Below are 72,089 nucleotides of genomic sequence, written 5' to 3' on the forward strand. Positions count from 1 at the left end.
CATCAGAGGAGCAGGAAAGTTGACGTTTCGGGTCGGAACCCTTCTTCAGAAATTCTCAAGTTCCATTTAACTACAAGTGAGAGAAATCTGACCTGTATAATCTCCAAGTTTAATTCTATAGAATTACACAAGGACACCATATACAATCATTTAGATTAACTGCAGAATTGATACAAAAAATACATAATGTTATAAAACCATATCAGAATATTTACTCTCTTGCCTTGTTACAGCGCCCCATTTCCTTCTTCCGTCTTCAGCTTTTGTCTTGAGTTATCTTTTGTTTGGAAAGGTTTGGTTCTTGCCAGATCCAGTTCCATGAGTATTAGTCACCTTCTTGTATCCCATCAGAGTAGGAATTCTTTCTCGATACTGAGCAGTGTATGTCAGCAGGCTTTCTGATCATGGGAGCATCACAGCTGAGGACAATTCCACCATTATCTGCCTTTCCTACATGCACTTTCCAACAGGAGGCATTGAGTAGCAGTCAGAAGTGGAAAACTTAATCAACCTGTTCTCCTTTTCCTGGTTCAGATGCAGATTCAGCACAAACTGTGATCAGCTAAGCCACCGCAGAATCAGGTCGAAAGCCAGAATATTTCAAATCTGTCTGCCCACACTATACATAACTTGCCCCAGCAAACCAAAAGCTCAGTGTCTCATCGTGTTCTGAACACAAATCACATTTTCAGTGCTCTTTACATATCAAAAATACACATTAATTATGCATAATATTATCTCAACAAGATTTGCATTTCCTTCTGAAATGATGAGTGGGTGTAGAGTTTTAAATTGTCTCTGCTTTCCTGTCCACTTCTGCCTTTTTGATCTACTTATATTTCTGTCTGTGCATGTGTGGGTGTGTCTGCCAGTCTCTTTACCTCTCCATTTCTATGCGTCTCTTTCTTTCTCTGTGTTTTGTGCCACTTTGCCTCCTTTTGTGTGTGTGTTTGTGTCTTCCTGTGTTGTCTCTTTTCTCTCCAACATTTGCAATGCATTTAATGAGCCACAAATTAAACGAAAGGAGGATTTTGAAAAAAGTTTGAGATTTATAAACTGTAATTTTATATACAAACAGTTATAAGTTTGAAATGGCTACACACAGGGATTTCTGCGGTACAAAAGACAGACTTGTTAATTACAGACATTGTGAATCCAACACAGATCACCAAATTCTAATTATACTTTGCTGGATCTTGGTGAGCTATATATTAGTATTTGATTGAGATTCCTGCTTAATTTCTATAACAAATGGCATACTTTAAAGACTTTCCCCTTAAATAAGTCTGCATGGATTTTTTTTAGAAAATGTTATATTTTGATTTTTTTTCTCTGAAGCTCAACAAATAAAACAAACAAAAATTTTATACCACAAACTTCATTTTTTCCCTTCTTGTGCCAAAGTCTATTTCTCTACTCTTCCTCAGTGCCACTTCTGAGAGCAACTTGCTCATCATGGTGAACAATCCGAGGGGATCCAACAGTATCCATGGGAGAGGCTTCTTCCTCATTTAGAATTGCATTAAAAATCTGGGAATCTTGGTGGTGTTCCTTTCCACATGCCTGGCAGCTGCAGTGTACAATCTTTTCCACTAGTTTGTCCACTCTGGGCATTTCCTCATTGCCAGGACATTCCAACATGACCTGCAACACAAATCGTGAATATATTTAATTTAACATTTCGGTGTTTCAGGATTTTCTTCATCGATTGCTATTTAGGAGCCATGTTGAACAGCAGGAGAGGAGAAAGGGCAAATAAAGGAAGTGATTCAGCATGTAATGACTCAGTATTCTCAACCTTGGTTTTTATAAGGCTGTAGATTGTTGGAGGTTGGGAAACGTGCAGGAGAGTGGGAGGATTTCCACAATTTTAAGTCTTGGGAAAGACTGATTTCCAGTTGGGAACAGCGTGATGATTCTTTATTTCAGAATAATGAAACTATATGAAGGAGAACAGGAATCTGGTATGATTAAAACATATTTGTTCGTGGTATGTGAGTGTCATGTCTCTATTAGCGCTTGAGAAGGTGCTACATTCCTGAGGTGCCTTCTTGAACCACTTTCGTTCATGCGCTGCACATACACCTGTAGTGTTGTGAGGAAAGGATTTCCAGGATTTTGACTCAGAAAAATTATTAATGGTTGGCAATTTGGTTCAAAGCCAGGATAGTGTGTAGTTTAGAGACAAACATGCAAATGGTACTGCTCTGTTTATCTGTTACTTTTTTGTTTCTAGCTGGTAGGGGTCGTGGGTTTGGAACTTTAATGTGGTGGTGCAGTGCAGCCTGTAAATGGTAGACAGTGCACTCATTGGGGTGGTGGAAAAGCTCAAAAGGAGGGAATGGGATGACAATCAAGTTGGTAGGTTAAAATCTTGTAATTCCCTCCTGAATGGTATTGCAGACCAATCTATATCAAGTGGACTGCAGCAGTTCCAGAAAGCAGCTTACCACAACCACCTTCTCTAGGACAAATAGAGACAGGCAATAAATGCTGGCCCAGCCAGTGATGCTCACGCCCATGAATAAATAAAGAAAATCAAGTGGACTGCTTTGTCTTGGGTGGTGATGGGCATCATGAGTGCTGTTCAAAACCGCACCCAAGTGGAGAGTATTCTATTAAGCTCCTGATTTGTTTGTTGCCGATGGTAGGCAAATTTTTGTGTGACAGGAGTTGCCAGGGAATTCCCAGCCAGCATATTTAAATGGCTGATCCAATACTGTCCTGAGTCAGTGGCCTGGGATTGGGTATTTGGAAGAACAACAGGGAATTGTATAAGATGGGCAAGGACCAGAGCGATGAACAGAATACGGAGACATAGGGAAGCATTCAACGCAGAAAATCTAACTAAAATGAGTTTGTGACCAAGAGGAGAGTCAAAAAGGAAGGATGGATTGCATGTGATCAGACAGGGAGCCAAACAGTTACTTACAATTTCCCACATGGACTGTGCCGGCATGCAGGAGTCACAGTGAACCAGGGATTCAGTTGACTGTGGAAAAGTGTTGGGTACACTGTAGCTGAAACATTGGCCAAGACATGCTCTGAGGGAGGGAATGAAACAGGGGAGATTATAAGAGATAGTAAGAACTGCAGATGCTGGAAATCCGAGATAACAAGGTGTAGAGCCACAACAGGCCAAGCAGCATCAGAGGAGCAGGAAGGCTGACGTTTCGGGCCTAGACTCTTCTTCAAAATGAAGAAGGGTCTAGGCCCAAAATGTCAGCTTTCCTGCTCCTCTGATGCTGCTTGGTCTGCTGTGTTCATCCAGCTCCACACCATGTTATCAGGGTAGGTAATAACAGCACTCAAATTGTTCATATAAAGCAGATGTTTACTTTCTTGTCTGAAATAGAACTAGAGAAATACTATCATCTGATGGTCAGAGATCAGCATTCAATTAAATCTGGAAATTAGGGTGACATAAAGTTGCTCATATTTTATTTGTTTCAGTCAACTAGAACCCAATCACACAAGATTGGCAAGCTAATCAAAAATGTTATTTTATAATATTTACTGAGTGCATTACCCACTAACAGATGCTCAAACTAAGTATACAGACCACCAAATACCAGAATCTCACAAAGAAATAAGTGTCACAAGCCTTGAAATGAGACCTGAGGCCCCGAAATTCAGCATAAAATTCTAATTATGGTTCTCATACGTTATAGTTCTGGGAAGACGTCAGTTCACTGTTGTATCACTGCGTATTGAAGTACTCATTCATGAATTGAATAAGCCAGGAGAACAGAAAAGCAGCCAGTTCTCACTGTGTGCCTAGCCTGATGAAGGACTGATGTACCACATCTATCAACAGAGAAGCCATCGAAGATCCAGCTGCTGATTTAAACTTCCAAACAGCCCAGGGACCAACAACGCAGTGTTTGATTGCTTTCCAGCCATTCACCCATTGCTGCCATCTGGCTAGGTAGTATCAAGTCACAGCAGGAGCAGACATGATCTTTGCATGGCAGAATGTGTTATTTTGTAGCAAACTGACCTGAGTAGTAGTTTTAAGAACAATGTCAAATTCAACAGCATCTTTCATCTATTTTCAAATCACCACTTACTAGAAGTGGAGATTAATTGCTGGATAATATATGGCCTTTAATCCTGAAGGCAAACCAGTTCACACAATTTAATTCTCTATGTTACTTTTCAAAGACAAATTTAAACAACAGTTTATAGGAACAACAGAAAGCTAATGAGGCCAACAAGCTTATCCCTTCTACCCATCTTCCCTTTATATCCCTCTACCTTTGCTCTGCAGAAAACTCCTTTTTGGTGGCATGGTGGTTAGCAGCGTTGCCTCACAGCGCCAGGGACCCAGTTTGATTCCACCCTCGGGTGACTGTCTGTGTACAGTTTGCATATTCTCCCCATGTCTGCCTGGATTTTCTCCCATCTCCAATGATGTGCTGGTTAGGTGGATTTGTCATGCTAAAGAAAAAGTGCCCCACAGTGTGCAGGGATGTGCAGATTAAGTGGGTTAGCCATGGTTAAGCCATGTCAGCCTGATATTGTCATATTCACAAAATCATACCATGACCAAAAATTAGCCATGCCAAGATGTTCCAGTAATGTAGCTGGCAATGTGGAAAATTATCTAAATATGACCAGTCTTCAAAAAGCAGAACAAATCCAACCCAGCCAATTAACCTAATCTTGATCATCAGCATTGTAATGGAAGTTGTGACAGACAGTTATCAAGTGGCACTTATTGATTATTCCCTTATTGACATTTGGTTTGAGTTTGACCAGGGCCACTCAGCTCCTGACTTCATTGTAGTCAAACATGGATAAAAAAGATGAACTCCTGAGGAGAGATGAGAGTGACTACCACTGTCATCAGGATAGTATTTATTTGATTGAGTGTAGCGTTAAGGAACCCTAACCCAGCACAAATCAACATAAATTGGGGGAAGTCTTCCCCCCCACCGGGTGGAGGTATAGCTAGCACAAAGGAAGAAAACCTGCGGACTCTGAAGTCAATCATTTCAGTCCCACGGTGTCTCTGCAGAAGTGCCTCAGGATAGTGTCCTAGGCCCAGCCATCTTCAGCTGTTTCATCAATAACCTTTTTGCCATCATAAAGTGAGACGTGGGAATATTTACGGATGATTGCACAACGTTTAACACCATTCCTGACTCCTTGGGTACTGAAGCAGTCTATACCCATATGCAGGTAGACGAGGACAACATTCAGATTTAGCTGATAAGTGGATGGTAACACTTGTACTTCACAAGTGCCAAGCATTGACCATCTCCCAATAATGAAAATCTAACCATCTCTACTTGATATTCAATGGCACTGCTATCACCAAATCCTCCAGAATCAACATCCTGAGGGTTACCATTGACCAGACACTTAATTGGACCATATGAACAAGTACTGTTGCTACAAGAGCACATCAGAGGCTGGGAATCCTGTAACGTGTAACTAAGTTCTCAATTTCAGAAGCCTGTCCCCCATCTAAAATGTATAAGTCAAGATTATGAGCAAGAACTCTACACTGGGTTGGACTAGTACAGCTCTAATAATACTTAGGAAGCTCAACGAAACAGTCTGCTGGACTGACATCCCACTTACTGTCTTAAATATTCACTCCCTCCACCAATGGCATGCAGTGGCACCACAGTGTACCATTTTCAAATGCACTGCAGCAACCCCTCAGGGTTTCTTTGATAGCACATTCCAAACCCATGACCTATACCATCTCGGAGCACAATGGCAGTATATGCATTGGAGCAAGTTGTCCTCCAAGGCAGATATCATCCTAATTTGGAACTATATCAGCTTCACTGTTATAATGTCAAAATCCTGGAATTTCCTTCCTTATAGCACAGTAGATAGACCTACACCACACAGACTGCAGAAGTTCAAGAAGATAGCTCATCAGCAATTTCTCAAGCAATTAGGAATTAGCAATAAATTCCAGAATTGTCAGTGATGTGCACGATATAAACAAGTTCTAGAACCAGATGGATGAGCAACTGGAGATAAAGATTGATAGAGGGGTTAAAAGACATCATGGAATAAAATGTTTTGTGGACTTTGAGGATAATCCAGATGACTTCAATTGTGTTTGAAAGTCCTCTGCATTCTGATATTTCCACTTTATTTGAAAAAAGAAAACAGTTTGGAAAAGTATGTTCACACTTCTTTTTGTACCTACCTGTTTTGGATGGACTTTGATTCACATCCAGTGTGGCCAACTATCTGAGTGATGTTCTTTGCTTCACACCAGGCACTTTTATCAGGAAACAGTGCCAGTTTATTGATGGGAGGAGGTGCTGCAAAAACTAGAATTGGAAGCAGAATGCTCAACATGGACCAACACATCATCATCAATGGCTCCACCATAGTCCTAGAGGGAAAAGATGCCAGTTGACAATGAGTTAACAACAAGAATATCTCAATGCACAGATGCACCCACATAGAGGAGGGGACTGAATGATGAGACATATGAAGCCTCCCCAACAGTTTCATCCATGGGTTATGCCCTTCTCTCTCTCTCTTTCTCTTCCCACTTCTGCTCGCTAAGTATATGAATTGGCCTCAAATTCTTCCATTTAGTTTTCAGCGTCAGGGGCTCAGCCATGAACAAAGAGATTGTATGTTCAGCAAGAATGAATTTCTGGGCACAAACCTAAAGTAATTTCGGAATCATAAAGGCCAATGCATCTAGTATGATGAGATGCATTTCCCAATACCTTATTTGTGCTGGACTAAAAGACATGGACTTAGCCTGATTTAGTGCATCCCCTGATTTGCAACAAACTCTACAAAGGATATATATGTTGTTGATATCCCCATAAATGCCTCACATCCGCACATTACAGACGCCTGATTGAGTTGGAATGCTGTTACTTTCATGACTCTCAAATATGGACTATCAAACAGACCATTCAAGCTCATGGCAACAAACAAGCAAAATCAGTCATGCAAAGACAAATGGAATGGTCTAAATATCTTCTGGACCTATAGATTTGGCAGATCTATTCTGTCCTTCAGGATTTAAAAAGAGACAGAGTGAAACACATCAGCCTCCCACCATCCAAATATACTCCACAGCAGCATTAGCATTTAAATTACACTGTAATAAAGTAGTAATCTCTCCCTTTCTCACTCTAATCCATTAAGAAAATGACTTTGATTTAAGCACTAGTGGATAATTTCTTGTTAGTTTTCAAAGTTGTCAAAAACTAATTTAAAAATTTTAATTTCTGACGACCCTTACTGAACTTTTGCAAACAGAAGGGACACATAGTAATGGAGGACTTTCCAATTCTGACCAAGGCAGTTTTTTGTCTGTTCGTTCTTCAATGTTCAATGGGTTTCATTATCACAAAAATGAAGCATGTAAGAGGTTCTAATTTGCATGTCATAGTTGCACACACTCATTAAATCAGCTCCTAAGGCCACCGTTCTACCATTTTCTCATTTTGCTACCCAGCTGTTTACAAGATATAAATCAAGAAAGCATTAGCCCATCTCAGCTCATCCCTACAGTCTCTATTTTCAGTTGATCCAAGCCAGACTTTTCTCTGATTGAGGAATGTTGATCATCATCATCATTATTGATGCTATTATCTGTCTGTAATTGTTCCAGTTTGAAATTAATCATGTCTTGAGATTACCTTCTTTTACCATATAACCCAAGCATTTAGGGGTCAATATTTAGGGCTATATGTTTAGGGTTTATATTTAGGAGTGATTAAATTAATTGTTCCCGGGAATTACAGTCTCCCGAACATCAGCGTGCTGGGAATGTAAATTAGATACAAAGACTTGATCCTAAATGGTCCTTCCTATGCACTAAATCAACTCAACTTAAACTAGCAGTGTCATTGAAAACACTCAGTAAACATTCATGTGTGATTTGTGAAATGGTTGCATTTATGTGAAGTCAGACAAGATTGTTGTCTGAAATCTAGGCCCAGGGCGATGTGGAATCAGGTTTAATTGGCAGGTCAGTAGGGTTAATCCCTAAGCACGAAGAGCTGGGAGAAGGTCATAGGTCAAAACTTTGGCCTCCTGTCAGGCCAAGAAAGAAAACATTGGCTCTTCAAGGGTGTGATTCAAAAACAAGATACAGAATGAAAGTTCTTTGCTTAAGACACAGCAAGTTGCAGGAAATTACTAGTCTTAAAATTTGGGATAACATTGCATTTATCATTATTTTCTCTCTTACAAAGTGCATTACTTAGAAGTTGCAATTCAGTGTAAAAATTTATCCTGTTCATACCTGCAAACTAAATTCAATTGTAATATAATGAGACCCCTCCTCCAAACTCTGATTCAGCCCCTATCAGAAGTTAAGCTCCAAAGTACATGAGAAACACATGTGTGTGAGGTTACACTAATTACAAAATACGGGATTTCATTGTTACAATCTAACAGGTCATGAAAAAGCTAGCCTTCAGCCAGTAAAGGTGAACTTTCAATGATAAGGAGTATAGAGTCCACTTTCTGACTGGTATTAATGCTGAAATTATCTGGTGAACAGATGACATTTAAAACTGTCCACTGTCCAATTCGCATCACTTAGTTTGAATTAAGGCACTGAATCTCACCTGTATCCTTCAGTACACCCTCCTACTCCCTTCAACTTGGCTGGTAGGTCAGTGAATTCCCAAAATGCTACACCATCCAGTCTGTGCACTTTTCGTTTGGAGTTAGTGTTTCTAGAGAATAGAATGGATTATAGGAATTTCCACCACTTGTCTCTAATTATCCAACACAATTTCTCAGAGTCTTCTCAATCTTGCAAATGCTGATAGGATATATTTTGAAACCCCACTCCACCCACAACACAAACCAAAACACAACATAATTGGTAGCGGACTTACACTAACCAGCTGTGTCTTTTGCTGGTCAAGCTCTGCACTCAGCAGATTATAAACAGCTGAACATGCAGAAGGAAGAACAATGTATGGTTGTGGAAGATAACAGATCATGAATCACTGTTCATTTCTCCCTAGCGATCCCACAGCTGAATCTGTTCAACATAACCAGTTAATTGGCACCTTGTACCTTGTGTTAATCACTCTTTAACAAAAGAGATAATGCTGACATCCTCAGTCCCATAACCAGAAGTATCCACAAAGTCTACATCTTTTTTCTATAACTTTATTTTGCCACAGTCTCCCACTGGATAGAATTTCGTAGCAGCGATATTTTAAAACAGCATTGAAACCAGCAGCAGTTTTGTGAGTCTGCATATGCCCAAAGTAACTTGCAAGTCTAGAAATTGCCGTGACAAGTCTACCCCTCTCCATAGGTGAAGATCCCCTAAACTACAATCAACAGGAAATCGCAAAGAATCTCAATGTAAAAATCCTTCAAAAAACCATGACTAATAGCATTTGTAACAGCATATTAAGCTTATAATTATTGCTATACATTTTACTGATCCTTAAAAGCTAATTTTATAATTTATGAAATGTCAAATTTCTCCTTTATGATACAAAAAGTCCACATACTGTAGAGTAATACTTTTTAAAGTTTGTTTTTGACATTTCATATTTTGTCTTAATCCAATCATAATTATTGTATTTTACTATGTTAAATATTTGAAGTAAAAGTGAATGATAAAATAGTTTTTGACATTCTGCTTTGCCATTGAATGCTTCAGTGTGATTGGTTGCTTATCCTGAATGCTTAAAACCTGCTGAAGATAAGCCTGACATGGCACCAGATTTAAACAGCTGTCAGGAAGAAGGAAATCGATGCCACAGTGATGCCTAGACCCTTTGGGCAGCTTTCTTCAAGAATAGTAGTGTGCTGATGGCAAAATTCAGTCTATTAAAGAAGATAGCAGTGAACTGAGGAAAATAAGTGAGCACTCACTGACAAAATGTGGAAGAGACACATGTGGAGGAGCCAGTAAAGAAGATTTAGTGGATTCACGCATGTTCAGCAGTTAGGCATTTCATGAAAGGATGGAAGGGCAAGGAAATACAACCACCAGAAACATTGCTATGTCATAAAGCAAAGTATTATCTGTGTGAAAAGAGAGGCCATAGGCCAACATCATGGCTAGAGAGAGGAAATCTGCCATCCTTATTGCGCCTGGGTGACATGTGACTCCAAACCCATAGAAATGTAGTTGTTTTTGACTGTTCTCTGAAATGGCCAAGAAAATCATTTAGTTCAGGGGCAATGGGGAAAGGCAACAAACGTTGGTCTTGCTGGCAATGATGATTTGTCAGCCCCATCCTAAAGATTCTGCACTGAAAGAATTCTACGCAATTCTAGAAAAATGTAAAAAAAGATGGAAAGTAGTATTGGGAAATTTCATAGTAATTTTTTAATAAAGGTTTATGTTCCATTGTTAATGTACTTCTGCAACCTCCAGTTATTCATGCAGCAAGCTAGTTGTTTTTTAAACCGTGTTAACTTTATCTCATTAGAAACTGGTTCAATCAATCTGATTAAAAGTAGTTGTATGCGTAGCAAGCTACAGCTAATCTGCTTCTTCAAGGGTTACAGTGGCCAGGGTCCATTTCTAGTCTTTCCTGTCACTGTGGGAAGGTGCCATTTGTAGGGAGTGTGGGTGCATCACCATCAGATGTGCCCAGTGACTGACTGAGTATTGCCATGGGTCTCAATAACATAGTGAGCATCACCATTGATCTCACATAACACACAATGAGCATTGGCACAGGTCTCACATAACACACAATAAGCATTGCCACAGGTCTCACATTACAGGCATTGAGCATTGCCATAGGTCTCATGTAGCACCATGTGAGCATTGCCATGGGTCACACATACTATGCATTGAGCATCACTATGGGTCTTACATAACCATGGATCTCATACAGTATAAGTAGGCTTCGCCGTGGGTCTGACCCATTACTTAGTTCACCACCATAACCCATGTTAAAGGGAGAATAGTACAGGACTCACCCAATCTAGTTGATTAGCTCCTATCAGCAGGTTCTGTTAGCAGCAGTGGTATAAATAAGGAAGATACACCTTCCAGAAACTGCAGCGGGAAGCTATTTCAGGCTATTTGCCCAGAACACAAGAATAAATCATGAAATTGAATAATAATGCTTCACAAAAGATCTGTGAACCATGGAGAAACTTCCTTATTTAGACAGACAGTTTTAAAATGCCACCTCCAATGCCAAATGCATAATGTAATATTATTTGCATGGAAATAACATAACAAGTTTTACAGATTGGGCTGCTCTGTTAGAATTGACAGGAGGTTTAAAAGCTCTGCAATTAAATTTCATCACACAGAGAAACTTTATATTTACTTTACTGGACTGGCATCAATAGAGGACCTTAACACTCCCATGGTGAATGTTGGCTGTCTACCAGTTACAGCTACATTTCTCATCAGCCAAATACAGCAAAAGAGTGTGGAGTTTATAAAACATTCCAAAAAGGCCACGGTAATCAAAGTCAGAGCTTCAGTAATTAAACAGTCAACAAGCAAGTTACAATTTGCAATGGGTTGTTAAAACATACAACAAGGCATCAACCATGCCATGCAAAATATCACAGAGCGCTGGAATTTCTACACCATGGTATCTGTTTCCTTTTAATAAAACTAGCCCCTATACTCTCTTTAGAAACATAGTGTCTGCTACATATCAAATTCACCTATTTCCTTCTTTGTAAGTTCTCTGCCAGAAGACAATCTGACTCTGTACCATGACTCCACCATGGGCAGGGTAAGGATCCAGGTCCCAAATTCACCCCAGCTGGAATAGCAATTGAATGCAATACCACCCACGCCAATCTGATCCACATCAGCCACCCAGCCAACTAATCCACCAGACCTCACAGGATCCAAGTTGCTGGGCAATGTACACGTTCACTGGAATGTCGTAGCCTGGAACTATGGATATTGATGGTAGAGTCTCCAAATTCTTCCCAGCACAGGGCTGACCAGGAAACTCCTCCGCTCTTACTGCTTTCATCAGTGATAGACATTAAAAAAAAACCAACACAAATTGGGTCACTAATACAAACACAAAATATTGTGGGAAATCTGAAATAAATATAAAAAAATGCTGGAAATACTCAATTGACCAGGTAGCAACTGTGGAAAGAGAAAAAAAAGTTAGCATTTTAATGTCAGAGATTCTCATGGGAGGTCATCGATCTGAAATGTTAACTGTGTTTCTTTCTTCTATAACACCAATGGGATGCTGGACTGTATTAAACATGCCCCAAAGAACTATGTTGAAACCACACAGCACTCTCGGGATCATGCGCTCAGACGGTGTGTGGGGTTCTGAAATAATAGCTTGGAGAGGCATTGCAGAGATTTATGAGGTTGATCAATGGTATCAGAAGGATAAGCTGGGTGGAATGATTTTATAAGCTAGAGCTGTTCACTCTCAGAAGCTTGGAGAGGTCAGAATGCAAGATATTTAATGCAAAAAAGAAAATGAACACAAAGGAGTATTATCATGTACATCAAACAGCAGGACAAAATGATACTGCATCAAGAGACAACATGGGAGTAGGGCCAAAAAACTAGACCTATTTACAAAACATTTCAATGCCGAAATGAAGAGATGCTGCGCTGGTGTTCTGGAAACTTGAGGTCAGATGGGTTCTACTAATCCTGTGATTTCACAGGCACCAACTACCACTCCGACATCTCATCCAAAGAACAATGTTAACTTTTGAGCCTAAAGAAGAAGCATTCAAACCCTGCCACTTGAATCACTGTCCACCCTTCAACGTCACTGGCACATCGGGCTTGTAATATGCACCAAATACCAAATCTATAGCAGAAACATCCTGTTGATTTCTTACCACTAATAGCAGGAGCACTGATGCTAATTGCAGCACCATTATTGAGTTTCCCTTTCAGTCTCCCCAGCCAATGCAGTATGTATGAAATATGGTCTCTTCAAATCTGTACCAATTCAGGTGGTATCGTTACCGTCTTGTCATCATACTCCAGCCTCCTGTAATTTCAGCAACTGTTTAGATCCTAGTTCTCATAGTCTATAGTCATTGGAACATTCAACTTCGGTAGACTATGTTTGTGTCTAAGGATCCATGTGGTCTTATCCCAGCCAGCATTTCTCCATGATGAACCTGAACTGCCCAAAAAAGTAAGATTTCAATGACTTACTGAAGAAGGGTCCTGACTTGAAACATCAGCTTTCCTGCTCCTCTGACGCTGCCTGGCCTGCTGTGTTCCTCCAGCTCCACACTGTGTTATATCTGACTCCAGCATCAGCAGTTCTTGCTCTCTCAGACTTTGATGTCTAGCCTTGTCCATTAGTACTTTACTCTGCCCATCAATACCCCACACAGTGAATGGGCTATGGACCAGACAGAAACAGGGAACACCTCTGTTTAAAGTTTAAATTACCTGGTAACTGAAAGTAAACATGTATTATTCTAAAAAATAGAAACAGAATCAGGCTTTTTGGCATAAGATGATGGCTGTCTCACTACAGACTGAAACAGGTCATCACAGTTTAGGAAGGGTGCGAAGACAGAGGATTTGATGTAGAAAAGATTTACAGGATGGTTCTGGGGATGAGAGACTTTTTTACATTGATGGATTGGTAAAGCTGGGGCTGTTCTCTCTAGGGAAGAGAATGTGCTCAAAATTTTGTAGGGCCTGAATGGAATCAATAGGCAGACATTATTTCCTTTGGCAGATGGGTCAAGAACCAGAGGATTCTGATTTAAGATATTTGGCAAAAGAACCAAATGTGACACAATGAAAGGCCTTTTTTTGTAGTGAGTGGTTGGGATCTGGAATACATTGCCTGAGTTTTGAGTTAAGGCGGATTCAATTGTAGCTTTTAGAAAGGAATTGGATAATTATTAGCAGAGAAAACTTTGCAAGGCTGTGAGGAAAAGACAGGGAACAGTAGAAAATTCTGAGTAGATTGACAGAGAGCCAATACAGACTTGATGGGATGAATGGCCTTAGTGTGTACAATAACCATTCTATGACTCTATAACTGAGTTATTTTGTTCTGACAGATCCAGGCTAGTAGTTGATTGCTGTACATGACTATTGCTCATTTAAAAATGTATTTCCTTTGATTATTTTGGCTTGTTTTGAAAGGTTATATAAACTCTGAGCTCTATCTAATCAACTTGGCTTGATGGAGGCAGCAGATTTGGCTACAAGACACAAGTCTGAACTTTCCTGTTGTGTGGCAACATTTTTTTTCAGAAACTTGTTTTTTTCTCACAAGGGAAATTCCTTTCCCAAAGCCTTAGAAAGGATTCTGTGTTTGTGTGTGTTATCTGTGTATTTGTATCTGTATATGTATGTCTGTATGAATGTATTTGTTTGTGTATTGTGTATCTGTGTGTACATATGTGTGTAATATCTGCATATGTATGTCTGTGCGTGTCTGTGTGTTTATATTTGTGTGCATGTAACTGCTTGTGTATCTATGTATCTGTGTTTGTGAGTCTCTGTGTGTCTATGTATCTTTAAATGTTTATCTGTGTGCATTTGTTTTTGTGTATTTGTGTGTATATTGTGTGTGTATGTATTTGTATGCGTGTGCGCCTGTGTGTGTCTGCACGTATCTGTATATGTGTATATATCTGTATGTGTATATCTATGTGTGTTGCGTGTATCTCTGTATATGTGTCTGTAAGTCTGTGTCTGTGTGTATCTGTATGTATCTGAGTGTGTTAGCAAATCTGATAAAGAGCTTGACCATTCTAAGTGAAGAGCTGGGAAGTGGAAGGATGTCATTTCTGTAATTTTTCAGCTCAATCTGCTGCTAACACACAAACAGTGAGTGTTGACCTTTAACCAACATCTCAGAGACAAGATAAGACTTGCAAAATGTCAGGGTTTATGAATAAAGAAGCACTTAAACATTTCTGCTCATTAAACTGCTTTAATACTCATTCTACTTTTATTTCCTGATCTCTTAAATACGGGCCAACACAACCCAATCAGGAGTGTTGATAAGCAGCAAGTAAACTGCACCACATCCTCCACCAATACCGCTGTCTGCAGACACTAGATACAAGGAGTTTGTCTGAAATCTCCCCTTGCTTCTCTGTCCTCCTTACGCTTAGCAACATCACAGATTAGGAAAAGCCAACACAGGCTATGTACAATCTAGCCTATTATGGACTCCATGAGTGTTCATTCCATTTCAGACAGAATGTTCTACATAAATCCTGAGGACAAAAAAAAGTGTTCCCCTATCCTCAGAGTCTTCTCCACAGGTGACCTGAAAAGCAGGCTTTACAGTTATAAGCTGATTTGAGACAGTAGATGTGGAGCTGTTTCCACCTATTGGCATATCCAAAACTAGGAGACAAAAAATAAATGATCATCATATATGAATCTGAAAGAATTGAAGAGAAACTTCTTGACTCAGACAATAGTGAGTACTTTTCATTCACTGTCATATGGAGTTAATGAAAGTGAACAGGAAATATGCATTTCAGGATATAAAGTAGAAGTAGGAGGAGGTCATTCAGTACCTTGGTCTGTTATTCAGTAAAATTATGGCTATCCTTTACCTCTACTCCACCTTCCTACCTTAATCCCATATCCCCTGATGGCAAGATTGAAGGGCAAACTGGATAAGTACAAGAGAAAATATAAACCATCATTGATCCCTTGGGCTGAACGCTGTCATTGTGAAGTAAATTTAATGTGTATTCTGCTCTGCTGGCCTTATACAATCATTTCCACCCCACACAAAAAGAACGGAGCAATTAATATTTTTGGAATCGATTATGTCCTCATGATACTTTAAGATTTGTCCCAGATGTCTCTCAATTTTTTTCTAATGGATCACATTTGTCTTTCCTCTGTAGATTGATTATATGCCTTAAAATACTGGCTCATCTGAGCTTAGCATGTGTAACATCACAGAGGAGCACCCACTCGATATCCACTGCTACACACAATACAGTCTCTCCTTTGTTCACCTCAGGTCTAATTAGACAGGGCCTTGCTCACAATCTTTCGAAAGGCAACATGTTGCACTGTATCATTTAATGACCTTTGGACTTGTCTTTTAAAAGGGCTAAGTCCCTCACTATTTCATACTTGACTAACAATAATAGAGCTCTAGACAAATACCACCTCATTAATATTAATATATATTACTCAATAGACACAGGGCCAGCCTGTGAACAGAGTCAATGCAGACAATACTTAAGTCCAAGCATGGTATTCATGCACACTGCCTTCAACTGTGAACGGAATCCATATAGAAGAGAATGTTGAATGGAATATACTTTATATTTGCAACTCCTCCCAACAGATACTTTTAAAACAGATACTTGAATAATATATTTAATATCCTTGAAGGAAGGAAATCTGCCATCTTTACCTGGTCTGTCATGCATGTGATCTCAGGCCCACAGTGATGCAATTAACCTTTAACTACCCTCCTAAATGGCTCACAGAACTAGTCCATTCAAGGACACGGAGGGATGGGCAACAAATGCCAGCCTGACCAATGATTCTTGCATACCAAACAAGGATTACCATACAAAGTTTGTTAAAGTCATACAAGGCACAGAAAGAGAGAGACTTGGTATGATTTCTAAATCATAGAAATAACATTTGAATTAAAATTTACCATGTCATTCTATGTTGTGCCACCATTTTTCCTGTGGCCATCTGGTGGGTAGCTAAACTGCCTGCCCCGCATTTTGTGAATGCCTCATTAATCTGAGTAAATCAGGATCCTGTGACACATATAGGACCCTGAGGCCACTTTAATTACCGATCAGGCAAGGTGCCCATTGTGGACAAATTAATGAACAAAACCTGGCAATGCAGCAGGATGCCTAAAAAGCATTAGAATTATTGCTTTGAGACAGGGGGGCTACACCTCTAAAATGAACCATATTGGCCACTGGAATTGCAGGACCTCTTTCTCCATGTTCACAATCATCTCCCCAACCATCCCCCAACTCCACGCTGACCTATCCTTTTCCAGGATTGTGTATGATCTGCCCAATATTGTACAGCAATGCCAGATTGCATTATGCCACCATTTAGATATGACTTTACTACTCATATGTTAATGAGATTCGGCCCTTCAAATGAGCGGGGCTTTTGCTGGCACAATCATGCAGTTATGCACTGGCACTCAACTACCTAATATTTAAAATCCACAGCATTGGCCTCACCCATGCTGCATTAGGAACTCTTTGCGAGCATGTTAACTCATTCAGTGGCAGCTGTGACAAAGGACAAAGGGTGCTGACATTCTGCAGCAGGAGAAAAGTTACTTGTATCAGCCCATTCATCCAACAATTTCAATTTGAAGCAACAATCCAAAAATAACCTGGTTATGTAACCACACCAGCTGGCTGGGAGTTCTGAAGTCGATCGAGATGTGGATCATGAATGGATTTACTGGTGGGAAGACTCAAGGATCTGGATGGCCTTGTTCTGTTCCTATGAGTTGGGAAATAAAACATTATTTGAAAACCCAACAAATTACATTGGGAGACAATAAACAGGGGCCGATCCACCTCCTGCAGTATCAATTACCTGCTGGTTTAACTCATCAGCTTACTTAGTAAACCGCCATTTTATCTTTTGTTTCTTCTAAGCTTCAAATAGTTCATCCAACAGAGACCCTGTCCCTGCTATAGTCTGCCTGTGTTGCAATCAAGGTATTTACTGTCTTCTACATATTTTCCAGGGATCACAATACTGAGGAATCCTTTTCTTTCCTTCATTGTCCCTTCCTCATGCCGTTCACAGACTTTGCAAACTCCACCTGGGAATCAGCTAATACTGCTTTCTGATGATGCTTGATCCCTCTTTTTTCCAATCTTGATAAACGTCCTGCACTATAATTTTTAATGGTTCATCCAGGTTTGCTAATGATGAGTGTTGGTTCCAGTCTGTCACAGCATCGAAACAGAACTTAAATCCTGCAGTACATGGTGGGAAAAAAGTGATCAATTTACTTGCTTAGTTACAATCAATTAAAGCATTTCTGTAAATGGGGCTAAGTTTTTCCCTCAGATAACCCATATCATAAATCATTAATGTTCTAGCAGGGATTCTCTTCACAAGTTTATACTGAAGGCCTGGAAACTGGTCATGTGATTGCCCCCTTAGTCAGGAAACAGGGCAGAGACTGAAACATGGAATGGAGCAAAGAGTAAAGATGAAAATATGTGATGAGAAATGGGAAAGCCCCTTTGGAGATTGGCTACAGAATCACAGCCATGATTTGAGATTACAAAAATCAGATGCTATGCAAATCTTGGGACAAGGAATGAAGGGTTTTGTAAATCATCACAGCCTACTTTTATTTACATCCTTGCAATGCCTGGAGACAAACAACATCCATAGAAAAAGCTTAGCTTCAAAGAGCAGGAGAAGATTCCGAAAAGTACCAGACTTTTAGCAAATGCCAACCTTTGTCACAGTGCTCTGTTATCTGCCAGTTGTTGACTGCCAAAATGTCAAGACATGAATGTACAAAAATATCTCAACCACATTTCAAATTGCAACTGCTTCCTTTCTCATGCACCATTATGAGCTGATTAATGGGTCACTCCCCACCCAGCAGCAACAGATTGAGATTCACAGCACGTTCAAACATCAGAGAATGTTGTTGAAATTATTCCAATCCATTTGAAGGATCTTGCTGGACATCTGGTATAAACTGTGATCTTCAACTGACATGAAAATGTTCATATTTGAATTTGGAGAATGGGTTGGAAAGACACAAAGTGAAGAAAATAAGAAAAGCACATTGAAAGAGGAGATATTAAAAATGTTGTCTCTGGGCATTCTGATTTGCTTGTAATATGGGTCCAGTGATGTGTGTGAACAATAATTGAGACAGTTAGAATGATCAATACTGAGAGAGAAAGAGGGACAGTACAGAGCTAACATGTCAGGCTGAAGTGGAGATGGGAAAGATCAAGCTCAGTGTCTGATGGTCACATTAAAATTTACCAAAAATCCAAACTGAAGCAAAGTTGAATACTTCCATATTGTAAATTAAAGGAAACTGACTCTGATTATTTTAAGTAACCACACTTGCAGAATCTAGTTTAGACATGTTGAAATAGCTAACTGGAAAACACGCTGTATGAGCCAAATCCATAATGACTATGGGCCAATATCTCATCCACATTCCAAATTGCAATTGCCTCCTTTCTCATGCACCATTTTGAGCTGATTAATGGGTCGCTCCCTACCCAGGAGCAACAGACTGAGATTCACAGCACATTCTGATTTGCTCTGTAATATGGGTCCAGGGATGTGCAGGAACAATAAGGAAGGCAGTAGGAATGCACAATACGGTGTGAGACAGTACAGTGTGATCAGTACTGAGAGTAAGATAGTTAGAAAGATCAATGCTGAGAGTGAGACAGTACAGAGTGATCAGTGCTGAGAGTGAGACAGTACGGAGTGATCAGTGCTGACACTGAGACAGTACAGAGTGATCAGTGCTGAGAGTAAGACAGTTAGAAAGATCAACGCTGACAGTGAGACAATACTGAGTGATCAGTGCTGAGAGTGAGACAGTACGGAGTGATCAGTGCTGACACTGAGACAGTACAGAGTGATCAGTGCTGAGAGTGAGACAGTACCGACTGATCAGTGCTGAGAGTGAGACAGTACAGAGGGATGAGTGCAGAGAGTGAGACAGTACAGAGTGATCAGTGCTGAGAGTGAGGCAGTACAGAGTGATCAGTGCTGAGAGTGAGACAGTACAAAATGATCAATGCTGAGAGTGAGACATTACAGAGTGAACAGTGCTGAGAGTGAGACAGTAAAGAGTGATCACTGCTGACAGTCAGACAGTACAGAGTGATCAGTGCTGACAGTGAGACAGTACAGAGTGATCAGTGCTGACAGTGAGACAGTACAGAGTGATCAGTGCTGAGAGTGCGACAGTACAGACTGATCAACGCTGAGAGGGAGACAGTAGAGAGTGATCAATGCTGAGAGTGAGACAGTACAAACTGATCAATGCTGAGAGTGAGACAGTACAGAGTGATCAATGCTGAGAGTGAGACAGTACAGAGGGATCAGTGCTGAGAGTGAGACAGTACAGAGTGATCAGTGCTGACAGTGAGACAGTACAGAGTGATGAGTGCTGACAGTGAGACAGTACAGACTGATCAGTGCTGAGAATGAGACAGTACAGTGATCAGTACTGACAGTGAGACAGGACAGATTGATCAGGTCTGAGAGTGAGACAGTGCAGAGTGATGAGTGCTGAAAGTGAGACAGTATAGAGCGATCAGTGCTGAGAGAGAGACAGGACAGAGTGATCAGTGCTGAGAGTTAGACAGTACAGGGTGATGAGTGCTGACAGTGAGACAGTACAGACTGATCAGTGCTGAGAATGAGACAGTACAGTGATCAGTACTGACAGTGAGACAGGACAGATTGATCAGGTCTGAGAGTGAGACAGTACAGAGTGATGAGTGCTGAAAGTGAGACAGTATAGAGCGATCAGTGCTGAGAGTGAGACAGTACAGACTGATCAGTATTGAGAGTGAGTCAGTACAGAGTGATCAGTGCTGAGAGTGAGACAGTACAGAGTGATCGGTGCTGAGAGTTTGACAGTACAGGGTGATCAGTGCATAGAGTGAGACAGTACAGAGTGATCAGTGCTGAGAATGAGACAGTACAGACTGATCAATGCTGAGTGTGAGACAGTACAGAGTGATCAGTGCTGACAGTGAGACAGTACGGAGTGATCAGTACTGAGAGTGAGACAGTACAGAGTGATCAGTGCTGAGAATGAGACAGTGCAGAGTGATCAGTGCTGACACTGAGACAGTACAAGGTGATCCGTGCTGAGAATGAGACAGGACAGAGTGATCAGTGCTGAGATTGAGACAGTACAGACTGATCAGTGCTAAGAGAGTGAGACAGTGCAGAGTGATCAGTGCTAAGAGAATGAGACAGTACAGAGTGATCAGTGCTGAGAGTGAGGCAGTACAAATTGATCAGTGCTGAGAGTGAGACAGTACGGAGTGAACAGTGCTGAGAGTGAGACAGTACAGAGTGATCAGTGCAGACAGTGAGACCGGACAGAGTGATCAGTGCTGATAGCGAGACAGTGCAGAGTGATCAGTGCTGAAAGTGAGACAGTACAGACTGATCAGTGCTGACAGTGAGACAGTACAGACTGATCAGTGCTGACAGTGAGACAGGACAGAGTGATCAGTGCTGAGAGTGAGACAGTACAGAGAGATCAGTGCTGAAAGTGAGACAGTACAGACTGATCAGTGCTGAGAGTGAGACAGTACAGAGTGATCAGTACTGAGATAGAGAAAGTACAGACTGATCAGTGCTGAGAGTGAGACAGTACAGAGTGATCAGTGCTGACAGTCAGACAGTACAGAGTGATCAGTGCTGAGAGTGAGACAGTACAGAGTGATCAGTGCTGACAGTGAGACAGTACAGAGTGATCAGTGCTGACAGTCAGACAGTACAGAGTGATCAGTGCTGACAGTCAGACAGTACAGACTGATCAGTGCTAAGAGAGTGAGACAGTACAGAGTGATCAGTGCTAAGAGAATGAGACAGTACAGAGTGATCAGTGCTGAGAGTGAGGCAGTACAGATTGATCAGTGCTGAGAGTGAGACAGTACGGAGTGATCAGTGCTGAGAGTGAGACAGTACAGAGTGATCAGTACTGAGATAGAGAAAGTACAGACTGATCAGTGCTGAGAGTGAGACAGTACAGAGTGATCACTGCAGACAGTGAGACAGGACAGAGTGATCAGTGCTGAGAGCGAGACAGTGCAGAGTGATCAGTGCTGAAAGTGAGACAGTACAGACTGATCAGTGCTGACAGTGAGACAGGACAGAGTGATCAGTGCTGAGAGTGAGACAGTACAGAGAGATCAGTGCTGAAAGTGAGACAGTACAGACTGATCAGTGCTGAGAGTGAGACAGTACAGAGTGATCAGTGCTGAGAGTGAGACAGTACAGACTGATCAGTGCTGAGAGTGAGTCAGTACAGAGTGATCAGTGCTGAGAGTGAGACAGTACAGAGTGATCGGTGCTGAGAGTTTGACAGTACAGGGTGATCAGTGCATAGAGTGAGACAGTACAGAGTGATCAGTGCTGAGAATGAGACAGTACAGACTGATCAATGCTGAGTGTGAGACAGTACAGAGTGATCAGTGCTGACAGTGAGACAGTACGGAGTGATCAGTACTGAGAGTGAGACAGTACAGAGTGATCAGTGCTGAGAATGAGACAGTGCAGAGTGATCAGTGCTGACACTGAGACAGTACAAGGTGATCCGTGCTGAGAATGAGACAGGACAGAGTGATCAGTGCTGAGATTGAGACAGTACAGACTGATCAGTGCTAAGAGAGTGAGACAGTGCAGAGTGATCAGTGCTAAGAGAATGAGACAGTACAGAGTGATCAGTGCTGAGAGTGAGGCAGTACAGATTGATCAGTGCTGAGAGTGAGACAGTACGGAGTGAACAGTGCTGAGAGTGAGACAGTACAGAGTGATCAGTGCAGACAGTGAGACAGGACAGAGTGATCAGTGCTGATAGCGAGACAGTGCAGAGTGATCAGTGCTGAAAGTGAGACAGTACAGACTGATCAGTGCTGACAGTGAGACAGTACAGACTGATCAGTGCTGACAGTGAGACAGGACAGAGTGATCAGTGCTGAGAGTGAGACAGTACAGAGAGATCAGTGCTGAAAGTGAGACAGTACAGACTGATCAGTGCTGAGAGTGAGACAGTACAGAGTGATCAGTACTGAGATAGAGAAAGTACAGACTGATCAGTGCTGAGAGTGAGACAGTACAGAGTGATCAGTGCTGACAGTCAGACAGTACAGAGTGATCAGTGCTGAGAGTGAGACAGTACAGAGTGATCAGTGCTGACAGTGAGACAGTACAGAGTGATCAGTGCTGACAGTCAGACAGTACAGAGTGATCAGTGCTGACAGTCAGACAGTACAGACTGATCAGTGCTAAGAGAGTGAGACAGTACAGAGTGATCAGTGCTAAGAGAATGAGACAGTACAGAGTGATCAGTGCTGAGAGTGAGGCAGTACAGATTGATCAGTGCTGAGAGTGAGACAGTACGGAGTGATCAGTGCTGAGAGTGAGACAGTACAGAGTGATCAGTACTGAGATAGAGAAAGTACAGACTGATCAGTGCTGAGAGTGAGACAGTACAGAGTGATCACTGCAGACAGTGAGACAGGACAGAGTGATCAGTGCTGAGAGCGAGACAGTGCAGAGTGATCAGTGCTGAAAGTGAGACAGTACAGACTGATCAGTGCTGAGAGTGAGACAGTACAGAGTGATCAGTGCTGAGAGTGAGACAGTACAGACTGATCAGTGCTGAGAGTGAGACAGTACAGACTTATCAGTGCTGAGATTGCGACAGTACAGAGTGATCAGAGCTGAGAGTGAGACAGTACAGAGTGATCAGTGGTGAGAGTGAGACAGTACAGACTGATGAATGCTGAGATTGAGACAGTACAGAGTGATCAGTGCTGAGAGTGAGACAGTATAGAGTGATCAGTGCTGACAGTGAGACAGTATAGAGTGATCAGTACTGAGAGTTTGACAGTACAGAGTGATCAGTGCTGACAGTCAGACAGTACAGAGTGATCAGTGCTGAGAGTGAGACAGTACAGACTGATCAGTGCTGTGAGTGAGACAGTACAGACTGATCAACGCTGAGATTGAGACAGTACAGAGTGATCAGTGCTGACAGTGAGACAGTACAGAGTGATCAGTCCTGAGAGTGAGACAGTAAAGAGTGATCACTGCTGACAGTCAGACAGTACAGAGTGATCAGTGCTGACAGTGAGACAGTACAGAGTGATCAGTCCTGAGAGTGAGACAGTAAAGAGTGATCACTGCTGACAGTCAGACAGTACAGAGTGATCAGTGCTGACAGTGAGACAGTACAGAGTGATCAGTCCTGAGAGTGAGACAGTCCGGACTGACCGATACTGAGTGAAACAGTCCAGAGCTAACATGTCAGGCTGAAATCCAAGTGGAGATGGGAAAGATCAAGCCTCAGTGTCTGACGTTCACATTGAAATTTACCAAAAATCCAAACTGAAGCAAAGTTGAATACTTCCATATTGTAAATTAAAGGAAACTGACTTTGATTATTTAAAATAAGCAAACTTGCAGAATCTAGTTTAGACATGTTGAAATAGCTGACTTGAAAACACGCTGTACGAGCCAAATCCATGATGACTATGGGCCAATAATTATTCATGTCCTGGACTTGCACTGATTTAGGTTAAAACAGTCAAACTTTCCAAACAACCTCCATGCGCGTTGCGGCTTTAGAAAAGAAAGGCGTTTCCAGACAGTAGTGTGTCCACTCAGATAAATTCCTATATTTGGGAATATTGCAGTGCCTGGAGAGCCATGAGAAATATTCAGCGTATCCAGTGTCCCTGACTGTCCTCAAGTTACCGATTCTGAACCTGGTGCAGCATTTCTTGCTGAGGGTTGCTTGCTATTTGCAGCTTGGCGTTGGATGTGAACGTCCCTTGTCTCACGTCCCGAGGCACTCGAGTTCCTTCCTGCCTGAGTCTCCGAGTGCGGCCTGACCGTAGGACGCTGGTTAAATCAATGTTTTGCAAACAGGTAGCAGATGTACACCAACTCAAAACCCAGAACTGGATTGTGACAGCGGCACAATCAGACTGTGTAATCGGAACCATTTACCAGTCTGTAAAATCCTGACCTGAATCATTTTGTTCACAGTTTTGTGCACATTGTTCGCTCGTTATTGACATTTCATTTGCTCGTCTGCGTATTTTACCTTCAGTTAAGTTTCTTTCCGTTGCAAGATCAAATTAAAGCAAAATGTGTCCTTCTGCAGCATTGTATTTTGTGTGTTTGCATTTAATATGTCAAGTACAAGATTGTTTTCATCGAAACAACTTGATCCAAACCCATGCACGCAGGGGACAAGCCTCAAATCATGTGCTGTCAAACTTGGTTCCAGCACTGAGTGTGACCCGGTTCTACCCTCATTAAACTGCAGTTGTTTCATCCAAGCCAGTACAACACTGCATCCAAACGTGCCGAAAGAAGAGGATCCTCGCTCCCTGAGTCCAAGTGCAACCGGCAACCACATGCCAGTTGGATCTCCAGTTCAGTTCTGTTTCCAATGCAGCAATCACACTCTCCACCCACTTCGAAGCCGGGTCAGTGATACCAGCGGCCCCACTGATAAACTTGTCATCTGAGTCCGATACTACCATCTGACTGCCCCAGTCTCCTTTCGGTGTTAAGGGGTCGGTTAAGGCTGGATGCGTCGGACAGCCACCGAGCTGATCGAGTCACCCGCTTGGGGACATGACTCATCCAGAAACCGAGCAGTTTGCTCCGAGGCCATTACTTGGGAGAGTTTGGGCGCGCAGCTACTCACAAGCAGCTCAGCTCTGCGTTTAAGGGCCAGCTTCACATGCAAAACGAGGTTTTTTCCCTCTCCCTCCCTTTACATCTACATTTTCTATCTCCCCTATATTCAGTGTAGCAATCCTTCAAATTACAACCTTAGAGCCATGGCAAAATTGTACACTTTTAAAATAGGTATTCTTTGTGGGCAGCGGGCGTGTGGCTAACAATTGCTGCCCATCCCTTGAACTAAAATAAAACAAATAATTACGGATGCTACAAATCCGAAACAAAAACAATTTGCTGGAGAAATTCAGCAGGTCTGGCAGCATCCGTGGTGAAAAAAAAAGCACAGAGTTAATGTTTCGAGTCCAGTGACCCTTTTTCAGTTTGCCCTCGAACTGAATGGCTTGCTCGGCCTTTTCAAAATCAACTACTTTAGCTTAAAGTCACACGTCGGCCAAACCAGGTAAGGATGACAAATTTCCTTCTCTAAAGGCATGAGTGAACCAGGTAGGTTTTTATAAGTGATAATGGGAACTGCAGATGCTGGAGAATCCAAGATAATAAAGTGTGAAGCTGGATGAACACAGCAGGCCCAGCAGCATCTCAGGAGCACAAAAGCTGACGTTTCGTTTTCATAGCCAACATTAAGTTCCAGCCTAATAATTTAAAGTAAATTCAATCAATTGCCAGGTTGGGATTTGAACTCATACTGAACTGGCAGAAACAACAACAGAGTGGGGGGGGGGGGGGGGGGGTTCCGTGTAGCATCACCATAAAATGTTCTTCTACAGGAAGATGTTTCACATTATTTCTTATAATCAGTGGAAACTGAACAAAAGGGGGGCTGACTAAATCACAGCCAAGGTTGGAGACAGCTTGGGTTTCTACTGAGCCTTTGACATGATAAAACAGCTAAAGGCATTTCACAGAAGACACACAAATTTGACATCATTTCTAGGGAGTGGGGGCGAGGGGTCATTACAGAGGCTCCTTCCAAAGTAAACAGTGGTAAATGCCATATAGCAGTTCCAAAGTAGAGTCATATTGGAATCAAAACATTCACTCTGTTTCTGTCTCCACAGATGAAGCCAGAAGTATTGACTTTTACTGGCGTTTTCTTTTTTTTATTTCAGACCTCCTCCACTGGCAGTATTTTACCTTTATTCCAGTAACCGATGCCATTCTGTCAGTCCATCCATCACAAGCCAACAGCCAACATCTTAATAATACATTTCTATAATTTCTTTCACATGGGAAGCACACCAAGGTGCAAAATCAGAACAGGATGTGATACTGAGATAATAAAATGTGAGGCTGGATGAACACAGCAGGCCAAGCAGCATCTCAGGAGCACAAAAGCTGACGTTTCGGGCCTAGACCCTTCATCAGAGAGGGTCTCTGATGAAGGGTCTAGGCCCGAAACGTCAGCTTTTGTGCTCCTGAGATGCTGCTTGGCCTGCTGTGTTCATCCAGCCTCACATTTTATTATCTTGGAATTCTCCAGCATCTGCAGTTCCCATTATCTCAGGATGTGATACTGTGCAGCTTCAGAAGAGTTAGGAGAGGCAATTAAGTTTTGTTGAAATGACAGGTTTTGAAAAGCAGATCCTTAAAGCTGGAGAAAGCAGCAGGAGACCAGACAGGTTTAGAGAAAGAGTTGCTGTGAAAGGAGGCTGCTGAAGGCTTTAAAAAATATTCTTTCATGGGAGGTGGATGTCACTGGTAGGATCAGCATTTACTACTCATCTTAATTGTCCTTGAACTGAATGGCCTATTAAGATCATATCAGAGGGCAGTTAGTTAGCCACATTGCTGACAGTCTAGAGTCACATGTAGATCAGGTCAGGCAAGGATGGCAGATTTCCTTGTGAGGGGACATTAGTGAATCACATGGCTGTTTGTGACAGTCAATGATAGCTTCATGGTCACTATTACTGAGACTAGATTTCAGTTCTAGATTTATTTAATTATATTTAAAAGCCACTAGGTACCATAGTAGGATTTAAACCTGTGTCTGTAGAACATTAGCCTGGGACTCTGAATTAATAATCCAGTGATATTTCCATTATACTGGCATTTCCCTGTGCTGCCTACACCCCACTGCTGATGCACAAGGGTCAGCTCAGCTGGGAAAAAAATGCATCATTCACAATGACCATCCGCGTGGTTTCTCTTTCCCCTGCTTTAAAGTGCATTGATGTCCCTCCGTTGACATTTCTCCCCAGACACTGTCCAATCACTTGGGTCAGTTTTTGTTCGGGGGTGGGGTGGTGGGAGGAGGCGGTTGTTTGAAAAGGTCCACCTGCTTTTCTCCTCACTCACTCCTGTGCAGCAAGACGGTGATCCACATTACCTCAATTCTCAGCAATCCTTCTCTGTGAAAAGGAGAGGCACAAAGCTTCCAGCTTTACCCTATGGCATTGAAGTTCAACATAAACAGTGAATATAAACCATTTCTTTTGAATAACTAAGTTTAGCCTGATATGGATTGTTATTGGAGCATTTATTGTCACTCATGTTATAATAAACTCTACTCAACGTTGTGTGCCAATACTTGCTCACCCTTTAGAAGTAAATTTTAAATTGGCCAGTGGTACAGAGTTTGTAGTGTCACAGTTAACATGTACAATCAGTACATCTTTAACACTGTCACCATAATTTTATTTCCTAAATGTTTCACACTACCTTCATTTTAGAGGTTCAGTGCATTTTGTCCATGCCTTTTTTTTGCATATGTATATATCCTACACTGAATTCGCCAGCTTTGCTGACTGACACTTAACTCTGCAGTAACCACAAGGCTGTCAATATTTCACCTGCTCAGAGCGAACGAAACCACTCAGTCCCCCAAGTTTGCAATGTTCTACAATTCACTTCAAACCTAGTCTTTGGTAAATCTGGCACCATCTAATCACTGTCTCCTGACCTCTCACCTCTCCTGCTTTTTGCAGATGTGGTAATGCCCTGCACTGTGCGCCTTCATCTCATTTCTCAGTGGGAATATTTAAAATCCTGTGTAACAAGAATGCCAAGAACGAAAGCCAGGAAAAGACAAGCTGGTCTATGCAGGCTATCCCATACAGTTATGATGTTGCACACTACAAAACATACACTTTTCCCCGCCAACAATAATGCTCTGGAAATGCTGCAGAAATAGGGAAAGAAATAAGCCCATTGGGGGGAACATAGGAACACTCCTTGTTGGTGGTCTGACTTATTTTAGGTGATCACCCCAGCTCTCTTTAACATGGTCTATTTTTCAGAGCAGGAGTAGCTGCTCAATCTCTCATGTTCTTCAGCCATTGCAGACTTTCGGCCCTCAGAGTTAACACAAACCTCTGCTTGGTCCTATGAAGTCCGGCAGGAAGAAAAGCATCAAGAGACAAAAAGTCAGTTAGTGACTCCATTATTACCTCCTCACAATTCATAAAATCTAAAGGCTGCAGAGGTTAAAACCATTGTCAAAAAAGGGGGTGAAAGATGGAGGAGAATTGTTTTCACTCAGTGAGCTGTCCCAATCTTCAATGTTTTACTTGAAGACGGTGGTGAAAGTTACTTTAAGTGTTTTAAAATGGAGCTGAAGTTAGTTGCAAATGATTAACTTATGGTAATAGACAGAAAACAATGTGGTGGGGGTGAGTGCAAGAGCAGACCAAATGGCTACTGTCCAAGCAATAACTTTTGTTGGGATGACAGTTTCCTAGCTCCAAGTGTTTCAACTCATCCATTTTCTATCAAATGGAAAGGAAAGACTTCCTCACTCCTGATATCTAGAAATAATTGTCGACAAGACTGAGTTCACAAGGAATGAGGCAGGGACAGGTGCAAAGAAATCGCAGAGAACACTCAGGAGTTAAAGATCTCCAGTGGGCTTGGCTGAGGCCGACAGATCGTGGTACTAACAGAGTGGTTATCAAACAGTATTTCCTTGAGTCGAACATGGTGAAATCACCTTTTCCACGTGTTACGCACTCCAGGTATTACTGGCAGGGACAAACTTGCCTTGAAACTGGTTCGAGCAAGTCAGAAGGTGGGCAATAAAATCAGAGGCCAGCAGAGGGCCTCAGTCAGGTTTCGGAGGAAGAGAAATGTCTCGAAATGAGTCTCCGCAATGTGGTCGGTGAGGCCTCGGTAAAGCTGAGCTCCTTTCAGTTTTAACTTGAGTTATACAGGCCAGGCTTAGATATTGAACAATTCCGCTGTTTGTAACGCAAATTAATGCAAAAAAAACTTGACAAAATTTAAAACAAAGTTAAAAGACGGGAATTTTTAGAACAGACTTCTAAAATTATTGTTCTGGCAATTAAAGTAGTAAAAAAAGTGTATTTAAAAGCGGTAGAGAAAATGGTTCAAATAGTGAGCTGCTTTGAGAATGTTTAGTTATTGGTGTAAGAAAAAGCCGGGGAGACCGAAACCAGAATGGCATGTTCTAAGTAAACCGGTGAACCAGGACTAAGATACTGGTTAGTAATTCATAACTTTAAGAATCTAGTTTAAAAAAACTGAGTCTAAGGCGGCTTTTCCTGTTTAATTTTTTGTTTTTTTTCAAAAATAAAAACCGAGGCTTGAGTTAGTGACCAAAACGGTTAGAGATTCCTGATAAACGTGAATGATTTTTAATCCCAATTTTTAAAACTCTGCACACTTCTTTCAAGGTGCTCACGAATATAAAAGCGCGGGGGGGGGCGGTTTTACGTTCATCCAACCCGGTTGTTAAGGTAAAGCCTGGATTTTGTCACATCTTGTCACTCCCTCTTCCAGTAAAACCCTGCCGAAGTAGTTGGGGAGAGGGAGCGGGAGGCGCACATAGTGGGGAGAATGTATTCAGATTTACATGTGGCTTCTGAACTGCTCATTACAGTTTGGTGCGGGGGGGGGTGGTGGGGGGAACTGGGCCGAATTTAATCAGCATCCTCCAATTTGGGGTCGAGGTAGTAGGGTAGTCCGGGGAACGGGGTGGGGCTGCTTTTTTTTAAAAAAATAGCCAACGCGGAATCAGACCCTACTGAAGACCGAGTGAAACATTTAGGAAGCATTCTATGAATCAGAACAGCTCAGGGTCTCGGCCGGCATGCAGCACTTTAAAATAAAACTTCCCTCAAGAGGGATCCGGGTTAAAAAGGAACCAAATTGAACCCAGGATCAACGCTCCGTGTATCCCGGGATCGTCGGAAAGCAGTTAATCGGAAGAATTGGTGAATCAGAGAACGTAAAAATGAGCCAGAATTTTAACCTGCGGTATGTTTACAGAGGACAAGTCTCACTCCGACCTGGCGTTTTATCCCACTGACTAAATCTTCACCTTAATGTTTTACACGGAGAACTCGAGATTTCAAACATTTTTTAAAAATGCTTTGAAACGAAAAAAATTCCCCAGTAACACAACGTTCCGCGGAAAGCAACTGCAGTCAATTAAAAAGTAAAAGAAACGGGCTGGAAATTCAAATTGGCGGGAGCAAATTTCTAAATAAAAGTATTTAGCGGAGAAACTGACAGGGCTCCCGAGAAAGTGAAGCAGCTCACAGCCTGAATATTCACTGGGAGTCTCCTGCAGGACTCCAAAAGCGAACAGGAATCTCTAATATCTTCATGAACGACGGGATTTTGTGGTGGTGGCGTCAAGAACAGCGGATTCTTTTTGTTTGAAATGTACATTTCAACCGAGCTCAAAGTTTCGTGGGTGAAAAAAATTGTCTTCAAATTTGAAGCCTCGGCTACTTCAATATTCGGGGGGGGGGGGAGGAAGAGGTGGCAGTTTTGGTAATTTTCGTCTCACTCTAACAGAGAGGGGCAGATCTGAGTGGAGCCCAGGGGTTTCTGCCCAGAACCGCACCTCCCGGAAAGGGGAGGGGGCAGCTGGCGGGAGGGGCTGTGGGGGTAACCTCTAGCTGCTTAGTTTCTCCCCCCACGCCAACCTTCCCCCTTCAGGAGCCCAGATGCTTCGCATTAGATTCCTTTTCACCCCTCCGGGTTGCCCTGGGGCTGCCCCTGGAGAGGGTGGGGGGACCCTCGCCCTTCCCCCCCGCACCCCCCCCCCACTCACCTACCTCCAAGCCCCCAGGTCAGACTCGGTCCTCCCCGGTTTCGAACCGGGCTCTGCAGCCGCTTCTCCCACACAAATTGCACCCCCCCCATCCCCGGGGAGATCCGGACCCTCCGGGGGGCGGGGAGGCCGGCCCGGGGCGGCTCTCCTGTTGGGAAAGAGCCAGGGTCCGAGCGGAGAGATGTCTCGGCCTCCCGCCTCCGCCTCCCCCCACAACCCCTGTATGCCGGGGGCCTGGAGAACCCCGGGGGAAAGGGATCTCTCCGCCGCTCTCTGCACCAGCCTGGTCGCAACAATGACATTTCTTCCACTGTTAGTTACCTTTCAAACAGCAAACCAGTGCTGGGCTTTCCCCTACTAAAGAGGGAAGACTAACTCCTGGAGATGTAACTTGGTAGTTTGTACTGAAGAGGAAGGATACCGGGAGGCTGGGGACACACTGTTGTTCATCCAGGTTCAAACTCCAACCTCGGTGCAAGATTTTTCTAAAAAGATCGAAGGCGCTGGCTGGGAGCCTAGCTGGTGAATAGAGACTCGGGTGGGATGCGCTGACTATACCTGGGCAGATGTGGGGAGGGAGGGGAATGGTCGGCGGGACCAAAGCTCTCGGTTCAAGCAAAGATTTGAAGATGTAGAGCTGCTTGAACACAGGCAAGCTGATGTTTCCAGGCCCGAAACGTCAGCATTCCTGTTCCTCTGATGCTGCTTGGCCTGATGTATTCATCCAGCTCTACACCTTGTTGTCTCAGATTGTCCAGCATCTGCAGTTCCTACTATCTGTCAAGCAAAGATTTAACAGCTTTCCAGCGGTTTCCGTTTGTCCCATTGAGTTCAAGCGCGGCTCAGGTGCTGCTTTGAATGTCGGAATGGCAGAGCCCTGTGTCAGTCTGGCTGGCAGCATCTGGAGCAACCATTCACAAAAGAATACCTACCAGCACAAGCCGCCTGTGGCTCTTACGGAAACTATGGAACGCAATGTGAGGTAAAAAGGAAGAACTGGACATTTCAGGTGGGGATTCGGGGGGTGAGATGGATGGGAACTGAAGCTGAGATAGGTGGGGATTGGGGGGTGTGCGAATGGGGTAGGTGGGTATGGGAGAGTGAGATTGGTGGGTGAGAAAGGACAGAACAATAATAACGATACACGATAACCATAGACGGGGGCAACAGTATATACCTTATACTTGATGCCCTGCATTAACTAACCCGACTGTATCCAAACACCGCTACCATCCTGAAGAACAAGGGCTGCTGTACAGGTGGGAACGTCACCAGCGCAGATTCCCATTCAAGCTACTCACTATCATGACTTGGAAATATATCGCTGTTCCTTCAGTGTAGCTGGGTTAAAATCCTGGAACTTCCTCCCTAACACTATTCTGGGTGTATCTACACGGTAAGGACGACAGTACTTTCAGAAGGGATCTGAACAATGCCTGCTCCAAGGCAGCTGGGGGATAGACAAGAGATGCTGGCTCAGCCAGGTGTCCACATCTCACGAACGAATTAAATTTTTAACAAGCTCCCATTTTAATTTTTTAAAAGAAAAATTGTGAACTATCGTGTTTGTAAAACTGAAACGTGCCAGCAGCGGAGACTATAAATTATCTTGCACCATTCGGCATTCCAGAAGAAAGCTGCCCCACCTTCCCCAGGTAAGCAATAGAATGCTAGATGCAGAGTAAAGAGCCCTGCAAATTGTCCCATCATCAAATAAAATGGTCACTGGCGTGGCGATGTCTGTTTCCTACACTCGCCAACTGTGCGGGGAGCCTGTTAGTGTGTTGTAGGCCCACGTTCACCAGGATTGGATTGAGATGATGTAGGTTTCATTTGGTAAATTTGAAGCCAAATGTTAGAAGATCAATTGCCCCATCACTTCAATGTAATGGGATGTACTTTTACTGTTCGCTAAATAATGAGGAGCGTTCGACCAGTCAGAATGAATAGCGTACTTCGGTTACCTATTCTAAACATGACAAATGGCAAGGAATGACCGTAACACTGCATATTAAATGTTACCGTAAATGTGTAACATTAAATGTAACTAACAGCTTTTCTGTAAATTAAACTGGCAGACAGGAAGCTGCAAAACGCAGCAAGAGGATGCTTATGTAAAAGTTAATTAACTTATTCTATTTCCCGAAGATAATACTCTTGAGTACAAACTAGCTGTCGAGTTAAGACACTTATTTAACGGGAATTCAACTACGATTTTTGTCCGTTGTTGAAGGTACTGGCTTTGCAGTTGGCTGCTGTCTGAGCACTCGGTTAGTGCGTGCCCGGAGCTGCACCACGCGGGAGATGCTGTCTCACCGAGAACCGGGATTAGTCCCGGAGCCAGCCGGGTCTGGAATAACCGGGAGTGAGGAAGGAAGAGCCTTTCTCAGCTTCCCTGCCTGGGCAGCTCGCTCCAAAATCCGCCAGGCTGTTCACGCCGGGACACGAATTAGAATCGAGGCTGAAATCTGCCCTCCGGGTACCTTCGCTAGCTGGATCCTGATGGAGCCACAAACATTTAAGTCATTGCTCCCTGTGTTAGTTCCCCCCCCCCCTTTTTGCATATTCCATTACCTTCTGGCACACTTGTTTTTTCACAGCCCATCGACCTCCGCAGCGAGAAATGGCTCCGTTCAGCGTCCCGTACCCAGTCAGAATAAATATCTGCTTCCTTGTTTTTCCGCCTGCCTTTTAGACTGTGCTGTGGCTTCTTTGGAACTGCCCTACAGATGTGAGCGCCAAGTCTGTGACATGTGAGCAGAAAAAGGATTAAGAGTTCTTGGAGCTCATGTACGCAGATCGACAATTCGCTTCGAGGGTTTTTGGGGGGAGGTGGGGGAATCAGAAATGGCCACTAGAGGGTGAATCCTCACCGCAACAATGTGCAGGGAGCGGCCTGAGCACCGGCCCCGGGAAAGCGCTCGGAATTGGGTGGGTGGGGGGTCACATTAGGTTGGAAGATGCAGAGACGCTCGGTTTGTCGATCCCTGACACCCCGGCTGCTCTCTCACAGTGGGGTGGGTGGGGGGGGGGGGAAACGGGGAACTGAGAGGCCGAGAAAAACAAGAAGCCAGCAGCCAAACTGGGAACGTGAGACACTTTTACCTTGGAATCTTGTTTGCGGATGACCTGAACCAAACCCCTGAACGATCCCGTGGAGGTTAGCACATTGTCTATTCCAGAATGACTGTCAACATACTCGAAGACGGGCTCAGCAGTCTGACAGCGCGGTGTCACTGGAAAACAGTTAACATTCTGCTACACCCCATCTGGCCTTGATCCTTCAAACCCACTTAAAGTGGGTGGTGCTCCGAGTTACTCTGTGACCGCTGTAACAAGGCTGGAAGAGTCCTTGGTTTTTTTTCTTACCAATGCCTGACGTGATAAGGAGGGAGGGGAGTGCTAAAACACTAAGCACAATCTAACCGGATTTGTCAAAGGAAGGACGGATTATTACGGAGAGCGAGAGCTGCAAAGAGCGGAAACGCGCCCTGGAGGAAATGCAAGGTCCGGGAGCACTCCTGAGCTTCGCCGTTGGAATGAATACTCGAGCCGATCGCTTTGATAACAGCTCCCAGTCTAATCTTCGCCGCCGTTCTCATGTAGCTTCTGTCAACATGCCAGCTCCACAGTTAACAGCTTCAACAATTCTGAACTTGATCTTGAAGGAAGAATCGCTATTAAACAAGCAAGATAGTTTATTACATGTTCTCCTACAAAAAACTATAACCACACTAAGATTGTGAAATTTCTCCTTTTTAAATAAAGCTGTGTTTAACCAGAGGAGGTTTGTTACTGATAATATAAACAGTTTATATTCAGTCATCCACCAGAATCCCCACCACAAGTAAGGCAGGAGTTAGAAACAGAGCAAGGGCTTCCCGTACACTTCTCCCATCAAGGAACAGATAAAGCAGGAGTTCTGGAGAGTACAGCCTCCTCTAGCAGGAGTTAGAGCTTCTTCAAACTCAGGTATGTTGCCCTTGTGATGAACAGACTACCTGATGGTTGTTAAAAACTCTATGATACTATTTTGAAGAGAAGATGTTCTCTAATATGCCATCTATTCCTCAGTCAAAACAGATTAAATGGTCATTTAACAAAACAACCTGCCCTCACCTCCTATCTTTAACATAAGAAAAGGCCCTGTGATGTGTTCATAAACAGACCATATGCAAAACAAGCTGGCCTGGAAGTGAGAGCTCAGAAGAGGTGACCAATAGCTTAGTCAAATAAATAGCTTGATATTTTGACAGATGGAAATATGTCCCAGCTGAAAAGATTGTAATGACGACAGAAATCAGTGAATGCTTTGCTACAAAAGGCTTAGGGCAAGGATGAGGAGATATAGAGAAAAGAAATTCAAAGTGAATTAGGGAACTGGAGGAGATACAGAAGAACACTTGAGAAAGATGCATTAGTTCAGACAAGAAATTTAATTGTAATACAGAAGGAATACCTAGTGCAGCAAAGGAAGAACATTACAGTACATACAAAAGATTGCAGGTGGGACAGAATATCTGGATAAATTATAGATGATACCCTCTGAAGGGAATATTGGAGTAGTCAAGTCTTGAGTTGAGAAGGGGTCTCAGCAGTGGAATGGCTGAGATGGGTAGTGAGGGTGAATATAAGCAATCTTGGTGATGAATAAGTGCTAAAATCTAAAATTCACGCCTGGGTTGAATGGGACACATTACGAATGGTCTGGTTCAGCCTGAGAGAATGGCACTGACGGCAGACACTAAAGAAGCTTCTAACATTGAGCTCGAGTAAGTTATTCAGTTAGTGCGAGGCCATAGTGATAAGTAAAGGATCGAGAGATGTGATGAATACCATCAATATGTGCATGAAAACTAAACCGATGCTTGCAAATGAATCTACTGGAGGACAAAACACAGATAAAGAGATGGCCAGGGACAATCCTTGAGTGTTTTGAGCAGTGACAAGGCAGCAAGGACCCACAGACAGTAATAAGTTTTTTTTGACCACGTGACAAAATGAATACTGCGCCTGAAATACTGACATTTGAGAAACTTGGTAAAGTGCCACATATGAATGTTAAGTCTAATCCATTAAATATTTTATATAACAGATTATACACCAGTTGAAAACAGATAGCACAGTCAAAAAGTATATTTAAACATTGGACAAGGGCAGACTCAGGCTACACATTCTCCCCGTGTCTGCATAGGTTTCCTCCGGGTGCTCTGATTTCCTCCCACAGTCCAAAGATGTGCAGGCTAGATGGATCAACCATGCTAAATTGCCTGCAGTGTTCAGGGGTGTGTGGGTTATAGGGGGATGCTCCAAGGGGCAGTGTGGACTTGTTGGGCCGAGGGGCCTGTTTCCACACTGTAGGGAATCTAATCTAAATTGTAATCCAATACCATTCACAATAATAGGTTCCCCATTTACAACAAAAGACAAGTTACTGGACCAGTGTTCATGGAGCTCTAAGAAAGCCCTCAGAAGAGAAATTAAGAACATAAGAAATAGGAGCAGGCATAGGCCATTTGGCCCTTCAAAGATCAAAGCTGATCTGATTATCAACACCGTTTTTTACTGGCTGTCTCTCATGTAACTCCATCAAGAAATCTCTCCACCTAATCCCTGAATATATATAACGACCCAGCCTCCAATAATCTTTGTGAAAAATAATTCCAAATACCAACATTGAAGAAATTACTCCTTATTTTGATCATAAATGGAAGACCTATTATTTTTATTTAAAAATTATGCCAAAGAGCGAGGGTATGTTCAGAAAATATTTCACGTCAGTGCTAGTTTACCCAGAAGTTGGAATAAAAATGTCAATAATCCCCAGATGCTACATTGAATCATATATCAAGACTTTGGGTATTGCGAAGTGATTATTTTTAGTTCTCTTCTGTATATATTTTGCTATATTAAAATTACTGGCCAACATCTAGAAGAATTTGTCATCCTCTCACGTAGCGGATGTTGTCAGGCCCCTATAGCTGCCTTACGTTTGAAAAGGCATAGATAAGGAGGTAGGTTAGTGGCAAAGTTGTTCTGAAAACAAACACCAGTACTAGTTCAGGAGCTGGGAGATTCTGAAAGGCACAAGTTAAATACATATTTATAGCTTTACACCAGTACAGATGGTACCATATGCCTTCAAGTCATTGTGACTAGGTAATAATATTGATTCCTTTCTTTAATGATGATGACACAAATGTTGGTTTTGCCATTCATGCAGAAATCTCCAAACAACATTTATTTGTTGCTGAATATGGAAATGTGATGAGTTCCCAATTTTCACATGCTTAAAATAAAATACCAATTACTGAAGTACTTCTGTTAGTGGTTTTAAGAATCAAATACTTCCAATTGATCATTAAAAATCAAGAATCTTAAGTATTACTTTTGAATGAGATGCTAGGTCTGTCAGGAATCAGTTATGTGAATATTGTATTTACAATCTGTTTATAAGATCTGAAATTTCAATTATCATGGGATTAATCGGAAGATGCAGGTGGGACCCGAACCTGGGTCTCATGGCTCAAAAGGACATTACCACTGTGTTACAAGAGCCCACATACAGTGCTAATCTAGGATCTGAGCCATTGTCCAACATTAATGAGCGCTTAAGGGGTACTAACCATTTATTTCTCAAATACTTCTGAATCTTTGAAGAGTTGCATAAATGTCTACGTTTAACTCTTTAAATTCACATTCAAAATGTGTTATAGCTTTCTTTAAATTGTGAGGGATGGGTTGACCCGATTAGGAATGTACCAGTAGATGGATTAACATATAAATTAAGACAGAACCAAAACAAATGATTTCAGTCCTAATTCTAAGCAACCATTGATTTTGTCGCTAATTTTGCTCCCATCTTGAATTTCCATGGGTACATTTTCTATCGGTGACAATTGCCATTTGGTATTTCACTTTAAAAGTCATTATTGAAATTGTGATCCCAGATTAATCCCCAGTAATGTGCCGATTGCCAACAGATTAACTCAAAAAGCTCAATTTTTTTCTCTTCTTTACCCAACTGTCATACCTATATTACTGAGAACAGCTGAGTCAATGCAAATGATTGAAATCTGGGAGCCTTCAGTAGATCTGATAATTACTCTTGGCAATTTGTTTAGTTTATCAAAAGGTATATTGATTGTGAGCTCTGTGATAATTACCAATATAGTAAACCTAACCAGCAGGGGATTTTCTGTGATGTGGCACTTCCAGGTTGACCCTTAAGTTGGCCCATATTTCCAGTTAACTCAATACGATTGCTCCAAGAAGCACAAAACTCTCCTGTAAGGCATCTCTAAACAAAGCAGAGATTCTGGAAAACAGAAAAATCTGAAACATTGATAATAGATAGCTGTGTATTAGGTATGATGTAAAATTTACTCAGATGGGGAGAACATACCCCGAAAATAATCTTACCCCTTTCTGCTTCAAATTTCTCCCTTTCCACCAGTCTCTCCTTTAAGTGCAGAGCATCCCCTTTTGCAGCTACACAATATCAACTACAAGATCAATCGCAGGATCAAGCAATCTTTGGACAACTTAATTTAAGCTTATGTCATCCAGGGTTTATTTTAGTAGTGTTAACCAGCAAATCATGCCTTTAATACATAGGTAATTTACTGACTGTGGAATCCACATGCATGAGGACAGGACACTCAGCAAGAATTATTTGAAAAAATACAGTCAACATCTGACTTATTATTGAGGTGACTATATAATTTCCCTGTAGTAAATCTGCAGTAAACCTTTGCATTTTTGCTCTCTAGTGAAAAGCATTAATTGAGCTGATTACCTACTAGCCTGGACTGCATTTAACATCAATATATTATCACACCATAATTTATTGTCAGCTACATAGTGATTCTAGATTCCAGAGATTGTACAGAGGGAACATTCCTAACCAGGAGCACAGCTTATAGATTGACTATAAACACAGGAGTGATTTAAAATGCCCTCTGGGGGCGGGGGAAGGCTTTTGTGGAGTAGAGCTGCGTCTTGTACTGCTCCTGCTTCACAAGAAACCAAGAGCTAGCCTTTCTTTTAATGACTCCAGCTGTGGGCATGTGCCCCTTCACTCAGCTCCTGTGTTACAAATAAAAGGAAAGATTTCGTTAGAAAGACAAATGCGAATCTTTCAATAAAAACCCATCAGGTTTAAATGAGTGTATGATAATTCAATCGACTATTTCCAGAATTCCACCTCACTTGATCATGCCAGCACTGACCATATTTTACACGACTTTCCACGAGTCCATCTGTTAGTCCTTAGTTCTAAACCCTCTCTTCCCATACACAAACGGATCAAGCTGCACACAATAAATCGGAGTCGTTAGCTCTTTTTATTAATGACAATTTTAATGTACAACCTTGAGAAGTCAAATTAAATACAGCACAGCGATAAGAATTTCTATTACTTGCACACAAGGAGAATTGATCCACAAAAGCATGGCACTGTACATTAAGTACTGAGGCTGACAAAATCATCCTAAGGAGATTGGTTCTGCAAAAAAAAGTAATTTCAATAATTAGCAGAGAGTTTCATTTGACAGCATTAAGGAAGTGACAATATTTTATTACAAGAGCAACACAGAAATTACATTAACAGTGCTCTTCACCAAAAATAAAACTAGTATGTTTAAATAGCAGAAAAGCGACACTAAACAGGGACATTCACATGAGGCAATCAGCACAGAGTGGAGAAGTCAATGGTGAGAGGTGGAGGGAAGCAAGGAGTGAAGGTGGAGTGGGAGGAATGGGGCGAATTGAGAGGGGTATGAAAGAAAGGAAACGCAGATTAGAGGAAGACCTTCAGAGGCACAAAGCCTCTGGGCAGGGTATTAGTGATGGCAAGGAAAAGAATTTGGAGAATGAATTCCATAATGGAATGGATTTACACCTTTATGACTATCAATTTTGTTTGTCTCTACAGTGGCAAGTTGCCAGGAACAAGTCGGCTTCATTTGGAAAAATTCATCATGTATAAAGCAGAAACAGAGAGACTCAGGGAAGGTTCTCTTATAAGTATCTCAGTTTGAGGGGAAGGTTCTCTTATAAGTATCTCAGTTTGAGAGGAATTTAGGTACTGTCTCCTAGCTGCATGTTATTCCCAGGTGAATCTCGACCATTCATGCCTGATTTAAATCAAAATACATTCATATCATATACACCATACAAGCTCAGATTTAGCTCAAATATCATATTCATACACAAAACTTCCTTTCCTACTGTGAACACAGTCATAAAGCATGGAAACAGACCCTTTGGTCCAACTTGGCCTGCCAACAAGACATCCCATTCTGACCTTGGCCCATTTGCCAGCATTTGGCCAATATCCCTCTAAACCCTTCCTATTCATATACCTATCCAGATGTCTTTTAAATGTTGTAATCACACTTGCCTCCACGACTTTATCTGGCAGCTCATTCCATACACGCACCACCCTCGAGTGAAAAAGCCACCCCTCAGACCCTTTTCAAATCTTTCTCCTCTCAACTTAAACCTATGCGCTCTAGTTTTTGTCTCCTCCACTCTAGGGAAAAAAAGACCTTGGCTATTCACCCTATTCATGTCCCTTATGATTTTATAAACCTCTGTAAGGTCACCTCTCAGCTTCTGAAGCTCCAGGGGAAAGAGAGCCCCAGCCTATTCAGTTCCTCCCTAAAACTCAAACCCTCCAGTTCAGGCCACATTATTAAGTCTTTTCTGCACCCATCCAAGTTTAACAACATCCTTCCTAAAGGGGGACAATCAAAATTGAATGCAGTGTTCTAAAAATGACCTCACAAATGTCCTGTACAGCCGCAACATGTCCCAATTCCTATACTCAATGTTCTGACCAATGAAGGCAAGTATAACAAATGCCTTTTCCATCATCCTGTCTACCTGTGACTCCACTTTTACAGGTCATATGGACTGAAAGCAGATCAATTTCAGTATTTTTAGTTCACTCTAAATTTAGTGGTTTACAATCAAGCAAAATAAAATGTCATGCTAAATTTATAGTTTATCAAGTAGAGTTGTATTACCCTCCCTGTCCGTAAAACTCCTCAGTTTCAAGAGGCTTCACTGCCCTTTCCCAACCCAAAGGGGTTGTGTATCATACTGTTGACCAAATTATTTACTACAGAGGGCATCACAGTCAAGTCTAATGTAGTCCTCACGCAATACTGTAGTTTGAAACAGAAGATCATAAATGACATCCAACATCTAGTCACCCTTGCAAAATTACAGTTTACTATAAACCCCAGTATTCTCAACTCTGGATAAAAATACACATGATCCAAATGTTGCACTTTAAAATGCAAACCACATTCATTAATATTGTACAATGTGGTTGGTTCTTAACTGCCATCTGAGCAATTAGGGATAGGCAATAAATGCTGGCCTGGCCAGCAATGCCCACATCCTGTGAATGAATTAAAAAAATGACTTGCAAAAAAAAAAATTCAACTGTTCAAGCTTTTAAAAAGTCATGAACAGGCATTGAAAGAGCTCATCATTTAAAAATGGAACCAACCTCACTTAAATCAAGTAGCAAAAAAAGTTAACACATATTAGAAAAACTTGTAAAAATAATATTACTTCAAATTTGCTGAGTTTCTCAAGAAACAACTCTGGTATTGCACTACAGTATTTTCTTTAAAATTGAATTACCATGTTCTATACCGATATAACAGGGAAAGCTCATTGATAAAGGGTGTAGGTTGCAAAGAGTACGTGTTAACAACAGGTAAGAGTGGGTAGGTTTGCTTCAACACCCTTCATAGCTAAATGTATTTTTCCTGTTGAACAATGAGATCAGGAAAATACAGTCACAGTATAGTGTAGATGTCTTACTGCTACAGTTTAAGACTAGAGAGGAGCTTCCTCCCGTAAATATTGTGCAAAGCTGAAATACACAGGAAACAGAGGAAACATGTGTTCAGGAAGAAACTATCTATCTATACTGCAAGGATCGTCCTTGAGCAGAAAGAGAACAGCTACTCAATGTCCATGAAGACACTCCAATGTAATGATCTCATTACAAGCAATGGAAAATAGACTTGGGAGTGTGGGTTACCTTTCTCCCAATTTGGAGCTGAAGCAGAGATGTGGTGGACGAGATGGTCAGAGTCCCTTTGACCAAAATTTCAGCTTGCATACAGACAACAGCGCAGACTCCCCTTGCAGAAACCCAATAGAAGTTTAAAGACAGGACCATTGAGAGATTGGCTAATTCTTCTGGTAGCGTCTGCCCTGTGACATTGATTACAAACTCCAAAACTTAAAATACAGTACCTGTACTCACTTTGACAAATTTTCCATGCATAAGATATGGAGATTGCAAATCATTCTGGCAGTTAGCATAGGCCATTCCTATACCCATTCCTGCACCAAAACTAATAGGCCAAACACGCCCTACACAGAAAAAAAAATTAGATTAGACTGAAATTCCATAATTGGTATTTTTGTTTAACAGAGGAGGTGGCTACTTAGCCCATTCAGTCTACACTGGTTATTTTGAAAAGTTAAGCAGTTCATCTCACAACCTGACTCTTTCCCCACAACCCTGACATTATTTCCTTCAAATAATTATTAGCTAGTGAACTTGTATCTAGCACTTTATAAGGCAGTGCATTTCAAATCTATTTACTTTCTTTTTGTTCTGAAGATACAAACGCATATGTGGGTACAGTTCCATTGTCACAGATTGCCTCAAATGACTATTCTTCAATTGCATTTAGGCCATAATAGTCTACACCCGATTCAAACACAGAGAGGGAACAGTGTGGGGGTTTGGGGAGAGTAGAGAAACAATAAACCCTAAAATAACATTTGCATTTCCCAAATATAACTTGCTAGTTGTGCTCAGTAGGTATAACCGCTTAGTTGCATTGACACATCCATCACTACCCTGACAGCAATGAACTCACACAGACCAAACATTGTACTCAGGTTGCATGTCTGTTTAGCATAGTGGAAGTTAATGGAGTTATTGGAGGAGCAAAGCTGTCAATTATTTTCATGAACGTGGCAAATCAGTTTTGCTTTTTTCTGGGTTGGAGTTACCTATTAAGAAGCATACAACAGCAGCCTAGGAGTGGCTCAAATCTCCTGTCTTTATCTTTCCAAACTTTGCTCAGTTATGATACTCAAATTGTTTATTGATTCATACACGCATTTGATAAACAGTACACAATAATACTTACGTTTAAAAACAACAACAGAAAATACAATTCCTAAGCCAAGGCCAACACCTGCAAAGTAAAAACAGAAATCTTCAAAAACTTGAAATTTAACCATCAAAAGCCACAAGCACATCAGTCCTGAAACAATTTAGATAACTGGCATTGTAGCATCTAACATTTCTGTATGTCACAGGTTGAAGAGTCACATGTCTCTTTTGTGCGTGTTTTTCATAACCTAGCAACAACCCAATCCATACTGCACTAGTCTTATAAACCTCTCCTCTCACTGGCCTCAAAAATCATCAGGGTGGGGGAGGAGGAGGTATTAAGCAAGTTTTGGCTTTTCATCATGAAAGAGAATCTTCCTTGGGGGCAACTAACACAATTATAACTTGGAGTCAAGTTATGGTGTTCAACAAATTGCAGGAACTACTGCAGGCGAAAAAACTTCCGCCTGCACAACTGTGAATTTCAGCTTGTCTGGTACTATTAGTCTTTACAGATTGATTGTATAAAGAAACAGACAGGTACCTACTAACTCAAACTAGTAAAATGAACACACTTCAACTGGGTGCTAATTAGTTCCACGTCAGAGACTTTAAGACCAGACCTCCTCACTCCAAAAAAAATTTACAGTTTCTTTATTTTTTTTTACACTGAAAGCTCACTGATGGCTTCATGAGCTTATATGGGATATAGCTGAGACTTACAAACAAGGAGATCTCTGATTCAAGCCTTGATCTAGGCTGAATTGGTCAATTTAGGGCAATAACACCAAAGAGAAAGAAACTAAGGGGCAGGCTTTCCACTCTCAACAGAATGATATGTACCAGATAAGCATGGGAAAGAGTTAAAATGATCTGAGGGATAACTTTTTCATACAGCGTAGTGTGTGCATGACACAAGCTACCAGAGGAAGTGGAGGAGGTCATTACAATTACTACATTTAAAAAGGCACCTGGATGGGTATATGGATAAGAAGGGTTTAAAAGGATATGGGCCAAGATCAGACAGATGTCTGGTCGGTGTGAGCAAATTGGACTGAAGGGTCTGTTTCAGTGCTCTATGTCTCTATGCTTCTATGTGTGAATACCAACTGATGACCCAGACAGAGTTGTGAAGTCACATGAATGACTTATATTTTGCCGAGGTACTGTACTTTGGCAAAAAGCTGGTGCTGCCAGTAGGAAGTCTGGAGAAATGTTGGCAAGTAGAAGAGGGGAAAAAAAAATCAATACTTCACATTGGTGGATGGGGCAAGAAGTGAGGAAACAAGTTTCTAAACAAATCGGTTACTATCATAAGGAATATTGTGACGTTTTAAGGAATTTAAGGACTACTTAGATGAGCACTTGAAATGCTGCAGCACACAAGGACAAGTGTTGGAAAATTAGATTAGAATAGATGGAAGTCGGATGACCAGTATCAACACAATGGGGTCAAAGAGGCTATTTTCATGCTGTAAAAACTGGAAACTAAACTGCACATACAACCGCAATCCTACATCAGACCGTCACCAAACAGTGCCATTTGAAGACATTTTTTTAAGCATTTTTTGAATACAAAATAGCAGTAGAATGTTAGATCTTGATTTGGGAGCGGCATTCTGCTACGTGCTGATTATACTACACTTGACATCATAGTCGACTGCGATAAAAACGGTTATAGATCTTGAAGTATGCTAGGACGTTGCGTGCGCGTGTGTGAGAGAGACAGTGCGAGAGATTTGAAACCACTATGATGGATAAAATAAACTTACATTTGGAAAGGCATAAAGTTAATCAAGAACAGCCAACATGGATTTGATTATTTATCTAATTTGTTTGAATCATTTGACATGATAGCAGTGAAAGATCATCAAGGTAGTTTAGTGCATATTTAGCCTTTCAGAAGGTATTGGACAAAATATAGCCTAGAAAAGGTTACTGAAGACAGCAGCTTGTGGAATTAAAACCAAATTAGCAATGCAGACACAATATTTAATTAGTGATGTAAAGAAGGGCGTGGCGATGGGTTGCAATTTTTCAAACTGGAAGATGGTTCTTAGTGGTGTTACCCAAGGACTACTTTTAGATCCTTTTTTGTATTTTATACAAAAATGATCACAATTTGGGAGCAGGAAGCAGCATTATGCAATGTGCAGTGATACAAAACACAGCAAAATAGTAGTCTGTGATAAGAATGGTCATAGATTTCAAAGTAACAGACAGGGTAGTGAAATGTGTACAAGCTTAACAGATGGAGCTCATCTTACAGAACTGAGAGGCAGCAGTGTGACATATGTTAATATCACTAGATCAGCAATTTAGAACTTCAGACCAATATTCTGGGAACAGGGGTTCAAATCCACCATAGCAGATAACATCCAAATCCAATATATTCAGTAAAAACCTGTAATAAAAACTAGCCAAATGGCAATCATGTAATCACTGTCGATTGTGATGAAACCCCAACTTGTTCACTAATGTCCTTAAGGAAGGAATTCTGCCATCTTGACTTCGTCTGACCCACTTGGTCTAACTCCTGACCCACAACATGTTGACTCTTAAATGTCTTCTTGGGCAACTGGAGATGGGCAATAAATGCTGGTCTAGTCAATGGTAACCATAGTCCATAAGCAAAAGAAAGGTATTTCTGTGGAATAAAAACAGCATTATTTTCAAAACAATACTTGATCTTGGTGTCAAAATACACAATTTTTAAAAGGAAACAAAGCAAGGTGATAATGTAGTTAAAACGCATGTTGGTTGGTAAGATTTATAAATAGAAGAATGAAATTTAAAAACAATGAGAGAAATGGAAATTTAAAAACTCCAAATTAGTACTCTGTAGTTCTACGTACCATACCTCAGGAAAGATGTAAAGTACATGCAGATTGCAAAGAAGGTAGTATCATGATAAAATGAAAGGTTTTGATAGTACATACAGATTAAAAAAAAAACAAACATTCTCTCTGATGTGTGGTTCAATTACTAGAGGTCACAGAACCATTATTATTGACAAGATGGGGAAACCAGAAGAATTTTTCCCAAATCAGTGGTGCAGAATCTGAAATGCGCTACCTGAAAAAGTATTAGAACTGGATTTCATAAATAAGAGGAGTGGGGCAGCTACCAGAGGAGAGGAAACTTGCACGGTTAGACAGAAAACAGCATAGTGCAAGTAAATATGCTTGAGCTTTCAAAAAGCCAACAAGGGCACGATGGGCCAAATAGCTTCCTGTACTGCAAGTTTCTATGGCTATAAGTATTTAATTTCATTCTAAGCTTCATTCACAGCTTTAAACTTAATCTGCAGCAAAATCGCAGTTACAAACAAGCCAATTTAATCCTCTACTGAAAATTTTGACCATTAGATCAGTGAGAATTTGAGAACTTGTTTTGTTCCAAGCATTTTTGAACCTCAAAGCCCAAGACAATTAACAATTTCCGAAAATACCATGCACAGAAATTATACCTAACTAGTACAAGTTAACCATCAACAAGAATGTACAAAATAGGGAATGATTTTGACCTTTCACCTTCATCTCTGCTGCACACCACCTGTCTCCCAGACAGAGATGCATTAAGGTCTTTTTCTGTTGCCCTTAACCCTAGGGCTGGGGCCCATGAGAAGGGACTTTACAAAGAGGTCAAGTCTGCATTTTGGAACACATCTTTTGTCTTTTTAAGAAAAAAAGACCTCTGCTGGAAACTGACTTTCATTCAACTATTTAAACTGCATAATGAAATTTGTGACCTTTACAAAACTGAGCTTTGTATAAGGAATGTTTTAATAAGGAGAAAAACAGGCATGTAGTCGGTCAATGCTGCAGTTGGATAATTTATGTAGTGCTCACATTTCGATTGCAAAGCCATTTATATGTAGAAGTGTTGATCATATAGAACTGCACTTCAGTGTGTTGAACTTCAAAACTAGCTGCAAGAATTGGGCTTTAACTTTAGTGTAAATAGTCCATTAAAGCATGAATGCAGTCCTAAATAAATGAAACATAGTAGACTGAAAGATTGGAAGATACGACAAAACATTAAGGGCCTTAATATTGAAGCTGAATTAAAAACAAATTGTGTGTCAGTGCTATCCAGGTGACTTGCAACCACATCCATTAGCTCTGAACTGTTTTATTCTAATTCCCACATAAGATTACACCTTGAGTGGAGTGCCTGAGGAGATGGATTTGATGCCTTTGCACGAAAACAGTGGTCCCAATCTGAACCTCCATAATACATGCAACACAGGTAAAGGGCCAGTAAGATAAGAAAAAAAGAACTTCAAACTAATCACCAAGAACTAAGGTTGAAACATTTCTGAGGCTAGCCTTAAGTGTACAGAAAATATACATAATTAAATATCAAATATTTGGACTGCAGTCTTGAGTGGCACTTGGAATCTTAATTTCTGGTTCTAAAACAACCAATGAACCAAACTCCATCCCTAGCTACAAAATGATAATTCTTTGGTTCTTCTGGTAGCAGATGTACATGGCATGCAATCAGCTGAAGGCACTGTTAACTATACTGAGCAATAAATGGTCAATTTGATTGAAAAAGTAAAACCTTCAAAAGACGTTGCTTACAACAGAGCTGAAATTGCACATAAAATGGTGTCAAAAATCTACTCAATTATAAATGGACATTCATTTACAGTATAATCATGCCTTTCGTTATCTCAGGTTGTCCAAAAACACTTTACAGCCAAAGTAATTACCAAGTCTGGCCACAACTGTAAGGAGAAGGCTGGTTAGCTCAATTGGCTGGATGGTCTGTTTGCAAAGCAACACTAACTGCGGCTTCAATTCCCGCACCGGAGTTGGAGGACATTACCTCCAGGGGATACCATTATACATTCTTACCCATCTGAAAAACAACTGTTCAAAGACATTATTTGCTTTATGCCCTTCAGTGGACAAATGTTTTCCTTGCAGCTAGAGTCTCTTTAATCCTACAGGCATCAACTCTAACAAGTCTATTTTGTTGTATTTTCATTGAATGCTTTTTGCAAGTTCATTTAAACTTCACTTGTACAGCCCCAAACAATACTTTCCATTACTTCATCAGGATCTGTAGAAGTAACCTACCTCAGAAAATGCTTCAGGGCAAAGAGAATATAATTCTCCCACCAATTTTAATACTTTATTTCCGTAATATCAGTTAACAAAGTGGCAAACTAGAACTAGAGCTTTCAGTTAAATTAGACCACCACCCAAGTCACCAGCAACAGACACTTGAAAAGGGAAATCAAAATGTAGGTATCAGAGAAAGGTTCACGTAAATAAGACGTGTAAATCAAAAAGCAGCTTTTGGGGAGTCAGAAAATTGCCCTAAACTGTTGATCATGGAATTTTTGCAATTCTCTCCTTAATCACAAGTCTTTGCAACCCACAAATGACTTCAATTTACTCCATAGGTCACATCCATGATTGTTGTTTTATCTGTAGGCATCCAGCAAACAGATTTTTGGGTTCTAATGGTGCATTGGTAGAACTAGTTCTGGACCGGTAGACCCGGGTTCAAGTCCTACCTGCTCTAGAGGTGTGAAATAACATCTCTGAACAGGTTGTTTAGAAAATACCCATACTTCTCTTTTGAACCAAGATTCGGCAAGAACATCATGCATTTCAAAGCAAAGCAATGTAAGTCATGTAGAGATGTCTATTAGGTCAACTGCAGCACTTGAAAAGAAAACTGTAATTGATCATTACAAGACTACTTTCAGAGGAATTTCTTTTTTGATGACGACTAAATTCAATCGGAAACAATTTTAAACCGCTTCTGCTCCAGCTCAAATTTGCAAACGGTGCAAAAGGAATGAGCATCATGATCTGCTAAAGAGTAGTTAAAAATTGATTAAGATTTTCTCATTTTAGGGTGCAGGTATTTTTACAATCTGTAGCATTCAGCAGCAGTGCAGAAAGACTCACAAGTTGGATGAAAAATTGCATTCCCTTCTCTCTATAAAATCGAAACCAATAGTTTTACTTCTGGGAACCTCCACTTCAGGAGAATTATCTTAAAACTGCCAGAAGATTGCAGAAGTATGAGGAAAGCATGGAAAAATTAGCTTCAATATTCACCTTGAGTGTGAAAAAAAAATGTACAAGAGGATCAGGCAGAAAGTGAATTCATTACCATCTTTAAGATTTATAGCTGTACCAGGTTTCAATTTTTACATACTCAATTTCCATTTCATGGCAACATATTGGCTAACATACTTCTCACAGAAACAAAATACTATTAATTATGTCACTGTCCTTTCGATGATTTTACCGTGATGTTGCTGCCAAGCAGTGATACAAAGCTTAAACTGGCATTAAAATAGGATTGTGTTTTGTTTAGAATTCTAACAGCATTTTGTATCATGTCTCTCTCAAAAGTAATACCTACAAGAAAAGTAACACAAAATTTAAACTACCAAACATTTTGATCTCAAACAGTTCCCCAATATCTGTGGCCACATCCAGTTTGAAAATAAGATCTAAACTTTCAAAAATCCAAATCAATGTTTTCCAATTTGACACTTTGCTAAATAAAATTCAAGAACATCCAAAGATGCAAATACAAAAGCATGAAATAAACTTTGAAGACAAGCAGCATTGAATGACTGAAGTAGAGACTCTAATTGTAATTTTATGGTCACATAGCTAGTTAAATAGGGTTGATCTAGCAATCCTAAGGATACTATTGTCTTGGCATACCATGGGATAAATGGTGGGTGAAAGCTAATTAAAATCTCAGGGCAAATTCAACATCAAGTGCATTATCCAAAATATCATTGTCTCACAGACCGTCAAGACACCGAGGAAGGTAAGCAAAGTTTATTTCACTAAAGTCATTTAACTTCATAATGGGGAAGCCTAGACTTCTCAAATACCATAAACAAAATGAAATAAAAAAGGCATTTTGAGATGACTAACTGAATCAAAAATGAATAAACTCCCGTAGTAGTTCACATTCTGTACTTTAATTCATGATTCACAAATCAAAAGTACACACTTTAAATGACTGAACAAAGTCCCTCTAGAACAGCTACGTTCAAATTTTTCATCCCGTTAAATTGCATTTCTGTGGAATTATATAATCAAGCACAACGTGAAACACATGTACGTTAAAAAGTTAGTAAGCATTGTCTATTTTGCTCTGAGGGCCCACAACCAGTAGAAATTCAATTGTAGATGACTGAAGCTAATCCCATAACTTCTTAAATAAATCCTAGTTGCTTTTCCTTTGCGGGGTGACAGAGAAAGAGAGAGAGCAAGAGAAAGAAAGGGGAGGGGGTGGGAAAAGAAATATCTAGTATATGAAAACAAAGAAAAGGTCACAAGAATCACCAAGATCATGATGCTTCATGTATCAAAGGTTAGTTAGGCCCACACTACTTTATTATCAATTCAGAATTGGGGACAATTGGGTGTTTTGTTCTTAGAAGAAATGAAAACTATAAATGGAGGTGGGCAAGGAGATATCCTGACATAAGTAGCTGCCACGGTCATTGGCCAAGACAGTTCAGACAGGTGATTGGAGGCTAGCAATTGATGCTGTGCCAAAAAAAAGGTACATCAACATAGTTAAGTGGGAAGTGAGAGAGATGACGATGATGATAATCCAGCAGAACGAGCCATCAGCTTCTTGGCTCTCCCCTCCATCAGCTCAAGGGAACAGCAGTGATTGCGAAACATCAGGGACAAACACTTCAAAACTTTTAACATTTTTGCCGATTCCTCAATCTTATAGAATGGCTTTGGGATCAGGAAAGTATTCTCATCGGACATGGGTGCATATTTCCTTTGTTTAATTAAGGAATGTACTATTATCTAAACAGCTTCTTAAATTCAATAACCAATCTGAAAATTGCTTACAGATGGTCAATTGCCTATATCAGGTAACTGTGATCAAGAACTCCCAAAAGTCTAACAGATACAAAAACTGTATTGAAAGAGTTATTGAGAGAGATCTAACAGACAGTGTGAATCCACAGCTCAAAAGAAATCAATGTGCATTTATACAGGACCTTTTGCCTAATAAAAAAAGAGGCATTACAGGAGCACCAAACAAAAATTGATGGTTTAAGACAGATTGCAATGGAGCAGTCTAATGCAGGAAAGAGTGAAGAGGCGTCATAAACAGACGAAAATCCGATTAATTAAAAGCTTAACCAGGGAGGTGGGAGGGGAGTGTAAGGTGGAGAACAAAAGACTAAGGCAGATAATGGAGATTTGTGCAAGAGAAAAGATAGATAACAGAGTAAGGGGCTACAGCTACAGCTGAATAAGGAAGAACAGCACGGAACAAAGCAAAAAAATGAACAGCCAGAGAACAAGCAAAGGAGGGGCACCTGAGAAGAGCAGAAATAAATAACTATGCAGTGAATAGAAAGATATAGAATTAACCTATAGGATGAGACAGTAGCCACTGAGAAATCACAGGATACAAAAGGTGAAAGATGGCAATAGGAATAAGGATCAGGAATAAAGGGAAGACAGAGCATGAGCAAACATGTGAAAGAGTTATGACTTCTACAATGTATTACTTTGTTCATGCATTTAACAGTCATTGACCTAGGAGTCTTCTGGAAACACAAGCAATTGCGTTAAATAGAGCACGAAGTTTCGACCACTGAGTCAGAGGGCTGATGAGAGTATTAACCCCAATAAACCTTCATTCCTTTATGACACATTTTTGAAGTAACTGAGCAGATGGATTGAATTCAATTTCAAGTGCTACGGTCCAAATTTCCAAATATAAACCCCAAGTACAGGTAAAAATTGCAGTCTCAGAAAAGTGCATGAAATAACACTACAGCTACTAAGTCAAGAAGGAAATTTGTTTCAATCATGAAATAATCAGTAAAATGTTTGAGATGAGCAGTCTATTATTCACCTCTCAATTAATTTATGCTGCTCTTAATGCATTTTTAAAATCACATAACTAATCCTATTTCTTTCTTTCCTTAAGATTAGCTTTGAGAGAATGGCAGACTCAATACTAGCCAAAAGTTCCAGTCTACCTCCTTATAAATGGGGATTCTGATTTCTGAACTTTCCCTGCAATCTACCGATTTATCTAAAATTGACCAAAATGGCTTGAGTTATCAGTCTGCCTTTTTACTCAGCCCTTCAAATCGAGGATATAAACTGAACAGGCTGACCATTATGATATCTCAATACCACAGATAGTGTGCAGCTCAAATAGTTCAGCCCATCTTGTACAATACTTCTGAAGCCCAAATCTAATAATCTGGCTGTCATGGAAACTTTTGACCCACTTCACTACACTAAATTGCTAGATTACTCTTGGGATCTAAACTGTTTTTATAATTTGATACTGATTGATGGAAACAAGTATCACATTAAATTAAGTAGTACATGAGCAATTAGCCTGGCCAATAGCCTTAAATATAGAAGTAGTTTCATACTGAAACAGAAGTCTTAGTGTTCTCCAAAACATTAATATTCCGTTGAATGTTCCCACAATATCTGTATTATTTATGAAGTGCACTAATGGTAGTTTGTTCTGTAGATCGGATTCTATTGGGACTAGCTGGAGGATGCCAAAACTCAATTGAAGTGTGACCTTTATAACCCTTCAGTAAAAGGTGGGCTTCATTATTCATTTCCAAGCTGAATTTGAGCTTACTACTTCAGACCAACCTTGCGCTTTATCAAGTTGTTTTAATGTCAATGAGTGCTCCGACTTGGGATTTTAAACAGTGACGAGCACAACCCCAAAGACAAATTTATTTTCTACACATTTGAGGCCTGAATCTCTCAACTACTGTGAAACAGACAGAGTTTCATTGGTCTATTTAAAGACAAGAAAACAATTTCTCTGAATAGAAAGGCTAATGGTTTAATAAGGGTAATCATGCTAAAATCAATCCAGCAGTCCTTCTATGTTCATATAGAGAGAGTGCATTGTCATGCTACATCTGCCTTTGTGTAGCAATTTGAAATGGTAATTTAGCTAATGGAGTTTTAGTAACTGAAAACAGATGGTCTTATTTCCATATTTATTTGTGCTTTTGTGATTTGTAAATACCATCTGTATAAAATTGAGAAGTGCAATGACCTATATAGAGTATGAGATTACACAAACATTGCTGACTAGCTTAAGACAAAATGTCCTTTCTTCCCTTGGTTTCCACAAAATTTTCCCCAACTGATCGGTCTTCATACCCAAACTAGCACTGCCTTTTTAATTGGACAGAGACCACGAACTTGCTGGCATGGCTGCCCTCTTCCAGGGAGATGTCACAGTTCATGCATTCAACATTATTCAGATGAGATAGTCAAAATTACATCCATTCCCAATTCATGACATGCAGAAAGCTACAGCACCAATTCTAAGATTTCTTTTCCTGTCAGTTTTGCAGCAGAATCAAGCAGTTCAATGGCTATTGGCTATTATTAAACAGGAAAGGATTGACTAGAATTTAGAAACACTTCACTTAAAAATAAAAGTTTACATTTCGAAGCAATATAATTGGCTGAATTTAAAATATTAATGTGGAACATTTCGGAAAATGGTTTTCCTAATAAATCAGTTAGACAGATTAATGAGTTGACACTCAATGAACAGGTTGGAAGTCGCTCTGTGTCGTAAAATGAACTAACATTTTGTCTCAGAGAATATGGAAAAATTGCACATTTATGTATAACCTAAAATGAACTATGAGATACAGACCATTTGGCCCAGTGAAACTCTCCACAATTTAATAGGACTATGTTTGTTTTGGATTTCAATTCCACGCTTTCATTTATACCTCAATAACTTTTAATTCTCTTGGATAACAGAAAGCTATATGCATCAGTCTTCACAATATTCAGTGATGCCACTTATATTGCTGAGGCAGAATTCCAAAGTTGCACAACTATAAAACAAAATTCTCAACTCAGTCCTGAAAGGGTGTCCTCTAATTTTAAAGAGGTGCCCTTTAGTTCTGGACACACCCACAAGATGAAACATCCTTTTCTTTCTTGATGGAATATGGGCTCAGCAGGCTGGGTAAACATTTATTGTTGACCACTAATTGCTAAGGGAACAGTTAAGCATCAACCACATTGCTGCAGGTCTGCAGTCACATGTAGGCCAAATCTCATATGGATGGCAGGGTACTTACCCTAAAGGACATTAGTGAACCAGACAGGTTTTTACAACAGTCAACAGCAGCTACAGCATTAAGCAAATTCAAATTTCATCATCTGCCATGGTAGGTTTAACCCATGCCCACAGAACATTAGCCAGAGGTTCTAGATTACTAATCCAGGTGATATTTCCACTATACCTCTGTTTCCTCTATATCCACTTTGTGAAGGCCATTCAGGATTGATCGATCAAGTAGTCCCTCATTCTTCTAAAGTCAATTGAGAACAGCCTAGCCTGCCCAACCAACCAATCCTCATGAGACAACTCACTCATTCCAGGTATCAGTTCAGTAAGTCTCTTCTACACCACATCAAATACACTATTACCTATTAATCTCCTATTCTCACTCTCCATAGGACCTACTCTCACCTTAAGTCTTTTTCTTTTTAAACAGCTACAGAAACTCTTCCTACATATTTTTACTTCCTCTCATATTCCAATTTCATCTCTTAATTTAGCATAAAAATATCAAAGAATGATTAATATCTTATATAATTCTTCACATTGCATTTGGTGTGCACTGCTTTTTGCGCAGTTACAAGTTAGTTTCTAATCAACCTGTTCAAAGTGCTTTACTCATGTATCACAGTGATGCCATCAGAACAAACAACAAAGCTATTCAGCAACTAAGGTCAAAATTGTGAACACAATTCTATCACTGTGAAGCCATTATGAACAAAGATTATTGTGACCACGTCAACTGAAAACTCCTAAGCAGTAAAGTGTAATAATAAATTTCATTCTTTCATAACGAGCTGTGTATGGAGACATATTTTGCTCTGACTTGGAATTACTACGTCTGAGCAATTTGGATGATAATGTAATACATTTTGCTTGTAATAATTTAAAAGAAACGTATGGTTTTTCCCAAAGGTACAGTTATTGATACAAACAGAGCGTTTTAACTGAATCAATGTACTCAATAAAAACCAGAAGATCCCAAGCTTGACATCTAGTTTGTGCGGATAATTAATATCAAAGGCATTAAGGAAGTTAGGCTATAATTGGTCTTGGGTGACCATATGATATAGGAGCAGCATTAAGCCATTTGGCCCATCAAGTTTGTTCCTTCATTAGATTATGGCTGATTTGTTTCTCAATCCCACTCTCTCGCCTTCTCCCCGTAATCTTTGATGCCCTTACTAATACAAACCCCTATCTATCTCTACCTTAAATACACTCAATGACCTGGCCTCCAATGAAAGAAGAATCACCAAGAATTCCTACTTCCACTTACTGAGCAATCACCCATTTGCCTATTGGGCAAAGACAGAATTAAGTTTATTCATGGTAACTCATCCAAAGACTACTTGGGCTTGGCTCACACATGAAAAATTATTATATGGAGATAGCATCAGAGGATCGCTAGCACCTCATGAATACCCCAGCATGAATCAACATCTTCAGGAGAGATCAAAAGTGGGAAAATTCATTTTTTAAAAATTCTAATGCTGTGTTGCAACATCACCTCCCAATAGCCACATGACCTAGAAACCAGTTTCCAAATCTGATTGTTATGTTTGGTGTAAAACACATTGACAAACATAATTAACTGAAGTTCCATTTCTAAATGCCATCCAATAAAGTTTGAAAGTAAACCAACAAGTTAACATAGCATTAATGCCAGCATTATAACTTTCAGAAATGAGTAGCAGCGTCTACGGATGCATAATATTTTGGTTACAGCTTTGCTCTCAATGATACCCAACACCCTGTTATTTAGCTCATGATTTTAAAAATGAAAAAGCTGTCCTTACTTCCCTTCATAGTTTAAGATTACTGTTTTCTATAAATATTTAATAACTTTTGTTGGCAAATCAAAGCATTGCATCAAAGCAGATTCACGCCAAGTAAGAAAATCCTACTGAGCATAGTATATTCAGTAGCTGTTGCTGACTGTCAAAGCCACGATAGCAACTTCTCTCCTACATTCCTGAAGGTGGATCACTGCAGAAGCTATTCTGCACTCAACTTCCACTTTTTAAGCCAAGAGGTCATTTACCCATGTGCGAGCCAAATAAATACTGGCAAGCTATCCGAAGATTGAGATTTTACGCAATCCAATTTCAAGCCTAAAGTCCACACAACTATATATTCTAATACACACAAACACAGATATCAGGAACCAATATATTCTGTAGCTTAAAGTCACTGAAATCAATAGTAGTCCCTGATTAAGATCAATCAACTACCTCAAAGGCCTAGGAGCCTATGCAGAAATTGCAAACGTATTAAAATCAGGAGAAGTAGGCCACTTAGTCTCTTGAGCTCATTCTGCCTTTGGATTTCTCCACATTCCCACTTACTTGTGGTAAGCTTTCACTCTCTTGCTTACACTGTTTTAAAAATATGCAAGGACTCTTGCAAGGAGTTCAAAAATCTCAAGATGCCTTGTAAGAATAAAATATCATCACCATCTTAGATGAGTAATACCTTAATTTGTAACATTGATCTGGTTCTGTGTTCTTCTGAAAGAGGAAACATCCTTTCCACATGTAGTATGTCAAGATACCTTGAGATGTTACATGTTTCAATTAAGTTACCTGTTGCTCTTTAAACTGCAGAAGGCTGTTCAACCGTTCCTCATAAGAAAACTTGCCTTTTCCAGACATTAGTTTAATAAAATTTCTTTCAACTGCTTCCAGTACATGCACATCCTTCCTTACATAAGGTAACTGATACTGTACACACTACTCCATGTGTGGCGACACACCAATGCCCTGTATAACTGAAGCATAACATCCCTACTTTTGTATTTAATTCTCTACACAACGAATGCTGACATTCTGGTAGCTTTTCTAATTACTTGCTGTATCTTCATACTGACCTTTTTCAATTCGTGCACAGTACATCCAGATCATCTGCTTCTCCGCAACCTCTTACCATTTCGCCTCCTTAGGTACTTTTCACAACATATTTTCCCACCTGTGTTGGAAAGAGAAAGTTTCTCCTGCTTTCTATTCTAAAGTTCTTGCATTAAATGTTAAATCCAGATCATTTCATTCCTGACCCTTTGATCACCAGAAAGTTTATTTACACTGCTCCATCACTATGAATTTGAACACCACTGTCAAATTACCCTTTAATATCTTCAGCTTTAATGAAATGAGCCACAATTTTCCAAGTCTTTATTCTAGGATGTAACTATGTTAATGTGCACTGTGAATCTCAACTGCCTCAGCATCCTTGGCGTAAAACTCCAAACTGCACACTGATACTAAGGCTTTATATTATTCACCATGACATATTCTCGACTGATAGCCAAAATTCCTACTATTGTGTTAAATCCTTAGTCTACATACATAATCTGCAACGTAAATCTCACTTACCCAACATCCCTCAGGCAAAGCTGAGAAATGCATACGATTAGAGCTTTTATGAAGGTTTTATATCAGTCCCCATTACCCACTGGTGTATTCTCCAGATTGTCAAAATTCTCTCTATGCTAAATTTACTTGGATCCTCTCTACCATATCACCAAGCTTTTTGTCCAAAGTGTAATCATTCACTTAACTGAATCAGATTACTGACATCGAATTCCATCCACCGCTCGTTTTCCCCATTTCACTCTCAAGATCCACTTTGTTTCCTGTAATTTTCAAAATGATTTGCAATGCCTCTTTTTAAGTATCTCTGAAAATCTGAACGGCACACTCTCTAATCCCAAATCCACATCACTGACGAAAAATAAACTCTAACTAGAATCTCATGGGACACCACTATTTATTTCCAAATATTGAGAAAGCAGCTTTAATCATAGTTCTGTTTCCAATTTTCCAACAGTTCTAATCCAATTAGCTGCCTTCCCACTACAGCCATAGATTTGTACAGCCTGGAAACAGACCCTTCAGTCCAACTTGTCCATGGTAACCAGATATCCTAAATTAATCTAATCGCATTTGGCCCATATCCCTCCAAACCCTTCCCATTCATGTACCTGTTCAGATGCCTTTTAAAATGTTGCAATTGTACCAGCCTCTACCACTTGCTCTCAGTTCGTTCCAAACATGCAACATCCTCTGTGAAAAAGTTGCCCCTTGGGTCTCTTATAAATTTTTCAACTCTTACCTTAAACCTCTCAAGTTTTGGGGTCCCCTACCCTAGGAAAAAGATCCTATTTACCCTATCCATGTCCCTCATGATTTATAAACTTCTAAGATCACTCCTCAGCTTCCAACTTGCCAGGAAAATGGCCCCAGCCTGTTCAGCCTCTCTCTATTCTTAAACTCTCCAACACCAACAACATTCTTTTAAACCTTTCCTGAAACCTTAACATCTTTCCTTAGCAGAGAGACCAGAATTGAACACAGTATTCCAAAAGTGGCCTAACCAAATTCCTGTATATCAACATGACATCCCTACTCCTATACGCAATGCACTGACCAAGCATTCCAGTTCCATTGCCATTAATCTCTTCCAACAGTTTCATGTTTGCTATCCTCCTGAAAGTCTACATACGGAATAGCACAAATCTGCTTACGATATGCAACAGTCCTCAATCACCATCTTATAGAATTTCATCCAATGTGTCATACAAAATCTTCCCATCTAATTACTTTTTCTTCATCTACATACAGGTTTGGTACTACACAGGGTAGTGTGTCTACTCAAAGCATGGCTTCATTATCTTTCTAAGGTCAGGGTGTGGGATCTGAGTCAGTTTCTGTTAGCAGCTGTTCTCACCAGGTCAGATTTTCAAACCCCATTCCATAATTCCAGCACGTAATATATAACCTCTGTGTCAGAAGGTCCAGGTTAAAGTCAACCCTGCTCCAAAGCTGTATCATAACATGTCCAAACACATTCATTTGAATAGTTATCATCTATTAACACATTTCAGAGTACAGCTATAAGACCATAAAACACAGGAATAGAAGTATGCCATTCAGCCTATTGACACTGTGCCACTAGTCAATGTTTGTGAAAGACTGCTTTTAGATATGAATGGGTATTGAAAGGCATCCATATAAATGCAAAATATTGACACCTTCCCAAACTTAGCAAAGAATAGAGCAAGTACTAGTAGGGATAACCACTGATAATGAAGTTTGCAGTTATTTCATCTACAGAACACCAGTCATCAGATCCAATTCCCATCTGGCTGCATTCCACTCTTCATTAAAAAGCATCTAGCAAAGCAAAGATTTCACAGATGCTGAAATATGAAAACATGATCCATTTTCTACACAGCTTCAGCTAGTTTTCTCTTACTGTTGTCTTTTTGGTATGTTTCATGGAGGATATTAAAGCATTTACAACCTGGGTTTTGCAAGGGTTGTAAAATCCTTTATCTAAACTGTGATACATGGATAACAAGCTGATCTAAAAAGGTCCATGTCCTGTGACAGATAATTATCAATTGCACAAGTGGTTAGTTTTATTCCCTGTGCAATGCCACAGATCAACTAGTTTTTTCCCCCCCCAATAGATTTGTCATTATAGCAAAATCATGTACAATATTCACTCCAACAATCATTCAGCAATTTGTAGAGCTACAAATATTGCATTTCCACAACAACTTAGCATTATTTAAGAACTCTGCAGAACAGAAAACATAGCTACTTACATAAAACCATAAGTGTTCTAACCAACAGTTATCCAATTAACAAGATAAGAAAGATTGTGCTATTTAAAAATTGGTTGATGTGTTTGCAGAGATATTCACACCAATAATAATGCAAAAAGTAATTTATTTATTCACAGTGGGAGTCAGTGGTTAGTCCATTAGTTACTGCCCATTCTTAATAATCCTCAAGAAGGCAGTGATGACCATCATCTTCAACCATTCCATCAGGGGTAGGTACACTCACAGGGCTGTTAGAAAGGAAGTTGCAGGATTTTGACCTGTGACAATGAACAAATGTTAACATACTTCAAAAGCAGGATGACGTCTGACTTGTCAGTGTGGTGCTCCCACACACTGGCTGCTTGCATTTTTCTTTGGTGTGGAAAGTGTCATCTAAGGATCCTTGATGAGTTGCTGCAGTGCATCTTGTAGGTGCTGTACACATGGCCACTACTGAGGGAGTGAATACTTAGGACAGTGGATGAGGTACCAATCAAACAGGCTCCTCTGTCTGAAATGGTGTTAAGCTTTGAACGTTGCTGGAGTCACATTCATGCAGGCAAATACAGTGCTCTTCATCATAAAACTATAAAGTACTTTAGGATACCCTGAAATTAAAGTGGTTGATACAATTGTAATAACTTGCATTTAAATAGCACTTTCTGTACCACGTTTTGCCGTATGCGAGTGTAATCAAACAGAGATTACGGCAGATTTATATTTGACCTTTCAAAACAAGGAGCCCTAAAGCACTTTACAGCCAGAGTACTTTAAGTGTCATTATTAGAAATGTAGGAAAATGACAGCCAATTTCCATATAGAAGATTCCACAAACAATAAGGTGGTAAGAACCAGACAACTGTTTTTGTGCTGTGATTATGCAATAACCATTGGCTATGATAACTGGGATAACTCCCAAGTTCTTCAAAGGCAGGGCCCTCTGTTTTAATTTCAAAAAGATAGCACACACCCCATCAATGCAGCACTCTATTACAGCAACACCAGCCTTGATTTTTGTGATCACGTTCTGATGAAGCAAACATTAGGATAAGGCAGCAGGCCTTAAAGAATTTCTTAACTGGGACAAAGAAAAGCAGAGCAAAAAAGACATCCACAGAGGGAATTCCAAAGCTTAAAATGCAAACTGAAAGTACAGTTACCAAGAATGAAGAAAGCCAGTGGAGATGGCAAGAGGTCACTGGCGGAGGAACAAAGTCATCACAAGGTTGTAAGGCAGGAGGAGGTTATAGAGAAATGACCATGCAAGAATTTGAACACAAAATATGCATTTTTCTTCTTTAATGGACTGTCAAGGCATCACAGTGAGGCCTAATCTTATCCTTACTGGAGGATAAAATACTGCAGTTATTGGTATTCGAACTAGAAAGTTACAGGAAAACGCAGCACATTGTGTGTTGATCCGAAACGTTGACGTTTATCTTTTCACACCATGAGCAGGCTTAACTGTGTTTCTCTAATATTTCCTGAACCTGTTCCCGCGGTACATTCAAACACCATCACACCTAACAAGAGTCGTTAGTGTCAGTGATCAGGAGCACAAGCTGTGTTGATTTTCCCTTTCCAAGGTCAAAGGGCCAACCAACATCTACTCTCGAGGTAAAAGCATTAAGGATTCCTCATGCGGTGGGGAATCTAAAGGGGCCGATATCGATTGGATCGCAGCTAAACCAGAGGCCAGGGCGAAGGAGCAGGTCAGTTATTGTGGAAGGCTAGCACAGAGGGCGGACTACAAAAGTTTCAATTCCATCTGCTAGAACTGTCTGACTAAACAAGGGAAGGGGTAAGGCCGCTGCTAGCCGTTAATCGGTGGTGTAGCTGATGCCACCCGTTCACCCCAATTAGTGACCGGCTAGGCCCCGGCCTCGATTACTGCGCTGGGGACCCATCATAATCAGTCTGTAGGTCGGAGAGGAACCATCCAGACCCTTCAACTGCATACGCGCCAAGCAACTTTACCGAATTTCATTATTGCGTCCGCCATACACCGCTCCACTTTCTTCGTCAATTCGACCTCCGCCATCTCACACTTCCCAGCAACCAAATCTCGCGAGATCTGCCTGCCAATGAACCGGAAGGGGCGGGAATACCACTTTTTGTCACGTGGTTACTAGGGTGTTGGCTAAGCCTGAAACGTTAGAAGCTTTGTCGCAAATTTGTCAGCGACGTTACAAAGGCATTAATAATCCTACAACTTTTTATCAGTGTCACTCGAAATCATTCACGACATTGCAAACTCCCATAATGTCACCCATCACTCATCATAAAAGGTGGCCAGAAGGAGGCTATTCAGCCCATCGACTCCTTGCTGGCAGATCTGCAAGCGAAATTGAGCTGGTTCTACTCTCCCGCCCTTTCCCCATACAGCTGCACATTTCATCAATTCAGCTTATTGTGGAGTACCCTTTGAAGGGTCATTATTGACTCTGCCTCCGACAGCCTGACAGGTAGGCATTCCTAGTCAATTCCTGCATTAAAAAATTCGTGTTGCTTTTGATTCTTTTGTTAACCTTTCCCCTTATATCTGTGTCCCTTTTTAGCCCTTCCCACGATGAAAGAAAGTTTTTCTCTCTCTGCTGCTTAGACTTTTTCTGATTTTGAACGTCTATCAGATTTCATCTCAAACTACTCTCCTATAAGGCAACAATTCCAGCTTGTCCAATTTATCCATGTATTTAAAGTCCCACATCCCTGAAACCATGTCAGTAACATCTTTACATCCTTCCTCAAATATGCCTAGAATTGGACTAAATATTTCTTTTTAGACTGAATTACCCTTTTTAAAAATAAAGATTCAGGAGAATGTACTTGGTCACTGCTGTCAACCAATTTATAAAGCTCAGAATCCTCCAATTTTTTTAAACAGCTTTCTGAGTCTGGCCTTACAACTTCATTGATTTCTACATATGTAACATCAGCCTCACCTTTCCTGCACTCCCATTAGAATTGTATCCTTCAGTGTATTATACTTTGCCTATAAAGGAAAACAGTGGTCACAGTTCTAACCCCCAAGATTTCCAATTATATTGGCCTTCAGGTTTTTTTAAAAATTCATCACTATGATAAGAAATGACAAAATACTGCTGTTGCTAGAAATCTGAAACAAACAGAGAATGCTGGAGAAACTCAACAAGTCTGGCAGCATCTATAGAGAGAAAAACAGATTTGAAACATTTTGACCGGTATGACTTCTTCAGAACTTTCACCTCCAAAAGCTGGGTCACAATCCTGGAACTCACTTCCGAACAGTCCTGTGCATGATCTTACACCTAAAAGATGACAGAAGTTCAAGAAGGCAACTCACCACTGCCTAGGAAGAGCAGTTATGGACAATAAATCCAGGCTTAGCTGGCAACTTCTGTATCCAATGAATGAATAAAAGGTGTCACTCCACTATTAGTGTCCATGTCTTCAGCTGCCAAGAACCTAAATTCAGGAAGTCACTGCCTGTCTACCTTCTGTTCCTTCTTTAAGATGTTCTTTAAAGGTGCTTCTTTGAACAGTTATTTGAATGTCTGCCCTAATATCTCTTTTGTCATGCAGTGCCAAATGTTGCCCTATGAAGTACCTCACAACACTTAATGACATTGAAGATGCTATGCAAATGCAGAGCTGTTCGAGGCAAACATAAAATAAAAATGATCAGTAATCATTAAGAGATTTAAGAAGACAAGTATTGGAAAATAATTCCTCTGATGGGAGAACCCAAGACAAAAAGATTACAGATTGGGTGTTTAGGAGCAAGATCTAGAAACTTTTTTAAAATTATTTATTCATTTTGTGGGATGCTGACCAGCATTTATTGCCCGTCTTTAGTTGCACTTGAGAATGTGGTAGAGCTGCCTTTTTGAACAACTACAGTTGTCCTGCTGTGGGTTGACCCACAATGCCATTAGGGAGGGGAATCCAGGATTTGGACCCAGTGTTAGAGAAGGAACACAGATGTATTTCCAGGTCAGACATGGAGGGGAATGTAAAGGTGGTGGTGTTTCCATATATCTGCTGCCCTTGGCCTTCAGGATGGAAGTGGTTGTGGATTTGTAAGATGCTGTCTGAGGATCTTTGGTGAATTTCTGCAGTGCATCTTGTTGATAGTACGCACTGCTGCTACTGAGCATTGATGGTAGAGGGAGTGGAAGCTTGTGGATGTGGTGCCAATCAAGTGGGCTGCTTTGTTCTGGATGGTGTCAAGCTTCTTGAGTGTTGTTGGGGCTGCGCATATCCAGGAAGTAGTGAGTATTCCATCACAGTCCTGACTTGTGCCTTGTAGATAGTGGATGGCTTTGGGGATTTAGGAGGTGAATTACTTGCCGCAGTATTCCTATCCTCTGACCTGCCCTTGTAGTCAGTGTGTTTATCTGATGAGTCCAGTTGAGTTTCTGATTAACGATAATTTCCAGGATGTTGATAGTGGGGGATTCATTGATGGTAACATCAGTGAATGAAAACTGGTGGTGTCTAGACTGTCTCTTATTGCTGATGGTCATAGCCCGGATTTTGTGTTGCGCAAATGATACTTTCCACTTGTCAGCCCAAGTCTGGATATTGTCCAGATCTTGTTGCATTTGGACACGGACTGCTTCAGTGTCTGAGGAGTCACGAATGGCACTGTATATTGTGCAATCATTGGCAAACATTCCTACTTCAGATGTAATAATGGAGGGAAGGTCATTGATGAAGCAGCTGAAGATGGTTAGGCCTAGGACACTACCTGAAGAACTTCTGCAGAGATATCCAGGAGCTGAGATGATTGACCTCCAGCAACCACTAGCATCTTCCTATGTGGCAGGTATGACTCCCCACCAGAGAGTTTTCCCCCGATACTCACTGATTTCAGTTATGCTACAGCTTCTTGATGCCACGCTCAGGCGAAAACAGCTTTGATGTCAAGGTCTGTCACTTATATCTTACCTCTGGAATTCAGCTCTTTTGCCCATGTTTGAATTAAGGTTATAATAAGGTCAGGAACTGAGTAGCCTTGCAGGAACCCAAACTGGGCATCACTGAGCAGGTGCTGCTTGATAGCACTGTTAATGACACCTTCCATCACTTAACTGATGACTGAGAGTAGATTAATGGGGCAGTAATTGGCCAGATTGGATTTGTCCTTTTTTTATGTACAGGACATGGGCAATTTTCCACATTGTCTGCCAGTGTTGTAACTTTACTAGAACAGCTTGGCTAGGGGAATAGCAAGTTCTGGAGCACAAGTCTTCAGGACCGTTGCTGGACCTGTCGCCTTTGCCCAGTATCCAGTGTCTTCAACTATTTCTTGATATCAATTCGAATGAGTTGAATTGGCTGAAGGCTGGTATCTATAATGCTGCGGGCCACTGGAGAAGGCCGAGATGGATCATCCACTAGGCACTTCTGGCTGAAGATTGCTGTGAAAGCTTCAGCCTTATCTTTTGCACTGTGCTGGGCTCTTCCATCATTGTCGCTGGGGATATTTCTGGAACCACCTCTTTCAGTGAGTTGTTTAATTGTCCACCACCGTTCATGATTGGATGTGGCAGGACTGCAGAGCTTAGATCCGATCCATTGGTCGTAGGATCATTTAGCTCTGTCTATTGCTTGCTGTTTGGCATGCGAGTAGTCCTGTTTGGTGGCTTCACTAGGTTCTCATCTCCTCTTCAGGTATGTCTGGTGCTGCTGTTGGCATGCCCTCCCGCATTTTCCACTGAACCAGGGTTGATCTCCTGCTTTGATGGTAGTGGTCGAGTGGAGGATATACCAGGCTATGAGGTTACAGATTGTGCTGGAGTACAGTTTTGCTTCTGTTCCTGGCCCACAGCACCTCACTGATGCCTAGTCTTGAGTTGCTAGATATGTGTGAAGTCTGTCGCATGTAGCACAGAAATAGTGCCATATAACATATGGAGGTTATTCTTAATGCGAAGGCAAGACTTCATCTCCCTAACGACCGTGCAGTGGTCACTCTTACTGATACTGTCATGGACAAATGCATCTGCAGCTGGCAGATTAGTAAGGATAAGGTCAAAAATGTTTTTCCCTCTTGGTTCCTTCACCACCTGCCACAGAATCAGTGTAGCAGCTATGTCCTTTAGGACCTGACCAGCTCAATCTGTAGTACTGCTGCTGAGCCACTCTTGGTCGATGTTGAAATCCCCCACCCAGAGTACATTTAGTGCCCTTGCCATCCTCCGTGCTTCCTCTGAGTGTTTTTCAACACGACGGGTTCTGATTCTTCAGCCGAGGGAGGACAGTACCTGGTAATCAGCAGGAAGTTTCCTTGCCCATGTTTAACCTGAAGGCATGAGACTTCATGGGATCTGGACTCAACATTGAGGACTCCCAGGGCAACTCCTCCCTGACTGTATTTTGTTGTGCTACCATCTTTTTTGGGCTTGTCTTGCTGTTGAGACAGGACATATCCAGGGATGATGATGGTGGTGCCTGGGATGTTGTCTGCAAGGTCTGATTCTGTGAGTATGTCATGCTATTGCTTGAATAATCTGTGAGACAGCTCTCCCAATTTTGGCTGTAACCCTCAGATGTTAGTGAAGAGGACGTTGCAGAGCTTGTGTGTTCCAGCAAAGAGCTTGGTCTATCTGAGGCAAAGGTGATTGGGGCGGCCTTACAGCTGAAACTTGCTAGGCAACAGTCATTAGCTTGTCCAAATATTCAGACATTTGCAGAATCAAGTTTCTTTGTCTTTCCCGGTGCCTAGGTCAATACCAGATGATCCGTCTGGTTTCATTTCTTTGAGACTTTCCAGCAACAATGAAGAAATGGAGACAATGCAGTGTCCTTTCAGCCTTGAGTTCTGGATTCAAATCTGTGTGCATCCAAAAATCCTCTATTTGCTCAATCTATAGCTCGCCCATGGAATGAATCTGGGAGGTTTTAATTAAGCTCATGATGAGATTATGGATAATACATGATTAAGGATTGAATTGCCAATGTCACAAAAGAGGTGAGGAAGATGGAGAAAATTAACTTGGTACTGTATTTTGGATTTATGAAGCACAGCATGGAGGCCATGGTACTTTTCAAACCGTTAGAAGTCTGAAATGCACTTCGGCAAAAGAATGATAGGTCAAGTGAAATATTCTTTATCTACACATAAGTTGAAATCACCATAAAAGCCAGATAAAAGCGGCTTGGGTAAAAACCAGCCACAATCGAATTGAATGCCAGAACAAATTGGAATGGCTGAAAAGTTGAACCCTGTTCTTCTGCTCCTATCTTTCAGTACCAAGGCCAACAATTATGAAATAACCAACTGGTTATTAGAACATTGCTGTTTGTGAAATTATATAATGCACAATTAATTGTTGTGTTTGCTTCCAAAACGCAATTAGTTGTACAGATAAAGAAATCCATTAACACAAGAGGTCATTACCCTCCTCCACATCCCAAGTCTTTGTGCTTCCTCCATCTACTCATATTCATTTGCATAAACATGCCAAGACTGTGCTATTCAAATTCATCTCTCAGGTGTCACAGTTCTGGGTAAAAATGTCAAATACAAGCCAAGACCTCCTGAGAGAGACTTAAGCCGTTAGGTAGGTTTTATGACACAGTGGTAGTATCCCTGCCTCTGAGTCGGGATTTGCATCCCTTTCCAGGAGCTGATGTACAAGTGAGGTTCAGCCATAATGTGGCCAAATAGGTTGATTATCCATATAAATCTTGCTGATATGTCTATGGCAAGGAGTGATAGTGGGAGAGTCTCCTGGTCAGCCATACTTGATGTGTGCTGGCACCTGTCTGAGGAAAATCTGGCAATGGAAACAGATGTTAGCACATGCAGACTAGACGACTGCTTTGCAGAACACCTATGTTCTATCTGCAAAAATCACTCCAAGCTTCCACTTGTCTGTCATTTCAACACACCATTTGTTCCCTGGCCAACATTTCTGTCTCCGGCTGCTGTAGTGCTCCAGCAAGGCTGAGCGCAGACTGGAAGAACAACATCTCATTTTCTGCTTAGGTCCCTGCTGTCTTCAGGATCCAGTTCAATAATTTCATCTCATCATAACCTACTAATTGTCCCTATTATCAGCTTCTCTTTCTCTTGAGCATGCTATCATTTATTCCTTTGACTCCCTAACTGTCGTTCTCTCTTTCTAAGCTTCATATCCATTCATCTGCTCAATCTTCCCCCTCCTTGCCTTTAGATAGATATCACCTTACCTAGCTAGCTACTATCAGTTCTGAAGAAGAGTCACTGGACTCAAAACTTTAACTCTACTTTCTCTTAGCAGATGCTGCCAGACCTGTTGAGCTACTCGAGCAATTCCTGCCTTGTCTATGTCATGCGCCGCAAAGTCTGAGAAGAACCGACCTTTAAAGAAAGGTGTTAATTAAAGAATTTTAAAGGCATAACAACCATTATACCTATTTAACCATGTTATTATAAATGTGCAATTTCAGAAGGTTTTTTTTAGTTTTATTTAAACTCCTAGATTGAATAGTAGAAAATGCAGTTATCAAGGGGAAAAATGTCTCATCAAGAGTTTTCAAATGAATTATTTTCAGGGACAAATATGAGTGATTTGTACAAAACTTGGTTGTCAAATAAACAGTCAGAATAATACATTTAAATAGGAAAAAGACATTGTAATGATGGATGTAAAAATTTACAGTAGGAAAATGTTGACTCAAAAGTGTGACTGAAGAATGACTACAGGAAATCAATTGCCGACAGGAAATACATCTATTCATAAGTTTTTTAAAGTAAGTAATTAATAGATCATAATTTGAAACATTACATTTAATTTTAAGATCAATTTTAGGTGTTTCTTTGAAATCTACACTGGTAACTCGAAACAATGACTCTGAGGCCTACTCTAAATCTAGATTTTTATTTAAACAACTGCTCTGGCGCTGATTGGACTTGAACATAGACCTTCTGGCTCAGAAATAGAGACAGTATTGCTGTGCCACAGAGCCTGCTGCTTTGAAGGTAATGTCTTTGTTGCAAAGTTAATCAACATGTAGATTCTTTGAAGGAATGTGAACAGTTTACAGCCAGCCACACAGATGAAGACCATACCGTCCGATATAAAAAACAAATAAACACTCTACTATCTAAAATATTAACAAATGTGAGTTGACAAACAATTGAATCAATCAACTTAATTTCTGTGCATGCTGAACTGTCAAAAATAAAAATGCCTGGTGGTGGATTGGTAATAATTAGTTAAGAACACCCCACTGTGCGAAATGTACATGCTGCTGTAATCCCAGTCTTGGTTGTTAACATAGTAGTAACAGCTATAGCAGGGAAGCATTCACACTACATAAATCAAAGTGTAACCTGTTCATATCTTTAGCACTGACTGGATATCTGAACTCTGCATGTGCTAAAATTACAAACTAAATAGGCACTACATTGCATCATGAAATGCAAAAACTGAACTCCATTTCAAAACCCATGCCCCTTGTAACTGCATTATAAGAAATGTGTTATACAGTTCAGCAAAAAAAATCGGTCAGAAAACTATGATGTAAATATTCAGCAATCAGTTAGGAACTGTCGAGAAACAACAAAGCCATTACCATTTCCACCAAATTGTCCGTCAGGAACTGAAAGAAAAGACTGCATATTAGTATATTAAGTAGACAAAGACAAAATGGTCAGTTTATGAATCAAGGTTTGACCACTAATCTGTGAGCATTTCCCCAAATAACCTAATCTGTCATATTAAAGTTAGTCAATTCAAACTTCCCACTCCATAGCAAGCTGCTACATTCAGTACCAAAGCTGTTTGACTTACAAGAAACTTGATTCTGCAAATGTCTGAATATTTGGACAAGCTAATGACTGTTGCCTAGCAAGTTTCAGCTGTAAGACCACCCCAATCACCTTTGCCTCAGATAGACCAAGCTCTTCGCTGGAACACACAAGCTGATTGATCTATTTGTTCACATTTGAAACTATTTGAATTTGTAAATGTGAAATATTTTACACTTAACATCTCAAGGGTGCAACAGAACTAGTAAAGAACTAAATTAACTGCCTGTAAAGGACAGAGAGGTCATAAATGTACAACTTCTCACATTTAGCTCATTCTTAACAAGACCAATGAGCTCAGATTGAGATGTATCATACCAAATAATATTTTTGGGATTACTTATTCCCAATGCTTGAAAAGGAATAAAGTATAAATGAAATTGACACTTCAAAATAGAGAAGGTTGAATTAGGAGAAATTAGAAACAAGATAGTTCTGTCATTCTACCTTCTTTAACTGAAAGCTCAACTGAAAGTTGTCGCTAATATGACCCACATCCCCTGTCGGGCCAATAGAACCAATCGGGCACTCACGGGGTCTAAATTGCTGTGGCATCATACATTTTCACATGCAGGTTATAGCATGGAGCTACAATAGTGAAAGCTCTAGTTTCTTTTCCTCACTTGGCTGACAGAAATCTCTCCCACTCTCACTACCTGCCATTGACAAGTGTTAGAAGGTTGAGCTACATTATGAACAAATCGAGTACTAGAGCGAATTGGAACCCAGAGCTTCGAGATTAGGGACAGGAACACTCCTAACATTGTATAATGACTGATAAAATATGGCATTACGAGATGATGCACTTGTAATGAATGTCATCACTTACTGGAAATCCTCTTATCTCTCACTGTACTGAATTAATTCATGTCCACAACATTTCAGAGCATAAAGCCTCAGTTGTAAGGACTGTCCACAAACATAGTTTACATATGATGTGTCAAAACTTAATGTTGAATTTTTTTTTTGATTTTCCTTTTGTCATACTTTTAACCAAAGAGTCTTCTATCTAGATTGTGCAAGTTAATGGCAGATTTTATTTTTCCGAAGCTCCAACTGAGCCTTTAGTAGGAAGGGCCCTGTAGGCATTCTCGTACGTACTGTTATTGTGGAGGCAAACAGGGGTAGAATGAAGAGGAAATCGGAGAGCTATACATGATAAGACAGCATAGAAATAACATGACATTCCTCCTTTCAGGATACATCGGAAGGAGTCTGCTTAAGGAGGCTGCAGTTCAATAAGTTGACCTTACCATATCGGATTTTAGGCCTTTTAAAGCTCAGGTGATGTCCTGGGGAATATTGCATCCAAGCCACGGAAGAAGCTGAGTTCTAAGAGTTGGGGGATTGGGGCTGAGTAGGGGAAAGGAAGCCCACAAACAGTATATGCTTGATGCAATTGAGAAATTTTGGAGCCTAGAGAAATTTAGCAGCAGCTGGATAAAACTAGCTGTCGATATAACAGATATTGTGTTCGTTATTAGATTCTTGAGAGGAGTCTCAAGAGTCCTATCTTTAAGAATAATAGGTGGTTATTGTGGGGACTTTAACTTTCCAAATATAAACTGGGACTGCCAAAAGTGTTAAGGGCCTGGCATGAGAGGAATTTGTTAAGTGTGTACAAGAAAATTTTCTGATTCAGTATGTGGATGTACCTCCTAGAGAAGGTGCAAAACCTGACCTACTTTTGGGAAATAAGGCAGGGCACGTGACTGATGTGTCAGTCGGGTCACACTTTGCAACCGGTGACCATAATTCTATTAATTTAAAAATTGTGATGGAAAAGGGTAGACGGGATCTAAAAGTTAAAGTTCTGAATTGGATGAAGGTCAATTTTGACGGCATTAGGGAAAAATTTTTACAAGTTGATTGGGGACAGATGTTCACAGGTAAGGCACAGCTGGAAAATGGGAAGACTTCAAAAATGAGATAACAAGAGTCCAGAGCCAGTATGTTCCTGTGAGGATGAAGGGCAAAGTTGGTAGGTGTAGGGAATGCTGGATAACTAGAGAAATTGAGGTTTTGGTGAAGAATAAA

General features: G+C 40.7%; 2 protein-coding genes across 5 annotated transcripts; both read right to left on the minus strand.

Annotated features, from left to right (window-relative positions):
* Positions 1-1,029: 1,029 nt before the first annotated feature.
* nbl1 (NBL1, DAN family BMP antagonist) lies at positions 1,030-34,910 on the minus strand. 3 transcript variants are annotated; one of them, XM_048561459.2, is made up of 6 exons: positions 34,497-34,910; positions 33,966-34,114; positions 8,577-8,687; positions 6,176-6,367; positions 2,933-3,044; positions 1,030-1,644 (listed from the first exon to the last, which is right to left on the minus strand). In XM_048561459.2, exons 4-6 carry the CDS (start codon positions 6,361-6,363, stop codon positions 1,414-1,416), a joined length of 531 nt encoding a protein of 176 aa, XP_048417416.1. In that variant the 5' UTR covers positions 6,364-6,367; positions 8,577-8,687; positions 33,966-34,114; positions 34,497-34,910; the 3' UTR covers positions 1,030-1,413. The 3 variants fall into 3 exon arrangements, with proteins under 3 accessions (XP_048417416.1, XP_048417414.1, XP_048417415.1); XM_048561457.2 differs by having other exon boundaries at positions 33,966-34,135; XM_048561458.2 differs by lacking the exon at positions 8,577-8,687 and having other exon boundaries at positions 33,966-34,135.
* Positions 34,911-39,717: 4,807 nt separating this feature from the next.
* On the minus strand, positions 39,718-62,378 carry micos10 (mitochondrial contact site and cristae organizing system subunit 10). 2 transcript variants are annotated; one of them, XM_048561627.2, is made up of 4 exons: positions 62,249-62,378; positions 43,586-43,633; positions 42,675-42,794; positions 39,718-39,897 (listed from the first exon to the last, which is right to left on the minus strand). In XM_048561627.2, exons 1-4 carry the CDS (start codon positions 62,310-62,312, stop codon positions 39,878-39,880), a joined length of 252 nt encoding a protein of 83 aa, XP_048417584.1. In that variant the 5' UTR covers positions 62,313-62,378; the 3' UTR covers positions 39,718-39,877. The 2 variants fall into 2 exon arrangements, with proteins under 2 accessions (XP_048417584.1, XP_048417585.1); XM_048561628.2 differs by having other exon boundaries at positions 42,685-42,794; positions 62,249-62,377.
* Between the last annotated feature and the right edge of the window lie 9,711 nt (positions 62,379-72,089).

This window comes from Stegostoma tigrinum, chromosome 28 (assembly GCF_030684315.1).
Source record: "Stegostoma tigrinum isolate sSteTig4 chromosome 28, sSteTig4.hap1, whole genome shotgun sequence".
Classification (NCBI taxonomy): Eukaryota; Metazoa; Chordata; class Chondrichthyes; order Orectolobiformes; family Stegostomatidae; genus Stegostoma; species Stegostoma tigrinum.

Excerpts from the sequence above, each read along its gene's own strand:
- micos10 (XM_048561627.2), bottom strand. The coding sequence starts at position 62,312 with ATGGCGGAGGTCGAATTGACGAAGAAAGTGGAGCGGTGTATGGCGGAC. Across the intron at positions 43,634-62,248 it reads GGACGCAATAATGAAATTCG|GTGTTGGCCTTGGCTTAGGA; the intron begins GTAAAGTTGCTT and ends TTTACTTTGCAG. Across the intron at positions 42,795-43,585 it reads TTCTGTTGTTGTTTTTAAAC|GGCGTGTTTGGCCTATTAGT; the intron begins GTAAGTATTATT and ends TTTTCTGTGTAG.
- nbl1 (XM_048561459.2), bottom strand. The coding sequence starts at position 6,363 with ATGGTGGAGCCATTGATGATGATGTGTTGGTCCATGTTGAGCATTCTG. Across the intron at positions 3,045-6,175 it reads TCAAAGTCCATCCAAAACAG|AGCATGTCTTGGCCAATGTT; the intron begins GTAGGTACAAAA and ends TCCCTCCCTCAG. Across the intron at positions 1,645-2,932 it reads CACAGTCCATGTGGGAAATT|GTCATGTTGGAATGTCCTGG; the intron begins GTAAGTAACTGT and ends TTTGTGTTGCAG.